General features: G+C 41.4%; 3 protein-coding genes across 5 annotated transcripts; 1 reads left to right on the top strand and 2 right to left on the bottom strand.

Annotated features, from left to right (window-relative positions):
* Positions 1-1,986: 1,986 nt before the first annotated feature.
* Positions 1,987-12,432, top strand: RBP4 (retinol binding protein 4; the record flags this gene model as incomplete). The annotated part of the gene is made up of 6 exons (XM_083363319.1): positions 1,987-2,118; positions 5,177-5,326; positions 7,750-7,886; positions 8,269-8,375; positions 10,380-10,592; positions 12,419-12,432. The coding sequence occupies 6 exons, from the start codon at positions 1,987-1,989 to the stop codon at positions 12,430-12,432; spliced, it is 753 nt and encodes a 250-aa protein (XP_083219445.1).
* Positions 12,433-17,667: 5,235 nt separating this feature from the next.
* Positions 17,668-31,440, bottom strand: FFAR4 (free fatty acid receptor 4; the record flags this gene model as incomplete). Its single annotated transcript, XM_083364560.1, has 3 exons — positions 17,668-18,252; positions 21,958-22,086; positions 30,913-31,440. 3 exons carry the CDS (start codon positions 31,438-31,440, stop codon positions 17,845-17,847), a joined length of 1,065 nt encoding a protein of 354 aa, XP_083220686.1. The 3' UTR covers positions 17,668-17,844.
* Positions 31,441-42,798: 11,358 nt separating this feature from the next.
* Positions 42,799-61,042, bottom strand: CEP55 (centrosomal protein 55). 3 transcript variants are annotated; one of them, XM_083363443.1, is made up of 8 exons: positions 60,827-61,042; positions 59,386-59,670; positions 53,441-53,506; positions 49,197-49,338; positions 46,277-46,581; positions 44,956-45,027; positions 44,442-44,567; positions 42,799-43,774 (listed from the first exon to the last, which is right to left on the bottom strand). In XM_083363443.1, exons 1-8 carry the CDS (start codon positions 60,983-60,985, stop codon positions 43,553-43,555), a joined length of 1,377 nt encoding a protein of 458 aa, XP_083219569.1. In that variant the 5' UTR covers positions 60,986-61,042; the 3' UTR covers positions 42,799-43,552. The 3 variants fall into 3 exon arrangements, with proteins under 3 accessions (XP_083219569.1, XP_083219570.1, XP_083219571.1); XM_083363444.1 differs by having other exon boundaries at positions 42,799-43,762; XM_083363445.1 differs by having other exon boundaries at positions 42,799-43,759.
* Positions 61,043-61,284: the final 242 nt, after the last annotated feature.

The raw sequence follows: 61,284 nt of genomic DNA, 5'->3' as shown, positions 1-61,284 counted from the left end.
GAGCATACTGTTAGAACACAACCACTGAGAACACTCAGTAATGGCTAAAATGGTTTAAAATGATGAACGCATAAAGACATGTTGGCTTGCTCGAGAAACCATGGTTAAAACAAACCATGGCATTGCATGCCGAATGAGTCAACTATAAAGAGGGCTGACATGTTTTTCAAGAAGTTAAGCTGGCTTTCCTCTTGATCCTGATACTGTTCTTTAAACTTATTTGTTTCGACTAAAAACTTTGATGTATGTATGTGTTTCCTGTCCAGTTGAGGCTACCTGTTTAAAAAATATTTAACAGGCTCTTCTAAATGATTACAGACATGTTGAAACTTCAGAATAAATATTGACTGTGAGGAAATGCCAATTTGTTTGAAAAGGAGGAAAAAAACTTATATAAAATAATGAAAGAAAACTATCAACAAGACAGGGAAGGGAGTGCAAGGTGAATTCCAAAGACTTTGATTTGCTGATCTCCATGACCACTTTTGACATGCCTTTTAATATCTTTCTTGTGTCTGTTGACTAAAACCAAAACCAATATTCTGATTGTACCTCCATAGCAATGGATACCATCTTGAAAGCATGGCATATCAAGAGCTAGTAACATGGCATTCATCTCATACTGTATGTAACAAAACAGTTTAAAACAAAATCCATATATCCCACAAGCATTGATATAATCCATTTTAACCACTCAGGATTCTTTTATTGTGTTACCTTCTCATCTTGAATTTATGGATACAACAGACTATAGCATTGGGGTTAGATGTGGTATATTGTCTAAGGGCTGCTGCTGGGTGACCTCTCAGATGACTGGAGATACCGTATTTTCCGGCGTATAAGACGACTTTTTAACCCATGAAAATCACCTCAAAAGTTGGAGGGTCGTCTTATACGCCCAGTCGTCTTATACGCCGGAAAATCAGTGAGCCCGGGAAGGCACGCTGGCATCTGGCGGGAGCCGGCAGGGCAGTCCTGCGCACGCACGCACGCACACGCAGGACTGCCCTGCCGGCTCCTGCCCGACGCTCTTCCCTCTTGAGGCAGCATCGGCGGAGCCGTCCGGCGTCGGGCGGGAGCCGGCAGGGCAGTCCTTCCCTCTTGAGGCAGCATCGCTCCCCGGCTCCTAAGGAGTCCTCGGGGATGCTGCCTCAAGAGGGAAGGACTGCCCTGCCGGCTCCTGCCCGACGCCGGATGGCTCCGCCGATGCTGCTTCAAGAGGGAAGAGCGTGAGGCGCCTGCCATGGCTCTTGAGGCAGCATCCCCGAGGACTCCTTAGGAGCCGGGGAGCGATGCTGCCTCAAGAGGGAAGAGCGTCGGGCGGGAGCCGGCAGGGCAGTCCTGCACGCGTGCACGTGCGCAGGACTGCCCTACCGGCTCCCGCCAGACGCCAGCCTGCCCTGCTTCCTCCACAGTGAGAGGGGAGGGCGTGCCTTCCCGGGCTCACTGATTTTCTGGCGTATAAGACGAAAAATCTTGAAAATCATCTCAAAAGTTGGGGGGTTGTCTTATACGCCCAGTCGTCTTATACGCCGGAAAATACGGTAACCTCGGTGTATCAAATTAGGAAAGATCCATACACAGTCTGGTGCAATGATTGTTGTTTTGTTCAGAAGAAAGACCTCATTTGTTCTTGAGTAAGCCCTTCACACTGACCTCAACATTTAAGCTGCCGTAGGAAGAGGTATGTGTAGGAGGCACAGACCAGGGCAAAAGCTGCCTTATGCAATTGTGTTTGTTATGCTGAGGGCTTCTTAGCATAGATCAGTGATGGTGAAACTTTTAGAGACCGAGTGCCCCCAAACCACCCCCGCCCTGTCCCCGTCCTGCCTGCTCCGCCCCTGTCCTGCCTGCTCCGCCCTGCCCCCATACTGCCTTCACCCCACCCCCCACCCTGCCCCACCCCACTCCCCCACCCCACCCACCCGCAGGGCCACTCACCACCTCCACGGCCCACTGCAGATTGCCCAGGCAGCCGGCAGTGCCATGGCAGCCACGCCCTCCACCTGTGCCCCACAGTATCATCTGTGTGCGACAGGGTGTGAGGGCAGAGTCTGGTCCCTGCTGTCTGGCTGCCATGTCCTTGGCTGTGCTGCTCCATGTGGGCTGCGCCAGGGGGTGAGTCTCTGAGGGTGACTCTCCTCTGGGGGGGCTGCTGGTGAGGAGGGGGGCATGGGGGGAGGCAGGTCGGGGCAATGGCACGTGTGCCCACAGAGAGGGCTCTGAGTGCTGCCTCTGGCATGCATGCCATAGATTCGCCACCACTGGCATAGATTCTTACTTGTTGCTCAGGTAGAAATACTTTGGCAAGCTTCAAACATTATGGTATATATGTTGTGCCTACCCCAGGGTTTTGCTAGAAACTGCAGTAATGTCTAATCCAGTGCTTCTCAATTTTGGCAATTTGAAATATGTGTGGACTTCAATTCCCAGAATCCACACACCCCTGTCATGCTGATCTAATGCATCATGATGTCATTGCACAATGTCCTCAACTTACGACAGTTCATTTAGTGACCAAAGTTACCTCAGCACTAAAAACAGTGACTTATGACCATTTTTCACACAACCGTTGCCGCTTCCCTATGACCATGTGATCAAAATTCGGACGCTTGGCAACTGACTCATATTTATGACGGCTGCAGTGTCCCGGAGTCATGTGATCCCTTTTTGAGACCTTCTGACAAGCAAAATCAATGGGAAAGCCAGATTCACTTAACAACCATGTCACTAACTTAACAACTGCAGTGATTCACTTAACAATTGAAAGGTTGTAAAATGGGGTAAATTTCACTTTATGGTCTCACTTAGCAATAGAAATTTTGGGCTCAATTGTGGTTGTAATTCGAGGACTACCTGTGTATAATGTGTCAGTGACATCTTGGTATCACAATTTGCATCAGTTACTTCCCTGCCCAACTTTCCCATCAACCCAATATGGATGTCCATAAAGTGGCTGGGAAAAATTTGGGGATGAAAACCCCAGCTGCTCAGACTTCCTTCGAAACACAAGATGGGGAGCAAACAAATTTGATAATAAAAAAAAAATGGAAGTGTCCTGGATTTGGGATTTCCTGGAGGAACTACTGAATTATTGAATGTGAAATATTTTGAACATAAAAAAAGATTTATTAATGCCATAAAAGGTAAAGGTAAAGGTTCCCCCGCACATGCGTGCTAGTCGTTTCCGACTCTAGGGGCCGGTGCTCATCTCCGTTTCGAAGCCGAAGAGTCAGCGCTTGTCCGAGGACGTCTCCGTGGTCATGTGGCCGGCATGACTAGACGCCAAAGGCACACGGAACGCTGTTACCTTCCCACCGTAGTGGTCCCTATTTTTCTACTTGCATTTTTACGTGCTTTCGAACTGCTGGGTTGGCAGAAGCTGGGACGAGTGACAGGTGCTCACTCTGCTACACGGCACTCGGGATTCAACCCGCCAAACTGCCAACTTCAATTTCTATAATAACTTATTTGGTAGATATCTGTATTGATACGACTGCTTCATTTGTACCCTATATATAGATGGAAGATGGAGTCTCAAAAATCCATCATTCTCCATCTTGTTGCTGATACATCTTATGTGAAAGGCAGCTCATCCCCAAGAAGACCACCTTCTGCTCTGTCTCACAGTCACATATAAAACACCTATTCCCCCCCCCTTTTTTTTTAAAAAAGATAACTAGGCCTGCTCATGGGGTTGGGAACCAATCCAATCACCATCCTGTAGCAAAAGATATTGCCGTACAATGGATATTGGGTCTTCTTTCCTACCACAATTCTATTTTTTTTTTAAAAAAATCTTTTAACATTCAGAAAGGCCCGAAGGATCAATGACAACGCTGAATGAATGAGAATCCTTTTTGCCAGCAATATCATGAAGTGTTTCTAACCATGCCCAAATGAGCATGAAAACAAGGAGAGTTCTCAGAGACACTTGCAGCCATCACTGGTAATGGTGTTTAAGGCCCTACATGGCATGGGTCCAGAGTACCTTAGGGAACACCTGCTGCCGGCATCAACTTCCCTTCGCCCTGTGCGTTCCCACAGAGAGGGCCTCCTCAGGGTGCCACCGATCAGAGAATGTCGATTGGTGGCCCCCAGGGGGAGGTCCTTCTCTGTGGGTATGGAATCGGTTACCGGTTGAGCTCCGGATGGCGCCCGATCTTCGCTCCTTCCGTCGCGATCTAAAGACATTCTTATTTGAACAAGCCGGCCTGGCCTGATGGGGGATGGGGGGGGTTGTATTGTTATTTTAATATTTGTATTTACTGTTTTTAGTGGGCATATATTTAATCCTTTTTAACTTTTGTATCTCTGTATTTTTTATGCTTGCCCTGTTCACCGCCCTGAGTCCTCCGGGAGAAGGGCGGTATATAAATAAAATTATTATTATTATTATTATTATTATTATTATTATTATTATTATTATTATTATTATTATTATCATCATCATCATCATCATCATCATCATCATTATTATCATTATTATTATTATTATTATTAACAACAAGCCCTTGTCTGAACCATAACCAGAGCTGGCTGGGTGAGTCTTGCTTTCTTGACTTGGCTTTTACTCAAATGGTGTTACATAAACCGGAGGGACCCCTGTTGTTCTAGAATCCAAAGAAGAGTGTGTGTGGCTGGGGATCAAAGATCATGGCTGTCACTGCTGTTTGCTTCCCCAGCCTCCTGCTGCAGAGTTATGCAAGATCTTTGTTAGGACAGCTTGGCCAGCAGCTGGAGTTAATCTAACGCCTGGTCTCTGCTTGCTTCCCCCTCCCAATTCTGCTGCATGGGAGGGGGCTTACCAAAGAACTGCTTCACCAACCTCACCCAAGGTTATTAAAGCTCCTGTCCCCTTCCTGTTTGCTTTAGAACTTAGCTGCTGGGTCTGCGTTTCTCTTCCACAGACAAGTAACTTCTTTAATTATTGGAGCCTCTTTCTCTGGGGATTATGATATACAGAAGATGACCTCAAAAGGCCCCAGTACTACCCTGATTCAGAAAGATGATTTTAGAAGAATTCTAGTACCCTACTTAGGGGGCTTCATAAGATTTATCCTTTCATCTGCCATACGCCTAATAGAGTCTGTTCTTCATCTTTCCTTCAGGTTATTCTGGACGCTCTTCCTTTTCTTCCCCATTATGATTGGTACGTATTTGATTTTTGTTGCAGGCACAAAGGAGCAAGATGTCTTGTAGGAATCCAGATCTTGCCTGGTTGATGCTAGTGGGGTTCTTGGCATTTTTGGATAGCAGATGTCAAGCTCAGCGGGACTGCCAAGTGAGCAGCTTCACAGTACAGGAAAACTTCGATAGACATCGAGTAAGTATCCCGCCCTCATCTTTTCCTTTCTCTAGATATTCTAGTTTGCTCCCCTACAGCCCATTCCTGCTGGTTTTTTTTTCTTTTTTGCTGCTCCCACTTTCCAAAATCTTCCCCAGTTACACGAAAGAATCTTAGCTGTCTGCAGAGTAAGCCTGATAGAGTAGGGCTAGTCTAGAGAAAAGAAGGGTTAGAGGTGACATGATAGCAGTGTTCCAGTATTTGAGGGGCTGCCCCAAAGAAGAGAGGGCCATCTTATTTTTCAAAGCACCAGAGGGCAGGACAAGAAACAATGGATGGAAACTAATCAAAGAGGGAAGCAACCTGGAATTAAGGAGAAGCTTTCTAATAGTAAGAGCAATTAACTAACTTGCCTTCAGAAATTGTGGGTGCTTCATCACTGGAATTTTTAAAGAAGAAACAGCCGCTTACTTGTCTGAAATGGTATAGGTCTCCTGCGTGAGCAGGGCTTTTGACTAGAAGACCTTAATTTCCTGCCCTAACCCATGGGATTCTGAATGTGGCTGAACTACAATTTTGTGCAGTCTGAAACCATTTAGAGGGACAAAGAATCTCTATCTTTGAATTCATAACCATACCTAAATATAACTCTACTGCTTCTTGGGTTGCCAAATGTAAAAAACAGTAAAATCCTTTAGGCAGGTGGTGTAATCTTCAAGGTCATGTGTTCTACTGCTGCTAAATGGATAAGAGTATTAACATTGCGTGAAGCTAATTCGTGGTTATCTCTCTTTGAAACAGAGAAAGGCAGTTAGTTGTGTTCATTGCTCGGCAAACTGTTCTTCCCATTTATTTTCAGAAATAAATTTCAAAGGGTGTCAGTCTCTTAAAGAAATCACATTTGTGAATTGTGTTACATGTGTTTACATTTCAAATAGCAACAGTAACTTGGTTTTACCCGAATTTCCTTCTTGGGATTATGGTTTCTCTAAGACAGCCTATGTATGTAGATATTTCACCTGTATGTAAACTCCAAGTGAGTCATCTTCTATTATAAAGGCTAGATCCCAGGTTTTCTTATTGACAGACTGAGACAAGGAGAAGAGAATTGGCACCACTTCCTCATCCAAATCATTCATGTGTTAATCCCAGAAGGTTCAGTTATCTAACCCAGTTTATCTCTGCTTTATCCGTGCTAGAGATGACAGGAAAAGGAAAAGCTTTCTAGGTCACTTCCAATGGATAGCAATTGTTTTTGATACTGATCTTAATTTTGGCTTGACTTCAACGATACAGTCTTTACTCTTACATTTTGTAATGGGCCTTTTCAATGCTGTAAGCTGCCTTGAGCATTGTATAAAGGTGTTGGATGCATTCTAACAAATCAGTAAAAATAAAATAGAGAGACAAGTTACTTTATATGCAGAAGAGCACATTTCATGAAATATAAGGCACAGATCTTTAGGACTCTGAAAGGCAACAGGCATCAAACATTTTAGACTTCCTTTTCTAAGATTGCAGAGAATACTTCAACTTTGATTTTTCTGGGAAAGACAAATCTGACATTGGATGTTTCTTACTAGCAGGCAACTTTCCCTATCGCTTTTCGTGGTGTAGTAAGGAAATCAAAATTAGATATGTAAGGAAAAGGTATGGAAATGCCGGATCTAGTGTTTTCCTTTATTATTGGCTCATAATCAGTGGATAATCTGTGTCATCCCTGGAATGGTATATATTTATACCTTCCCATTGGTTTCATAATAACGTAGGAACTATCTGGTAAATAAAACAAAGGTTAATTATTAAGTTTTGCAGAGTTATTGCATTTGATTCACCCCTCTTTCAAAGGAATAGAATAGAATAGAACAGAATAGAATAGAATAGAATAGAATAGAATAGAATAGAATAGAATAGAATAGAATAGAATAGAATAGAATAGAATAGAATAGAATAGAATTCTTTATTGGCCAAATGTGATTAGACACACAAGAAATTTGTCTCTGATGCGTAAGCTCTCAGTGTACATACAACTGGTATGGCTTATATAATAGATACACAAGATACAACAAGTGATAAATCATAGATACTAATAGGAGAAGGTAGTAGGAAAGGAAAGAAGAGAAGATGAGAAGGATAATATCAATAGAGCCCTACTACATGGGTAATCTTTAGGCCTATAATCAGAAGTATGGCTTGTAAGTGGCACTCACCAACTTAATCTGGAATGTTATTTTAAGCAAAATTAGCTGAGAATCAAAGTTTGTTTAGTTTCGCTCAGAATGTTTTGGGGTTTCTTGAAATATTGAAGACTGGAATTTCATTTTTGTTACAAATGTTAATGACAGATGAACATGGCTGCAATGGAAACTTTCTTCATTGGCATTTCATTTCCTCATATTTGCATTGCATTTCCTCATATAGACAGGTCTGCTAAGGAGTTTTTTCCCCCCTCTTTTTGGCAGTATGCTGGCTCCTGGTATGCCATAGCCAAGAAAGACCCAGAAGGACTGTTTCTTCAGGATAATGTGGTGGCCAACTTTTTTTTGGATGAGAATGATAAAATGACTGCCACTGCCAGAGGCCGAGTTGAGCTCTTTGGGTGAGTCTTGAGATCCAGCTTCCTTCACAGAAGGTCCAGTCGTATCATTAGGGAGGATCAGGTTGCTCTCTTAGCTACCTCGGGGCATCAAACTGGTAGGTTTTAGAACGTATTACTATTGCAATAAGGAAGGACAAGGCAGGGGAGACAATCCAGTGGTGATGGCGGTGTTAGTTTCCGCCTTAGGCCAAAAAATCATGTTTGGCCTTGATTATTAAACACTTTGACTTGTGTTGGTAGGTGCAACACAAGAACTAAAATGGCTGTTACTCAAGTCAGAAAAATCATGCGATCCAGCCTATTATAGTTTTTGCCTCTCTTCCACCTGCTTACCTTCTTTTATTCCTTGATGGACCTTAAATCCATCTCTCCTTCTTTTCAGTAACTGGAACATGTGTGCTGATATGATTGGCACTTTCACCGAGACAGAGGACCCTGCCAAGTTTAAAATGAAATATTGGGGTGTGGCCTCATATCTCCAGAAAGGAAGTGAGTATACCAGGAAGAGAGCTTGCTACTCAGAGCCCTGGCTACCTTGGACTGCTCAAAGTCCAAAATTCAATACATCTGGAAAGTGCCAGGTTTATTTTATTTTATTTTAATCCCATTTATTTTAATATTTATTTTAATATTTTAATATTTTAATCCCTTCTCCGAAGACTCAGGGCGGCTTACAATTTAAGCACAAACCAATGTGCTTAGCAATAGCCTTCATTCTATGTATATGCCTGCTTTAGGGCTTTCCCCCCCAAGCGGCATTATTACAAAGTCAGCTTATTGCCCCCAACAGTCTGGGTCCTCATTTTACCTACCTGGGAAGGATGGAAGGCTGAGTCAACCTTGAGCCTGGTGGGACTCGAACCTGCACTAATTGCAGGCAACTGGTGTTACTTAAGGAGGCATTAGCATTAGCCCACATTAGCCCACTGCTCCACCAAGGCGGGGGGGGAGGGGAAAGTTATGATCTAGTCCAGGGGTAGGCAACCTCGGCTCTTTTATGACTCATGGACTTCAACTCCCAGATTTCCTGAGCCAGCATGGCTTGCTCAGGAATTCTGGGAGTTGTAGTCCATGAGTCACAAAAGAGCCAAGGTTGCCTACTCCTGACCTAGTCTCCTTTACTTTGTGAAGAGATGTTGGTCAAATCTATAAGCATTAAATACAGTAGATGAAAGCAGAAGAAAATCTCCTACGCCTGCCCACAGAAGCTCCAGCTAAATTTAAGGAAGTTGCTCAGAATAGACTGACATACCATTTGAACCATTTTGTTACTTACGTTGCTGAAAACCTGGTTTTAGCGATCCCTTGAAGTCTTCAGAAAAGGCAGATGGAATTGCCTGCTTTTTTCAGTTTTTTCTCTCTCTCTAGAAATCATCAGATATTACTGGCTATTTGTCTCCAGGTTTTTTTTTCATCTCCACCTTCAAAAGATATTTAACCTTTGGTCTGCCACGATATCACAACATTTTGCTTCCTAAAAGTTCTGGAGTCCAAAGACTGGTATCCTTGTCTGGTCATGTTAAACACTGAATTTGGTGCATCCTCTGCATTGTATCTTATCAAAAGCTGGCTCCAGTCTTTTAGAACGGAAGCTGATAGAAGTTCTTTCCCCTCTTAAAGTTATTTGATAACTTGAAAGATAATGTGCTCCTAGTGTTGATTCCTATGTAAATTTCAGGACTTTTATCACTTAAGCCTGTCCATTCCACGGATGTTAAACTTTTGGCTTCTTCAGCACAAAAAGCACCATTAGCAACTTTTCTGAAAACCATTCTCCCTGTTGTGTTCACCAGGTTGACTTGCCATTTGGCTCTGAAATAATGTTTCAAAATCTAATTTCTATTCATAATTTTTCTACATACAGCATTAACATGTATGCGAGCAACTAAATTGCCTGTGCATTTAAACATTTCAGAATGAGTTTTGAATAACTGGCATTCTCTAATACCAAAATAAATCTCCTATCTGATAAAGTTCAGTGCCTGAGCAGCAGTGCTTTTTACATTATTAAGCAGATGCCTACGAAATAAGTTTTGCTCAAGAAGAAAGAGTTTTAAAGTGAGTGACAGTGGATTAATATGTGATGATGAACTAATAGGCTTGGTGGAATTAAAAAAAAATGCAGGTAATCCTCATCTTATAACTATTTGTTTAGTGACCATTCAAAGTTACAACAGCACTGAAAAAAGTGATTTGCAACCAGTCCTCTCACTTAAAAATATCATAGCATCCCCACAATTACATGATCAAAATTTGGGAGCTTGGCGACCAGCATGAACATACAACAGTTACAGCATCTTGGGGTCTTGTGAAACATTATTAATTTGGACTTAACTGCAGCAATTCACTTAACAATCCTGGCAAAAAAGGTCACAAAATCAGGCATGATTCAATAACCACCTTGCTTAGCATCATAAATTCTGGTCCCAATTGTCCTATATGTTGAGGTCTACATATAAAGTGATACTGAATTTTCACTATGCTTTATCCTAGATGATGATCACTGGGTTATGGCCACGGATTACGATACATATGCTCTACACTACTCCTGCCGTAATATTACTGAAGATGGGACTTGTGGTGATAGCTACTCGTTTTTGTTTTCCCGGACTCTAGATGGGCTAACACCTGAAGCACAAAAAATTGTCAGGCAAAAGCAGGTGGAACTCTGCCTAGACAAGCAATACAGGCGTATTGTACATAATGGTAAGGAATATTTTATTAGAATTTACAGGAAATCTGGCTAAGGACAGGATAGAACAGGGGTAGGCAACCAAGCTGGCTCAGGAATTCTGGGAGTTGAAGTCCACAAGTCATAAAAGAGCCAAGGTTGCCTACCCCTGGGATAGAATAAGAACAAGAAAGGTGCTCATTCTAATGGGGTTAGAATTCTTAGTGGCACACAGATGCCACAATCACCTTAAGATCCTTGATGAAAACAGGGCCTGTCTTCCAGACAGATTATGGAAGAAAATAGCACTCTGAGTGAAAGATGGAGAATACATTACATTATGTATCTCCTTGAATGGGCAAAAATTAAGTTCCTAATATATTTGTCTAGATCAGTGTTTCTCAACATCACCCAACCTTTGAGTTGCATGGACTTCAACTCCCAGAATTCACCAGGCAACATCTTAAAAGTTGTGAGGTTGGGAAATACTGGTCTGGATCATCATATGCCTTAAGACTAGCTTTCACCAATCTGATACATTGGGGCTATTACTCTTAGAATTTCTAACCAGTACGCCTTTGTGGCTGGGAAATTTGTAGGTCCAACATAAGTTACATCTGCCTCAAGTTATATTCATGGCAAACCCTAATACATAAAGTTTAAGAGGTGCATCTGATGAAATGATCAGATTTGAGGAGTAGATCACACTAGAAACAAATTTATAAACCTACTTATCCATCCTGAATGCCATTGTTTCATACAAGGTTCCAGACAGTTGCTGTGATCTCAGGTCTACCTAGGCCAAAATCTCAGGGGACCAGGGAGAAGGAATTGGAAGGCAAACTGGGCATGAGAAGACTCATGAAAGGGATAAAAGAAAACTTGGCCATGAGTTAAACACCAGGTTTTTTTTTTAATAAATGATGGAATTGAAAAAAGGAGGCCTAGAGGGATTTCTGCTATCCCATATTAATTCAACATTTACCAGTTTTCTCAAATATGATTTACATCCTTTCCTCTCCAGTCCTTTTGCAAATAGAGGCAATCTGGCTTGTTAATTTAAATTTGGGTTATTCTCCCTTTTTGTTAGGAAATCTCTTCCTGAAGGTCTGCAACCCACGGAATATCTGTTTTTCCATCTTGAAATTCATGTCTTTTCCCCACTTCCTTAGTTCAGTTAACATTATAGCAGCTGTCATTATAGCCATTCACACAATATCACCCATCCTGAAAAAAGCTTTAACATATTACACATGGACGGTTTGTCTATTCCAGTATTTCTCAGACTTGTCAGTTTTAAGATGTATGTATTATTCTTTGTGAAGGGACGCAGTGGCTCAGTGGGTTAGGACGCTAAGCTTGTCGATCAGAAGGTCGGCAGTTTGGCGGGTCAAATCCTGAGTGCCGCGTAACAGAGTGAGCGCCTGTTACTCGTCCCAGCTTCTGCCAACCTAGCAGTTCGAAAGCACGTAAAAATGCAAGTAGAAAAATAGGGACCACTACGGTGAGAAGGTAACAGTGTTCCGTGCGCCTTTGGTGTCTAGTCATGCCAGCCACATGACCACGGAGACGTCCTCGGACAAGCGCTGGCTCTTCGGCTTTGAAACGGAGATGAGCACCGGCCCCTAGAGTTGGAAACATCTAGCACGCATGTACGGGGGAACCTTTACCTTTACTATTATTCTTTGAGTCATCAAGAATGAAATTAAAGACATTCACAGTCTGGTAATTTAGCAGGAAGGTTTGTACACATCTGCAGCTGTGGAAACTTACTATACCATATTAAATCAAACCAGTTCCCTTTATTTTGTAATGCATTCTGGGAATTTTAGCATATTTTCTTTCTCTTTTTCTTTCTTAGGATACTGCGGGTAAAGACAACATACTCTATGGAAAGCAGGAAAGCATATTCTCGATAGTTAAAAAAGATTTTAAAATGTACTGTTTTGAGAGACGTCCTTCATTTCATTTCAATTAATTCATGAATTCATTTGGATTTTTAAGTATACTGAATTACATCGTTTATCCTTTCGCTGGTTAATAAACTAAAATCAGTGCAATAGCACCATGACTGTGTTGTGAATGTGTATTTATGCATTTGGGGTATAGAACTAGCGTGTTGTATTTGCAGTGATTAAAAATTATAAATCTAAACTTTCAGTGCTAATTATGTGTTGTGTCCTTTCTCATTCTACAAATGATCCACAAATATTAATGTGCTGGCAGAATTTCATCTCATGGGCAGGGAAAGTATATCCTCATCTTGACCAACTGCACTACTTTTCTTGAGGAAGGAGAAGCTGAAGCATAAAAGTATTATTGCAATTTGTGCACGTTGTATCTTTTCTCAAGATACATGTCCATTTTTCTCGAAGGTACGCTATTGAGTATTTTATATTTTTCATACATTTTAGACGAACATGATTTGTCAGGGTCCTTTGATCTACAATAGGAACATGAGAAGCTCCCTCCCACTGAGTCAGATGGTAGACCAGGGGTCTTCAAACTTGGCCCTTTTATGACTTGTGGACTTCAACTCCCAGAATTCCTCAGCCAGCATGCCTGGGCCAAGTCATACAAGGGCCAAATTTGAGGACCCCTGTGCTAGACCAAAGAAATCTTCAGAAGCCATTGGTTTTTACATTTTTTTACACTGCCTTTATGATTATTATTTTAATATAAAGAACTTAAGGTGATGAACGTACAAAATATTCTTTCCTCCTCCTATGTTTCCCACAAGAACCAGCTTTCTTAGATTCCTGTGACTAACAGAGATCTGCCAAATCTAGGGCTCATATTCAGCCATAAAGACCAAGAGGCAAAGTCTAATGAGACGGAGGAATTTGCTTTTAAACTGGGAATTTCAAATGAATATTCATCAGAATCAAATCTATCTGCTTATGATTCTAAGAGTGAGGATGCTAGCTAAATACACATGTATAATTTTAAGTCAGGGATAATTAATCTGTTCTTTCTACTGGTGTATAGGGACGTGGTGGCTCAGTGGGTTAGGATGCTGAGCTTGTCCATCAGAAGATCAGTAGTTTGGCGGGTCGAATCCCAAGTGCCGCGTAACAGAGTGAGCGCCTGTTACTCGTCCCAGCTTCTGCCAACCTAGCAATTAGAAAGCACGTAAAAATGCAAGTAGAAAAATAGGGATCACTACGGTGGGAATGTAACAGCGTTCCGTACCCCTTTGGCGTCTAGTCATGCTGGCCACATGACCATGGAGACGTCCTCGGACAAGCGCTGGCTCTTCGGCTTTGAAACGGAGATGAGCACCGGCCCCTAGAGTTGGAAACGACTAGCACGCATGTGCGGGGGAACCTTTACCTTTACCTTCTACTGGTGCAGGTTTTCACAGCTGGTGTCAAGCAAATGATGAGATTTGGGACTGAATGGCCACGGTCTTAACATTTGACTGGTGTCTGTGGCTGGCATCTTCAGAGGCAGAGTGAGAGATTTTGTTGCGTACTTCGCAGCAGCTCACAGAAAACTAAACACAGAACACCGACTGGGTAATTGTGTTTGAAGCTTGTAAACTGATCTCTGGTTGGTCCATGTCACAGGAGTCTTAAGAAAGCTGGTTCTTGATTGATTTCTCTTCTAGATAGACTTCTCAATAGTTCATTTTAAAGAAACTCCAAGAGAATTGGTTCCTGATTGGCCTTTGAACCAGCCTGCTATTAGTCCCTACAAAGTAGACCAATAAAAAGTTCCTTTGAACAAAGAATCAATGAGCAGCCTGGGTCAAGGGCAGAGCCAGGGCTTTTTTTCTCATAGAACTCTCAGAACTGCGTTCCAGCACCTTTTTTGCAAAAAAAAAACCAACAAACTAACTAACAACCCAGCTCCCTTATTGGTTTTCCTAAGCCTATTGCAGGGCTAGCAATCTTGGCTCTTTTTTATGACTCATAGACTTCAACTCCCAGAATTCCTGAGCCAACCATGCTGAGGGGAAAGGGAGAGGTTTCCAAGCTGAGCCATGCTGGCTCAGGAATTCTGGGAGTTGAAGTCCTTGAGTCATAAAAAAGAGCCAAGATTGCTAGCCTGCACTAGGAGGAGGTCGTTAAAATTATTTACAGGATTACTTCTTTAGGAACTAAACTTTTAGAATCTAAAACAGCTAATTCAGAAAAGCCAACAGGAAAGAACCTCACATTTTTCATCTGCTTCTGTCTTTTGGAAGGTAAAATTAGATAACAAAATAATATATTTCTTATGTTAACATCTCTGCAATGAAATCAAAAGTAACAGGAAAGAAATGAGAAACATTTCTCTCAATGTAATATGTCTAATTTAGCTGATTCTAGAAAAAATAGTATCTTTTGTACACTCTTGAAAACTATTTTGAATCTAAACAATTCTTAAGAATGAAATATTCTTAATTTGGACTTTACTTTTACTGTTTGGGCTGTTGTGTGTTTTGAAAAATAGATTATTTAGAATCTAGTTATGTTGCACTTCAGTCTTTAAATAATTAACCTAGTATATACATAACAATATATGATGTTTTCCCTGGTGAGCTTAACATCAATAACAACATTTATTAAAAAGGCTAAAATAATTTCTGGGGGTATTATCTGTATAGTAAAACTTTGGACAAGCAGTGATCATGTTACATATGTGCATAAGCGTAGTCAGTAGCATATGCCTTTTTAAAAATATCAAACATGCAAAGAAAGAAAAATAAGTCCAAAATATCTGTATTACATCCAGAAATGCCAACTTTCTAACCAATATTTCTCATGCATAACTATGGCACCCTAAGGATACCTGCATACATGCAAATGTTTCTCTGGGATCAGTAACGCAGCAGGGATTGCTTTTTCCTTCCAGTAACATATACCTAAAACCAGTTTATTGCATTTGGCAATTTTACTAAAAAAATCTCATTCATTTAATTTGAAATCAAGTGAAAAATTGATTTAAATTATTTTATTAAAACAAATTAATGGCAATTCTTTTATAAAAAGTTGCCTCAAACAAAATGAGTTTGACATCCCTGCTCTAGATAGTTGAATGCTCCAAAATAAATTCTAGACCAGGCCTGTACATGCAGCCTACCAAGCACCCTTGGACAGAGCACAGACTTTTTCTTTTTAAGTAATAAAATCACCACCACTGCCCTGAAAGTCATGTGGCCTAGTGCCTCTATGGCTTACCATGACCACAAGCTCCAACACTGTAGATGCTCCTTTAGTCACCAAATCATTGATTAGCCCACCAGCATTCCTTTGCAGACCACAAAGATTTTTAATTTTATCAGAGTGGGCCTTTCCTTTCTACAAGATAATAATAATAATAATAATAATAATAATAATAATAATAATAATAATAATAATAATAATAATAATGTTGGAAGGGACCTTGGAGGTCAATCCCCTGCTCAGGCAGGAAACCTTATACCATTTCAGACAAATGGCTGGCCAGTCTCTTCTTAAAAACTTCCAGTGTTGGAGTATTTACCACTTCTGGAGGCAGGTTGTTCCACTGGTTAATTGTTCTAACTGTCAGGAAATTTCTTCTTAGTTCTAGGTTGCTTCTCTCCTTGACTAGTTTCCATCCCTTGCTTCTTGTCCTGCTTTCAGGTGCTTTGGAGAATAGCTTGACTTTCTCTTCTTTGTGGCAGCCCCTGAGATATTGGAACACTGCTATCATGTCACCCCTCACCCTTCTCTTCATTAAACTACACATACCCAATTCCAGCAACCATTTCCTATATGTTTTAGCCTCCAGTCCCCCAATCATCTTTGTTGCTCTTCTCTGTACTCTTTCTAGAGTCTCGACACCTGTTTTACATCATGGTGACCAAAACTGGATGCAATATTCCAGGTGTGGCCTTACCAAGGCATTGTAAAGTGGTATTAGTACTTCACATGATCTTGATTCTATCCCTCTGTTAATGCAGCCTAGCACTGTGTTGGCTTTTTTGGCAGCTGCAGCACACTGCTGGCTCATATTTAAGTGATTGTCCACTAGGACCCCGAGATCTCTCTCACAGTTACTACTATTGCGCAAGGTACCACCTATACTATACCTGTGCATTTGATTTTTCCTGTCTAAATGTAGAACTTTACTTTTTTCACAATTGAATTTCATTTTGTTAGATAGTGCCCAGTGTTTGAGTCTGTCCAGATCCTCCTGTATCTTAAGCCTATCTTCTGGAGTATTAGCTATTCCTGCCAGCTTGGTGTTGTCTACAAATTTGATGAGTTCCCCATCTATCCCCTCATCCAAATCGTTGATGAAGATGTTGAAGAGCTGCACAGACCTCTTCTAGATTTTCCCCTTGCCTTTCTGAGTTAACTCTTTGGTCTGTCATTGAGCAAGAATTGACTTTGTAGGGAAGCATATTATCACTTGATGTATATTTAACATATGTTCTACCTTTATTTACCAATTATATAATATTTGTATGCAATCCACATGGCGAGGTTTGGGGAAACTTACAATAGAAAAAATATATTTTTAAAATCATAAGATTAAAACATCGCCTGGCGTGTACCGCCTCCGCTGCCCGCATTGCGCAGCCCTGCCATATAGAGTGGGCTCTGCTGCTCCCACAGCACCAGCTGTGCCAGCTCCAGCCCCCGGGAAGGGAGCCCGCTGCCAACACCCTTCGCACCTGTGACTGCAGCAGCACCGCCCCCCCCATTCACCCGCCTCCTGCGCCCGCCAAGTTGAGAGTTCCGGCACCTTTTTTTTTTAGAAAAAAAAGCACTGGGCAGAGCAATCAGGAATTGAGTCTTTCATTCTCGATAGCCTTCAATTAAGTCTGCGGTCAAAAATGTTAAATGTGACTTCCTAGAACAATGTTTCTCAACCTTGGCAACTTGTGTGGACTTCAACTGGGGAATTTTAGGAGTTGTAATCCATGCAACCTAAAGTGTCAAGGTTGGGAAACACCATTCAAAAGGAAAATTGGCATGTTAAAAAGTGGTATAGTCCTACTTAAGTGGTGAAATCTCCCAGTAGCTGGGCATTTATTCCAGTGTATACTCACTCGTATGAAATCAACAGTCTGTGTGAACCTGTTGTTAGGTCATGGATATACGCAAGGAGATCCTGAGGAAATCATTTTAATTAGATTAGGATGGTATAATATGTAGATGCTCCCAGTTAAACTGTTTTAATGCAAGTTTATTGTTATCAGGTTTCTTCATCCATGTTTCTTACCAAAGTAAACGAAACCACAACAGTCTCTACGAATTGATTGTTTTCTCAACTATTTACTTCAGTTCTTAAAAAACTGTTGACCTTCTTTTTATGAGGAATACCACACAGTTATCTGGTGATAGCAGATACTGTGAAATGTTTTCCATTTTGTTGCTTCAGGGAAGTGTCCGTTGTAGTCTCTTTTTTCCCAAGAAGATTTTGGCAACAGAAAAAGATTTGCCTCCAACCATGTTTAAATTGGACTATATTGTACAAAACCGGGTTGACGATTGAATTGGAAAATGTAAACGCCATGATCCAGAAGAAAACAAAGGAGGCAATGTTGACATCCGGTTTGAACTTCTGCACTAAAATGAGGAGAATGGTGATGATGATGGGGCTCCACATGACAAAGAAGGAAATCATCAGGAGAAACAGAGTACGAAATAATTTGAAATCTTGCTGGGAAATGCGAATGTGATGCCTCTCCGAGTAGGCCAGGCCCTCCTGCAGGCGTCTCCTTGAGGCCTTGGCAATCTGCAAATTGAAACATAGAATATCTTTTCAGGCATTATTCCACAGTGGAAAGTTAAGCCTTGAGAATTATCTCTCTTCTCTCTGAGAAGGTTTCAAAAATTTCATGCTTGGGATTTCTTAATCTTTTAAAAATTTATATTTTTTTCCCTGCAGGCTCACAGAACTTTATGAAGTGAGCCCAAGATGACAAAAAAGGGAAAGGCCACCCCTGGAATACTGCATCATCACATTACAAAAAAGATGTTGAAACTGTGGAAAAAGTACAAAGAAGAGCAATTAAGATGATTAAAGGCCTGGAGACTAAAACATATGAAGAACGGCTGCAGGAACTGGGTATGACTAGTCTAGAGAAAAGAAGGACTGGGGGACGACATGATAGCAGTATTCCAGTATTTGAGGGGCTGCCACAAAAAAGAGGGGGTCATCTTATTTTCCAAAGCACCAGAAGGCAAGACAAGAAACAATGGATGGAAACTAACCCAGGAGAGAAGCAACCTAGAACTAAGGAGAAATTTCCTGACAGAAGAATTAATCAGTGAAACAACTTGCCTCCAAAAGTTGTGGGTGCTCCATCACTGGAGGTTTTTAAGAAGAACTTGGACAACCATTTGTCTGAAATGGTATAGGGTTTCCTGCCTGAGAGCGGGTTAGACTAGAAGACCTCCAAGGTCCCTTCCAGCTCTATTCTGATTGAAAGGACGGAAGCTGACTAGACCAGCATCTGAAGTAAATGTTATTTCACTAGAGTTCATGGGAAAGGAGTCTCTCTCATGCTAAGCACAGTAGATCATTTAAGAGCAGCTGGAGCAGCCAGCCTGCAACTGAGAAAATGCTGTTGAGGCATCAAAGAGTAAATAGATGGGGTCCTGCCATGTGGTCTCTCAACTTCTGCTGCCTGGTGGATCAATCTCACCATTTCTGTTTCTTGTTACCCTGAAGCTCAAATTATTGTGGCTGAGGAATCTTGATGGAATGTGGAACAGCAAAGAATTCATGCTCATGCTACTGCAGCCATGGCAATAATGTAGCATTAAATAGGTATTATCATACCTATCAAACTTATATCAACATAGTATTATAGTTCACAAAGTCATTTCGCACAGGGAACTTTAGACCCAGTGTCTGATATTTACAAAGTCAATATGAAAGAATTGAGACATACTATGCTGTACCGGTATCAACGAAAAGATTTAGCTTTATACATTTAATTAGGGATTAAATGTATTTGTGAGACTCTGATAGAGCTACCATATCTGGGCTGCAAACACTGAAGTGACCTTAGCTGACAGCAAATTGTTAAGGTTTTTTTGCATCACTGTGCCATTTAGTGACTTTAGGATTTCTGCCAATCAGATATGAGAGTCCTATCAAAGAAGTCCATTCCTTAACAGGTAAGTCCTCAACTTACAAGTGTAGTGGTGCAGTGGTTAGAATGCAGTATTGCAGGCAAACTCTGTCCACAGCCTGGAGTTCAATTCTCACGAGCTCAAGGTTGATTGAATAAGCCTTCCATTCTTCCGAGGTCAGTAAAATGAGGACCCAGATTGTTGGGGGCAATATGCTGACATTGTGAACTGCCCAGAGAGGGCTGTAAAGCATTGTGAAGTGGTATATAAGTCTAAGCGCTATTGCTATTGCTACAACAAAAATTGGGGCCAGAATTTTTGTTACTAAGCAAGACGGTTGTTAAATGAGTTGCATCTGATTTTATGACCATTGTTGCCAAAGTTAGGCAGATCACTGCAGTTGTTAACTGCATCATGCTGCCATTAAGTAAATCTGGCTTCCCCCCTTGGCTTTGCTTGTCAGAAGCCAGCTGGGAAGTTCACAAACAGCAATCACGTGAGCCCAGGATGATTCAAGTGCCCAAATGATGATCATGTGACTGTGGGATGCTGCAACAGTCATAAGTGCGAGGAGCGGTTGCAAGTCACATTTTTCACTGATGTTGTAAATTTGAATGACTGTTAAATGGATGGCTGTAAGTTGTGGGCTACCTGTATGATGATGCAATGCTAGCTTCTGGTCATATTTTTTTTCCTTTAGAGACAATAAGAAAACTTCCATTCTAAGCAGGCAGGGCATGAAGTTCCCAGCATCTGAAGAACGTTTACACTGCATAGGAAAATATTTGCTATGACAGAAAAGGGAAAAAAGCTTGCTTCTACTATCACTAAAGATGCTGTACATTCTAAGTCAGAAAGCTGTGATGTTCCATTAATTGCTGAACTATAGTTCCAGCAAATCCAGCCAGGATGGTCTCTTGTTTGGCTACTCCTTTATTTGGACAAAAAACCAGAACATCCTAAAGACATGTTTAAAATGGCTCACTTTAAATAATAAAAAAAATCCACTTGGAGCATTCAGTTACAGCAGCCTTTTTTAAGCTGCCACCTCACAGACATGTTGGTGCATCAACATTTCTAAACTGGATGTAAGAGGTCAGGCATACAGCAACGATTAATTTAGCTGCACTGATTACCAGCCTACTTTGGACTTAATTTAAGATGTATATTATGACCTTTAAAGGCTAACTATTGGCCACCAGATCTGGGATTTCAGAAATCAGTAACTGATAGCAACTGCTTTTCGCTGCTCTATGAATGTATTAAAATTTGATTTGAGTGTTTTCTATATTACTTTGCTGCCCTCTACCAGCTGTCTGATTTTTGCAAGCCAAATCTGGTTTGGAATCAACCTATGGGTTAAAAGATTTCCTGCTTACTCATAAATCTACCTACCTTACAAATACAGATTGAGCAGCTTCCTTTCAATTTCACTTCCTACATAGCAATTCTGTTACTGCCCCAAACGGGCCTAACTCCTGCTCTCTCTGCTTTCAGGTAGAGGCTGAACACTTACCTTTTCCCAGATTTGGCTGATATTTTCTCCCATTCTGATAGAGTTTTATATTTATAAGCTCGTGCCTTGAGCTTTTTTACATTATAGTTTTAAATGTAGTGCTGCATTTTGAGTTCCATTGCAATAAGCTTGTTAGATTGAATAAACAATTGTAACTCCCATTGATCGCTTTGGAATTGGCTACCTTGAGATGTGGAGTTGGGTACTAGCTTGGCTGGCTTCAGAAAAAGAGTCGTTATGATTCACCAAGTCAGGAGGATCAAAGGCTATTAGCCTCAATGGCAATGTGACTGCCTCTGAAGGCCATCTGCTGGGTGACCAATAGACTTCCTTGTGCAGTTGTTTGGCTACTGTGAGAACAGACTGCTAGACTTATTTCCTGACAGTCAGAACAAAAAATCAGTGGAACTACTTGTCTCCAGAAGGTGTGGATGCTCCAACACTGGAAGTTTTTAAGAAGAGATTGGACAACCATTTGTCTGAAATGGTATAGGGTTTCTTGCAGAGAATTGGACTAGACTAGAAGATCTCCAAATTCCCTTCCAACTCTGTTATTAGATATAGATAGGGCAGGGGTCTGATTTAGCAGAGCAACGCTTATGTTCTTAGGTTTTAACAATAAAAGACTGAGATTATTAAGAATATTAAAAAGTCAGTTGTGCGTTGCTTATTGCATTATCAACTTCCTTCGGTATGTTCTTGTGGTCTGCTAAAATGAAAATCCGGTATATTCTTGTGGTCTATAAAAATGAAAATCCATTTGAAATACTACTGTCTGACTTTTTAACAGTGGGCAACTTTTAGCATTGCATTTTTTAAAAAAAGCAAAACCATGAAAAATACCTGTAAAATCTTTGAATAACTAATTACAATGACCAATCCTGGTATTAGGAAGATCACAGTGACAAAGGACACGTCCCAAGCGATTTCTCCTGCAATGCTCGGCCAAACCAAGGTGCAGATATACACTTCCTGTAAGCAAAGAACAAAACCTCCGTAAGCATTTCATTGGATTTCAACATAACCTTTCAGAAAAATTCATCTCACTCTTCCACGTGACGTAATTACTCACCAAACATAAGCTATGAAATAGCTAACAATTACAGTATTTGTTATTGTAAATCATGGTAGGTATCCAAATAAAGGTGTATCAACTCCGAGGATTTGAAAAGCAAAAATCAAACCAAAAGTATCGCACCAGTGCAATTGAATAGCTTGGCAAACATTGGAAGTTATGACCTCAATCTTTCTACATTAATAACAGTTGCAGATTATAAATGAAAGATGATACATACTCTTCTCTGATGATTATTGTTTCCTGTTTCTTCTTATGGTCTACACCAGGGGACCTCAACCTTAGCAACTTTAAGACTTGTGGACTTCAACTCCCAGAATTCCTCAGCCAGCAAAGTTTGCTGGCTGAGGAATTCTGGGAGTTGAAGTCCACAAGTCTTAAAGTTGCCAAGGCTGAGGACCCCTGGTCTACACATCCATCTTGCAGTTCTATAGGGAAGCCTGCTTCTTTATGCAAGAACACCAAATCTTCAAAAGAAACAAGGCTACTGTATCTGGCAGCAAAAATCTAGACGACCACTTGATGGCCGCAAAGAGAAACAGAAAACTCTAACCCAAAGATGCCTTTTCAAGAGGCAACTGGACTTTCTTGTTTTTCTTTGAAGACGTTTCGCTTCTCATCCAAGAAGCTTCTTCACCTCTGACTGGATGGTGGGGGATGGAAGGATTTATACTCCTTGCAGACAGCTGGTCACTTGAATTCGTTGCATCCAAGTCATTGAGGTCACTTGGAAGTTAATCTGTGTCCTCAAGGTCACCTGAGTGGTGCAAATTGGGTTGGAGCCTTCTTGGAACTGTGGAAAAGACTGTGTTGTAGAATGGAGTTAGATGATGTTCTATCCCTCCCTGAACAGAACATCAACAGAGGGAGATACCACATCATCTATCTCCAGTCTACAACACAGTCCTTTCAACAGTTCCAAAAAGGCTCCACACCCATTTACACTACTCAGGTGATCCTGAGGACACAGACAAAAGTCCAGGTGGCCTCAGTGACTCTCTAAAAGAATGCAAATGACCAGCTGTTTGCAAGGAGTATAAATCCTTCCATTCCCCACCATCCAGTCAGAGCTGAAGACGCTTCTTGGATGAGAAGTGAAACGTCTTCAAAAAAAAATAAACAAGAAAGTCCAGTTGACTTGTGAAAAAGCATCTTTGGGACAACTATGACCTGGATGACTGAGAATCTTTAGACAGAAATCTCTAATGCTTTGTTGCCATCAAGTGATTTCACATCTGGTTTCTGCATGCTAGATATGATATAAGAGGCAGGAATATTGCTCAAGCATGGGAAAGCAAAGATGTTTATAACCTCTAATTATAAATTCATCATAACGCTTATTTTTCTGCACATTTCTCTCTATGCCATATTTTCTTATAATTGCCAAAGTTTAAAATATGAGTGGGAGAGTTTTTTAAAAAGAAAAAGTACAGTTAAAGTACTGAGGGACTACAACTCACAGCAGTCCCAGCTAGCTAAGCTAACGATGAAGAGCTGTGGGGTATGTGATTCAGTAACATCTGTAGGAACCTTGGCAGAGGCAGCATTCGTGCGCAATGTCACCCAACATTTCAGAGAAACCCATTTCAAGATCAACAAGTTGACTACAGGTCCATGAAACCCACTTCTATTGGACTGGTTCCTCCACCCATGTAAACTAGTCATGAATCAAGACCATATCATACTACAGGTAATCCTCAACAGTTCTGTTCCCTGCAAAAATGTAGATGAGCCCTAGATGTCAGCAAAGAGACACAGAAAACCCTAAAAGTTTGGATTCTGCTGCCATCTATTGGTCATCTAGAATCAGCCCTGATCCACTAGCCCCATTTTTATTAAGCTTGGTCCCTGTCTATCTTTTACATGACATTGTACTATAAGACACTTTTATCATATTTTGCCCTTTTTTCTCTCTATGGTCTTTGGAGAATTTAACTAGCATAGGTGGTTTGGAATCATGAACATTTTCAGTTTTAATCCAACATAAAATCAAGAAATGGACCTGAAAAATTAGAATTGCTTTCATTTTTTATCAGGTCTAAAAATGTAGGAGCTATAGGGCAGGGGTGTCAAACTCAATTTCATTGAGGGCCGCATCAGCATTGTGGTTGCCCTCAGGGGGGCGGGTGGGTGTGGCCAGGGTGGGTGTGGCCTACTGGGTAGGCGTGGCTAGAGTGCATATGGCCTACTGGGTGGGCGTGGCCAGCTCTACATCGTTTGCATCAAGGGTGCCTATGGGGGCCTGGGCAGGAGTGGTACAGATCTGAGGGTCTCTGGCAGAAGGAGGGTCTCTGGGCCAGGGCCAAGGCAGTGGGGGCCGTTCCCTCCCTGTTTCCAGGATGGCTTCGTGGGCCGCATGAAACCACTTCGCGGGCCAGATCCGGCCCCCGGGCCTTGTGTTTGACATGTCTGCTATAGGGGTACATATATTCTATAAAACAGAAATTAAAATAGCTTCACTCTACTTATTTTATTTAATGGTTAAGAAAACTCATTCTGTTCTTCCCTATTGCATGTGAAAATTCCTTACTATTAAATAAAATTGGCTAAGTACAACATAAATGTATTTTGCCTCTTTTATTTTGCCAATAAAATAACCACAACAACAGGAATATTGGTCACCAAAGGAGAAACAAAATCATGTCAACGTTTAGCATCTATTAGTGGACAGGTATAAAGCAGATATACTAAAATCAATTGATCAAATTAGTTAGGAATGTCAATTTGTCTGCTATAAACATGATGAAGTCTGGATTCTCCCACTCACCCCACACACAGAGCAAGAAGCTCTTGCAGGGAAAATTCTTTCTTCCTTAATATAAAATCAGTCCCTATTTACATCTTGGGGTATTTTTGCATATAGAAATATCTAAAAGCCCTTACATTTTTATTTTGTTTCAAAAAAACCTTAATTTTTCAAACTCTACCCCTCCCAGTATCCAGCTGAGGCGGCCATCTTTGAATGTCTGGAGATGATATTTTATGTGTTTAAAAGGAAGAACAGTGTGTCTGGGAAGACTATTTGCTTCTGATCAGCATTAAACCTATATGCACAGCTGGGTGAGAGATGTCACATTAAGCTAATCAGGACTGGACCTAGATAGATCCTGAATGGAGACCACCAAGAAATTGCAGAACTGCGGGCTGTAAACTAAGCCCAGGCCCATAAGCAACGCCTAGGAAAGAAATGGCAAATCATGTCGATGCTGTTGCCAGGAAAACTGTGCAATGGTGTTCTTGAAGTCAACAGAAGTCAAGCTCAACTCAAGGGCCATTTTATTTGAAGCCTGTTTAACAATCTGGCTGATGGGAGCCCTAGCAACTTAAAACTGTGAGATTCAGAGGCTGAAGAATGTCCACCTCAACCCTGCTTTTCTTGAGGAAAAGCTTATCCATTTAATGCCTCAATTATCAAGTCAAAGAAAGATTTCTTTCTTCTTGGTCTTTGCTTGCTCACTTATTGCAAGATGATCAAGATACCTTGCATAACTTAAAATCCCTAAATCAAAGCCTACGCAATCTCTTTGATACGCCTACACTATGTACTCTTAGGACTGTAAAGTACTCAGTGAACCTGGTAATAGGCAGCTATGTTAGTCGTATTTTGGGGTGAACAAAACTGAGCTCTCCAATTTGCAGTGCCACATTTTATTTTACTTTTTTGTCCAATATGTAATACTGTGCATGGATCTGAACAAGAAATAGACAGATGGGATCTGTTCACTGTGGATGAATCTTCCCAACTGTCACACTTCTTTCCGTCATGAATCTTTCCTTCATTTACTATAATTGCCGGAAGATCATTAACCCCATTATGATATTGAAGGCATTTATGATTTGAATCATTCTTTAACTGCTCTCCAGCCAACATATCAAAAGCAGATTATGATTGGAACAATAAAATGCAATAAGCATAAACAAACAAAAAATGTAACACACCAGCTGATAAAAGTTTCGGTATTGTGTGCTGTGGGCATACAGACACACATGGCAAATAGCTTTTTTAATCAATTCCAAAAATGAAAGCAAAGACAACCTATGACTTTCCTGACAATTCATAATCACATTATCTCATCTTTACAAACTTTTCAAAGTATTTAAAATTAGTAATCTCACCAATTCTTCCAAACAAATAGAGTTGAGTATGGAACTAAGTAATTGGCCTTGTTTTATAGCAGGATCTGAATGTAGAATTGATTACAATCTTGGTGTCTATGCTACAGGACTTCTAATATATTTCAGGGGAAGCTCAATTGAAATAGATATACAATGGACAGATAAATAGAAAGATAGATGAGATAGATAGATAGATAGATAGATAGATAGATAGATAGATAGATAGATAGATAGATAGATAGATAGATGGATAGATAGATAGATGATAGATGGATGATAGATAGATAGATAGATAGATAGATAGATAGATAGATAGATAGATAGATAGATGGATGGACGGACAGACAGACAGAGATAGATGATCGATAGAAATAGATAGTAGATGATAGATAGAAATTGACAGAGATAGATGGTAGATAGATAATAGGTAGATATAGATAGATGATAGATAGATAGATGATAGATAGATAGATGATAGATAGATAGATAGATAGATAGATAGATAGATAGATAATAGCAATAGCACTTACACTTATATATCACTTCACAATGCTTTACAGCGCTCTCTAAGTGGTTTACAGAGCCAGCCTATTGCCCCCAACAATCTGGGTCCTCATTTTACCGACCTCGGAAGGATGGAAGGCTGAGTCAACCTTGAGCCGATGAGACTCGAACTGCTGAACTGCTGGCAGCCAATAATCAGCAGAAATAGCTGCAGTACTGCATTCTAACCACTGCGCCACCTCGGCTCAATATAGATCAGGGCTTTTCAACCAGTGGTACGGGTACCACCTGTGGTACATTGGCACCTAGCAGGTGGTACTTGTGGTAGCGGGGGAGGGGAATGAGCTGAACCGGTGGCAGCACCGCACAAGCCTGAGCGAGAGATGGTTGGAGCTGCAGGGCTGTTAGGGCCCAGCGGAAGGGCCAGGATGAGTGCCAGGCTCCAGCTGGAGCTCGGCACTGATCCTGGCGCTTCTGAGCCCAGAAGAAATGCCAATCACCTGGAATGTTGCAGCATCTCCAGGATCTTGTGATTTACATTCAGATGCTTGGCAACTGATTCATATTTATGATGGTCACAGTATCCCAGGGTCATGTGAAGTGACCAAAACTTGCTGCAACCACTCAGCAGACGGGGGGATAAAAACCAAACACCCCCACCCTACCCCCGCTGCCAAACTTCAACAGAAATGCTCACAACAATGAAAACCTCGGACAGGAGGAAGAGCGCCGCCAGGCGGGCAGGCATATGTCTTGCTTGGCTGTGGCTGGGGGGGGGGCACTTTTTTCATTGCCATTGTAATTTTGAACAGTCACTAAGCAAACTGTTGTAAGTCGAGGACTACCTGTACTTCATCTCTTTTTTCCTTTTTTTTGTTTGGTCAACAAGTTTTTGACACCTTGCTGGGCAACTGGTGGTACTCGGATAGTGCCTTATCCTAAAAGTGAGATAGATAGATAGATAGATAGATAGATAGATAGATAGATAGATAGATAGATAGATAGATAGATAGATAGATAGATAGATGATAGATAGATAGATAGATAGATATAGATAGATAGATAGATAGATAGATAGATAGATAGATAGATAGATAGATAGATAGATGAGAAAAACAGATGAAATACATGCACTGAATTCACTCTGAATTGAATTCGTCTACATCACACTCTAGAGATAAATTGTAATCTCTATTAAGCAAACCAAACTAATCAAAACATCCAGGGCACTTCTGTATATAGACTGGCATTTACATTGTCCTTTAAAATCATAGAGGTTCGGGTGGGGTGGGGGGAAGAAACATTACATTTAAAATGCTAAGATGGTTGAAGTTAAGCAGCTGACAAGTCTACTTTCAAATCTTATGGACTGATTTGCCAGAGGTTTTCCAATCACACTATCTTGAAAAAGGCATTTGCCTGTGGTTCTCTAATTCTATCCAAAAACAATAATTCCAGAATTACCTCTTAGAAAACAACATAGAAAGGTATCTAGCTTTAAGCTCTCTGCATCCCTGTTTGTAATTTGTAACCTATAATTTGGCAGGTTTCCTCCCTGAAAATATTGACATTATTTGTAGATATTATTTACCAAATAGATAAATCAATACATGTACTGGGGGCAGGGAATTATCCTTTTGCATTCCTGGTGCATGGCAGTTTTTATCTGCTGAGGAGAAGCACCCATGTCTGCAAATGTAATACAATTATCTCCCAAACTCACAGGTAAAGACAAGGCTCATTATAAAAAAAAAAGAATTTAACATATTGCCTCCAAATCTCTAGCATGTATGTCATAGAGCCTAGACAGGGTTTATCCCCTCAGAAGCAAGTCTGGGTCTGCAAATTTCACCCCCTTCTATTAGAAAATAAAATTGATCCCTTGTGTCTTTCTTATGAGGATTACTCTGTTTTTTAAATCATTAAATCAAACCTGGACTGGAGCTCGTGACTGTCACGTAAGTAGGCTTCTTTCTCATCCTGGCCACACAAGAAGGAATGGAAGGAAAAGCAATCAAGTGATAGTTCACTTGAGACTCATGCTAATCCATAACGTTATTTGTACTCCCTCAGAAGAGACTGAGATTTGTAAAATTTATTTTAGAAGTATCCTTTACCGAGTCTTTTACTCTTGTTTCAGTATCCTCCACACTGTTCTCCTGTTTAAAATTGGTATCTGGAATATCCATCGCAGGAAACCTCTAAGGTCAAAATGCAGAGATCCCAACATCCTGATCTAGCAAAAAAACAGATCATTTGCTTGCTCATTGTGAGAAGTTTGTTTTGGTGGCCACAGGGGACTAAGAATTTCTAGCAGGTGAGCGAGCACTTTGCAAGAAAATAGTGCAAGAAAAGAGGTGCATGTTTTGGCTTGTTTATCAATTCACTGTTCCTCTATAATAAGCTATGGTAAGAAACCTCTTTTCCCCAGCGAGGTCAACATAAAGTAGACTCTTTTAAAAAACATGGGAGAATTTAACTCTTCATCCAGAAACCCAACCATCCCATGCAGAAGTTATGAGAGGCCAAATACCCAGAAAAGAAACAACTGCAATGAAAGAACATTCTTTGTGTTCTTTGTCACAGGCCTGATGATAAATGGAAGCTAATGAATCTCCCTGCATAGCTAATGCAGAAATTCAGGCTGGTTAGGAATAGATGGAGGGAACCATTCTTCCGTCTCCTGTTTATTTCTTTGCTGCACATGCAAAGGACTTCACCTTCTACATATTCAGCAAAGAAATACAATAGATTGGCAGTAGACGTATGGAGAAGGTCCCTAGGGAGAAGGGCGGTATAAAAATTTAATAAAACTAAAAACTAACTAAACTAACTAAGATCATCCCTCTGCCAAGCCTGCTTTCTGTGCTCAACACGCAGGACATCTGGCAAGGTGTAAGATAGACAGACACATGGCGGGTTGGTGATCGAGGAACAGAATGATCCAGGCAAAGCAGCTTGAGACCCCAATTTAGCTGCAGCATGTTCTCAAAGTACACCCTGAGCATCCAACATCCTGAAGTCTGTGGAATGTTCTCGCTCACCAGAATCTTTTGAATTTTATTTTTATTTATTTTAATTTTAATTCCATTTATATCCCGCCCTTCTCCAAAGACTCAGGGCGGCTTACAAGCTTAGCAGTAGCCTTCATTCTATGTATATGCCTGCTTATTAGGGCTTTCACACACACCCCCCAAGCGGCATTATTACAAAGTCAGCTTAATTGCCCCCAACAATCTGGGTCCTCATTTTACCTACCTCGGAAGGATGGAAGGCAGAGTCAACCTTGAGCCTGGTGGGATGCGAACCTGCACTAATTGCAGGCAGCTGGTGTTACTTAAGGAGGCATTAGCCCACTGCTCCACCAAGGCTCTTGGTGGACATTTTGTGCAATGTCGTATGTAATACAGAATGCGATGTGCAGCCTTATTCTAATGGTAACATGATTTGGAAGGGAAATTGGAGGTTGTTGAATCAGCCTTGTAAACCACAAGACAGGATGAAACTACAGCCCATCTGACAGACGGATAGCCCCTCAGCCTCTGCTTAAATATCTCTTTTAAGATGGGCCTGAACTCGAAGTGAAATCTGCTAAGTTGCACTCTTGAGCCAGGTGAACGTTGCTGTTTAGCAATTTGGCTCCAGCCTGACCTAACCCAGGGAAATCCCAGTTCTAATCCACCCTCAGCCCTGAGGTTCACTAAGCAATCTTGACTTGTCATTAAACTCAACTGACGTGTGGAGAAATGGAGGAGAGCAAGGAAAACAACCCTATTGGAGCCGAGAAGCTCACTAAAGAAAATCAGAAATAAATGAATAAAACTTCCAACAGTAGAAGTTCTTAAGAAGAGCTTGGACAACCGTTTGCCTGATATGGTACATAGGGTTTCCTGCCTGAGCAGGGGGTTGGACTAGAAGACCTCCCAGGTCCCTTCCAGCGCTGTTATTCAGTTAAAATGCCCGAGTGTAAGGAAGTGGTGCTTAGGACGTGGGTAGTAGTAAAGTTGTGCCTTTGTACACCTTGCCACCACATTTCTTGCCACATCAGGGTCCTGCGGGCCCCAGGCTGGTCGTGCGTGCGGAGGCCACCAGGATCAACTCACCTGGCCCCTGGTGGGCAGCGGCTGGACGCTGAAGAAGAGGCTGAGCGGGAGGGTGGCCAGGGCCGCCAAGACCCAAATGGACAGCAGGCAGGCGGCCACCAGCCGGCCCTTCCAGGGCTTGGAGGGCTTGAGGCGGACGATGCTGACCACCCGCTCCAGGCTGACGGCGGCCAGCGAGAGGATGGTGACGCTGCCGCTCAAGCTCATCAGGTAGAAAAGCAGGTGGCAGACGGCCTCGCCCAGCGTCCAGCTCTCGGTCCAGCGCACCACCGCGATGGCCGGGATGGCGCTGATGAAGAGCAGGTCGGCGCAGAAGAGGTTGAGCACCAGGCAGCTGGCGGCGCCCGGCCGGCCCTTGCGGCGCAGCACCAGCCGGATGGCGCCCGCGTTGGCCGCCAAAGCCAGGCTGAAGATCGACGCCAGCACCACCGTCTCCACCACGCTCAGCCCCAGGCGGACGGCCGCCTCTTTGAAGTCCGAAAAGAAGGGAAAGAGGGTGTCGTTCCCGCCAGCCCCGGCTCCGGGCATGGAGAGGCGGGAGCCCGGGGCATCAGGCGGCCGAGCCGGGCGGAAAAGCAGCAGCGGCGGCGGCAGCGGCGGTTCCCGGTCCAGTCCCGTTAGCCCCGCAGCCGGGCTCGGATTGGGGACCCCGATCGGCCGCCTTCTTCCTTCAGGGCGAGTTTGGGCTGGACTGAGCAGCTGGGAGGCTCGCTGCGCCTTGGGCAACGAGGAAGTGGCGGGAGGCGGAGGAGAGCTCGCAGCGCTGTCCCGCCGCTGGGAGGGGAAGCCAAGACTTTACGAGGAGTAGTAAGTGGCGCAGGCTAGCGAGCATCGCTGCCTTCCGTCTGCCACCCGCAAGTTCTAACAGGTTTTCTTCCTTCCTCTTCCTCCTCCTCCTCCGATGGGACTTATGAACGGGCCGTCGCGAAAAGAAAAAAAAAAAAAGCGGAAGCGCAAATGCGTCCCCAGCCGAGTTACTTTCCATCCCCACCCACACCCCGAAAACGAAAGGGGACGCGAGGGGAGCTGATTGAGGAACGAGTAAGGGTTGGCTCGCTCACGTCTAGGGAGAAAAAAAAAGAAGGAGCAGGATCGAGAAGGGAATATCCTAAGTCCCGTTTAGAAAGGAGCCTGATTTAGTTCACAGTGGGATTTAATCCTAGGCAAGAATGTAGGAGATGAGTCTATGACAAGTCGCCATGACCAACTCGCCATGGGGCAAGAGTTAAGACTAATGTGGAAGAAACAGCGAAATAAAATCGTTAAAGAAAAGATGCCAAAGGAAGGACGAAGTGAAATGCGAATGACAAAAATTAAAATATTTTTTTCAAATTACTTTAAAATAATTAAATCGAATTGTCCTGCACTGAGTTGCCCCATGGCAAGTTGGCCATGGGGAGTTGGCTGTGTCAAGTTGACTTGAGGTGAGTTGTCCCATTCCATCCTAAGATGTGGCTTGCGGTCCCAAAGGGGCTTTTTCAAAAGGCAACTGGACTTTGTTTTTTCCTTGAAGACGTTTCCCTTCTCATCCAAGAAGTCAGAACGCAAGAAGCTTGTTGGATGAGAAGGTGCCTTTTGAAAAAGCACCTTCGGGACAACCATGGTCTGGAGCAGGGGGGTCTTGGAACTTGGCCCTTTTATGACTTGTGGACTTCAACTCCCAGAATTCCTCAGCCAGCATGCACACTGGCTGAGGCATTCTGGGAGTTGAAGTCCACAAGTCACAAAAGGGCCAAGTTTGAAGACCCCTGGTCTTGAGGAATGAGAATCTCCATAGACATGTGGCTTGCTTGTTTTTGCTGCAGGAGAAGAGTGTGCAGCTTTTCTTGACTGCAGGAGGAAGACGGTCTCTTCAGGAAGTCTGTGGGTTTCCTTTGATGTGGCCCCAGCACACCGTTCACCTAGATTACAGTTATCCCTTCAATTCATTGAACTGGTTGCCTGTATTACACCTCACCACTTAATTGGTTCCTACTGCCAGGCAATCTGCTGACTTCCCTTGCCTTTCCATTCACAGTTGAAATCATGCTAAGCTGCCTTCAGAAATCATTCAATTTATCAACCTCTCCTACTTGGTGTCTGGACAGCATACTGGACATTAATGAGAGGACATGTATTATTCCACTTTCTTAAAATGCATACATGTGCTTCATTGATCCCACAGTTGCCATCTTCCTTTGTTTCCCATGATGGGAGAATGGTTCTTGCTGGACAGCCATGTCTTTCTGTTGTATCTTGAGCACCTCCAAGTAAAATTCAAGTATTGTGTTTAGGATTTAATACCAGGATCTCTACAGCCATTCAGATGACTTTTAAGCATATGAGAAATCACTTGTTTTAAAATTAACAGATTAACAGAAACAGTCTAGTATGCAAAGTGGCACTGAAAGGGTCGTATTGCAATCGCCTACTTGCAATTCAATACGCTTTGCTTTGTTGACCTGAGGTTGCCTAGGATGAGAAACCTAATTAGAATTCATTGTGGAACCTCTCAGTATTTACTTTGCAGAGTGCTTTAATCTTCTAAAGGGATGCGGTGGCTAAGTGGGTTAGGACGCTGAGCTTGTCGATCAGATGGTCAGCAGTTTGCCGGGTAACAGAGTGAGCGCCTGTTACTCGTCCCAGCTTCTGCCAACCTAGCAGTTCGAAAGCACGTAAAAATGCAACTAGAAAAATAGGGACCACTACGGTGGGAAGGTAACAGCGTTCCGTGCGCCTTTGGCGTCTAGTCATGCTGGCCACATGACCACGGAGGCGTCCTCGGACAAGCGCTGGCTCTTCGGCTTTGAAACGGAGATGAGCACCGGCCCCTAGAGTCGGAAACGACTAGCACGCATGTGCAGGGGAACCTTTTCCTTAATCTTCTAAACCAATCTTTCTTAGCTCTGACAATTTTAAGACCTGTGGAGTTCAACTCTCATAATTACCAGCATGTCTGGCTGGGGAGCTCTGGGAGTTGAAATCCATAGGTGGTAAAGTTGCCCTGATTGAGGAATACTGATGTACACTATCACCTCACTTAAGACTGACCTGAGAAACAGTTTGAAGCTACATGACTTCAGTTGATCCTGAATACTGCACCATCAAGCTTTCCAATTCTGAGACAATGCAATTTAGATGTCCTCCTAGGCAGTTTAGAATGTTGAAATGATTTTAGGGTCTCAATCTCATTCTAAGGAGTTACTCTATTCTGTCATTTGGGGTTGGAATTGCACTTTTATTGAACCCAACCCTCAGTGATTAAACTTCCATTCTGTGTATCTTTATCGTAATGGGTTGACATAATATTCACCATCTAAACAGGTGTACTGTGTTGTACTGTTTAATGTTTGCAAAGACTGAATTTGTGCTGTTGATTTTTAGTCACCAACTAAGGGCTTTCTCAGAAAGTGATTTAAGATTAAAAGTTTAGTTTCAAGGAACAGGAAATGAAACTTATCTTTTAAATACAGGAATAATACCGAAATAGAAACAGTCTAGGGGCAAATCAATATTGTCTAGATCTTTTTTCTAAGCTGGTGTTCTCTGGAAATTTCCAGAGAAATTCACATTGCCAATCAGATCAACCAGTGGTTTTGGTAACAAGAATGTCAGGAGTTATGTCCAACCTTTCTAGAAGGCACCAATCAGGGCTTTTTTTCTCATAGAACGCTCAGAACGGAGTTCCGGCACCTTTCTTGGATGGAACCTTGTAGGGTAGGCAAGGCAGGTTGTATGACATGTGTGAGTTCCGGCACCTTTTTCTGTTACAAAAAAAGCACTGGCACCAATAAAGGAAAATATTTGTAGCTCAGGATTGAAACGAGGGGTCCTTGGTATTCTCTGAGCTTGGTTGTTTTCTTGCAGATGTTGCAGATCTAACACTGAAGATGTTACCTAATTTGGGTAATGAAACATCTGCAAGAAAACAATCATCTGAGAGCACCAAGGATCCCTCACATCTAGAAGATATTAGATTAAGTAATTACTTTAATTGATGGTAGATCTCAGAGGTTCAGATGAAGAAGTTTGTGGCCTCCAGATATTGCTGAAGTACACATTTGGGCATTAGTAGTAGAGGCAGCTGAGAGATATTGTCAGCATCCTTCAGTATCTCTTATTGGCTGTGTCTGCTGGAGCTGAAGGGATGAAGGTTCCCCGTGGCTGTGTATGGTGGGGGAACAGAACAGAAACATTATTCACACAATCCAGCAGTACAGCCGTAAACATATCTACTCAAATGTACCCCATACAGAGTTGAACCGAATTAATAAAGGAGAATATTTGTAGCTCAGGGTTGAAATGAAGGGTCCTTGGTGATGATGATGCTACCTAGTTTGGATAATGAAATATCTGCAAAAAACAACCAAGCTCGGAGAGCACCAAGGACCCCTTATTTGAACTGAATTGTTGCCCGTCAAAGATGGACAAATGAAGGCATTTGGTTTATTTTCAGCTTTTTCTTTCTATCTAATTTTTAGTTGGAGATTAGGAAGCCATGGGAAAAAAGCAAGCAGTCCTCATTAAATGTAAGTTTGTGTCCTCCAATCATTTGTCAAGCGAACAAAAAACGGAGGGAGGGAAAGAGTCTCATCCCAGGTTTAACATTTAACTGGAAATGTATCTTTTTATCCATTGGGTGAAATATTCTTGGAGCCTTGAAAACATGATGTCCTCATGTTTTATATTCTTTACTGATGTGTTGACATATCATTTTTAAATATTTGTGAAGTTCCATGGGCATCATTATTAGTTTGTATAGGAAGTTGAGGGGGTTTTCAGGTGCTCTCAAGTGACCAGTTACAGTCAAGGGATTGTTTATTGCATTTCTTGTAACAAGTATGTATTCCTGTATTTGTAGATGGCAAATAAAAATAGGCTGGCTCAGTTCTTTTTGTCACATTAAAGCAAACAGATGGCAGAGGTTTTATACAGAGAAGCAGATGGATTGCAGTTGACATGGTGACTGAGGTAGGCCGGCAGTGTTTGAAAATAGTTGTGCAGGAATAGAGTTCAGTCACACAGGAGGAAAAATAATTCTGCCACCTCCTACAGTTACTTGACAGAAACTGTATTTTTCTTCAGCCCACACTTTGATGGAAATATGTGAAGTTCAACCCAAAGACTTGGAGGCCTGCATACTCCTCTGATTAATAAATTTGTTAACAGAACTGCTTTTGATTTAGCAAATTATAAAACAGGTTAATTTATATTTCTAGGAAACAGGTGTTTCAGCTACAGTAAGTTTACCTGGAAGACAAGTCACTATTTTTCCCTTATCGTTTGATTATGTTTCACTCTTCTTCAAAAGTCTTTGCGTTGTTTTTGCAGAAGAGGTAAGGAACAGCTTACCTTTGAAGCCCAACAGTTGATGATTTTGAGGACTTCAGTTTAACTAAATTCAGCAAGGACACATTTTAGTAATTCCCTGCGTGGGTGAGGGAAAAACATTAACAACTATAAACTGGTTTAACTTGATTCAAGTTGGGATCTGTAATGGATAATGCTGATGGGCGGAATGTTCTAATAGAGAGATGCATTCAATTATGTATTTTTAAAAAGTAATGAGCAATAAATTTATGAGACTCAGTTGTTCAGTCAAGCTGAATCAACAATTACTTGCAAAATGACTTTAGTATTAAGAGAGATGTTTACCTCACTGCCCTACTTAATCTTCCCATTAAAGATTAAGTGATTTCCCACTCTGCTGTATTTTTGTTCTAATAACGTATATGCCTAAAGTAGATATATCCTCAGAATATCTTACCTATGTAAAAATAGAGTAATAAAAGATGTTGAAATCATGCACTGAAATCATGTCCGATCGATGGAAAAACCTCTCTCCACGGAACTGGTCCCTGGTGCCCATTAGGCAACCTAATGGAAGAGTGAATAGCTGCTTCTGCCAGAATACTTGGGAGGCTTTAAGACAGGGGTGTCAAACTCAATTTCATTGAGGGCCGCATCAGCATTGGGGTTGCCCTCAGGGGGCCGTGTGGGTGTGGCCTGGGAGGGTGTGACCTACTGGGTGGGCGTGGCTAGAGTGCGTATGGCCTACTGGGTGGGCATGGCCAGCTCTACATCATTGGCATCAAGGGTGCCTATGGGGGCCTGGGCAGGAGTGGGACAGATCTGAGGGTCTCTGGCAGGAGGAGGGTCTCTGGGCCAGGGCCAAGGCAGTGGGGGCCGTTCCCTCACTGTTTCCAGGATGGCTTCGCGGGCCGCATGAAACCACTTCGCGGGCCGGATCTGGCCCCCGGGCCTTGTGTTTGACATGTCTGCTTTAAGAGATAACAGTAGAATTCTCTTTGTAATCGCTTGGAAGCTAATGATGTTGTTTAAGGACGAGCAAAGATTTCCCCAGAGCCTGTTTTATAATCACCGTACTGCCTTTTTCAACTCACACCCATTTTTGTATGCTTCAAAATACTTCCTTCTGGAGATGGTCAAGTTCTTGTTGCCTATGAGAGCAGCAGTATCTGCAGCAAATCATAATACCAAAATGATATGACAGTGACGTCGTCACATAAATGCCGCAATAACGTACCTGCATCTCAGGGTCTTAATATAAATACCTAAGTCACGGCATTTGCATGAGACTGTGCATATTTTATGGTTCAGCTCATTGCTTTCACTCTTGCTGATGCCCATGAAGGGGTGACCTTAGGAGCTAAGAGACTCCATATCCCTGATGATGCTTGGCTGTCTGCTGGCAAAGCCAGGTGGATGTGCGCTTTCAGACTGTAAGGCTGATCCTTCAGGGAGGGGGTTACTCTGCATCCAGAAGACCCGAGCACTCTTTGAACAAACCATTGCTTCATCAGGAGTACTTTTTATTTTGTTTGAATTCAAGCTTATTGGCCCTCATCCAGCACATTACTGATTTTGGACCCAAATGTAATACTTGTGTTCTATTACCTATCGAGAAGAAATGGAGGTAGGTTAGCAAGCTGAGGACTCGGGTATAAACCTTCAGATGTCACTCAGCATTTTGATGAATGCTGAATTACTGAACAAAACAAGGTTTCTACCTTATATTCCGAAATTGCCTGGTCCTCCCCCCCTCCCCCTCCCCAATAAAACAGCTCCTTGAAAGATCCTGTCCTGAGTATCTGGTCTACTTACCTAGAAGAACTTAACAAACTATGAAACCAAAAGCTGCTGAGAAGTCCATAAGTAATCAATATGGTCTTGCTTCTCCAGTCCGTTTCCAGAACCGCTTGCCCATTATGACCTGTGTGCACAATTCTCAACCATCAAACCTTCTTTGCTTTCCAGAAAGATCTGTCCCTTTTCCCTGCCTTCAGATGAGCAGTCACCAGCTGGCAATGGCAACACTTGTTTGCCTATCAAAATCAGCTGCAGCATCAGAATGGCGTTCACAGGGATCATCCTCTTACCATTCAGAATGTTTTGATTAGCAGAGAAATAGAAAGCCTGTCTACCGGATCACCGTGGATTAAAATTAAATCTTCTCCAAACCAGCCTTTCTTGCCCTGGAATCCTGAGAGGGAAATTTACATTCCGACTAACCTCGGCAACACCTGAAACAGTCGGTCCACTAATGAGAGATAGCAAAAAAAGTAACAGGCATCAGAGAGAAAGCACAAGTACTTAATTCATACTTTGAATCTGTCTTAGTGCAAAAAGAAAACACTACGCAACTTACCAAAAACAGAACCATAAATGACGGGTTAGGAATGCAAATTAAAATATGGAGAAATAAGAGAACATCTTTCAGCTCTGGACAGATTGAAATCACCAGGTCCTGATGGACTACACCCCAGAGTTCTGAAAGTACTGGCAGATGTAATTTCAGAATCATTGAAATATATCTCTCAAGGTTTTTGGAGCACCAGGGAACTACCTGAGGACTGGAAAAGAGATGATGTAGTTCCCTTCATCCACCCCCCCCAAAAGGGGGGAGGGACCAGATCCAGGAAATTACAGACCAATCAGCCTGACATCAATATCTGGGAAGATCTTGGAAAAGATAATCAAGCAACAAATCTGCAAACGCCTAGAAGCAAACAAAGTTATAACCAGAAGCCAACATGGGTTTGACAAAAGCAGATCATGCCAAACAAATCCTCCGACAGTGACTAAATTAGTGGATCAGCGAAATGCTGTGGACATAGTATACTTGTTTTAGTAAAACATTTGATAAAGTAGACCACCACCTACTTCTTGGCAAGCTAGAAAAATGTGGAATAGACCACCAGATGGGTTTGTAACTGATGACAAATTGTACTCAACATGTATTCCTCAATGGAACTACATCTATATGGAGGGAAGTAAGTGGAGGGGGAGGGGGTACCACAAGGTTCTGTTTGGGGCCCAGTACTCTTCAATATCTTCATAAACAAACTAGATGAGGGAATAGAAGGGGAATTCATCAAATTTGCAAAAAAAAAAAAATTTAATCCCATTTATATCCCACCCTTCTCCGAAGACTCAGGGCGGCTTACAATCTAAAGCACAAATCAATGTGCTTAGCAATAGCCTTCATTCTATGTATATGCCTGCTTATTAGGGCCTTCACACACCCCCCAAGCGGCATTATTACAAAGTCAGCTTATTGCCCCCAACAATCTGGGTCCTCATTTTACCTACCTCGGAAGGATGGAAGGCTGAGTCAACCTTCAGCCTGGTGGGACTCGCATGACACTATGCTGGCAGGAATAGCCAACACCCTAGGAGAGAAGCTCAAGATCCAAAAAGATCTTGACAGACTTGAACACTGGGCCCTATCTAACAAAATGAAATTCAGTGTAGATAAAAGTAAGGTTTTACACTTAGGCAAGAAAAAACAAACTGTATAGGTATGGGCTAGGTGAAACTTGGCATAATGCCAGTAAATGTGAGAGGAAGTCCCAGTGGACAATCACTTAAATATGAACCAACAGTGAGCAGCAGCAACCAAAAAAAAGCCAATGAAACTTAAGCTGCATTAATAGAGGGATAGAATCAAGATCACGTGAAATTCTAGTACCGCTTTACAAAGTCTTAGTAAGACCACACTTGGAATACTGCCTCCAGTTCTGGTCATCACAATATAAAAAAGATTGAGACTCTGGAAAGAATGCAAAGAGGAGCAACAAGAATGATTAGGCTGGAAACCAAAACATGAAGAATGATTATAGGAATTGGATATGTCTAACAACATCATAATAAAAATTATTAATATTCTAATCTTCCAGGGGAAGTATCAGTTTGGTTTGCAATATATGCATAGAAGAATATTTATTTTATTTATTTATTTTATTACATTTATATACCGCCCTTTCCTGGAGGACTCAGGGCGGTTTACAGGGTAATTAAAAACCAAAAATACAAAAGTTAAAAACCAAGTTTAAGAATATCTGGAATCAAACCTGAGGGTATTTTTTGCTAATATGGTTTCAAAACAAATTATCTATTTTTCACATTTCTGAACCACCCATGTCCCTCAAAGAGAGGCTCTGGGCAGTGAAATAGATCTAGTAAAACAATTATGTTTTCCTTGAAATCTGCCTTACGAGACCACTTTAAATTAAGATTGGTAGCATAGGAGTGCTTCTCATAGTGCAGACAAAACAGACCTTCCTACGTGAACGTTACAATTCTGCATTGCGGACAAGTTCAAGGAAACAAAATGCCATTACCCCCGACCTTCGCTCCTTCCGGTGCGATCTCAAAACCTTCTTTTTTGAACAAGCTGGCCTGGTCTGATGGGATGGGGTTGGGTTTTTTATAATTAGTTTTAATTTTTAATATGTATTAATTACTATGGGCATAGTTGTTTAATCACTTTTTAATTTTTGTATCCTGTTTTTTATTATGTATTGCCCTGTTCACCGCCCTGAGTCCTTCGGGAGAAGGGCGGTATACAAATTAAATTATTATTATTATTATATAGAGGAGGGATGCAGCTTTCTCAAGCAACTCTAGCATTATTCATCCAAAGTACATTACATAGAATTGCAGAGTTTGGTCTTTTCTGATATAAGGTGTACTTTCCTACCCGGACGCCTTAAATCTGTTCTTTTCTCATCTAGTGTTTCCTCTTAGTAGTTACTAATTCAACAAATGAAACCACCACCTCTATATGCCAAGTCTCTTCTGTTAAACCCGCCCCCCCCCCCCAATATTTCCTATATCCTTGGAAAACACTTACTTAATGAAGGCAATCACATGACTTAATGCTTTCGTGACTTACATTATTAATGGTTGGCAGTTTGTCTGGAAAAAAATATATTTTGGGCACAATAACCACGCCAGTCTTGAATTTATTATCCTTCACATGACAGTTGTCAACATCGATCAAAAATCCTGAGACCTCTAGCTAACAACACTGAGGCAGATGGCAGGGTGCTAGTTTCCAGAACAATTTTCTGATTTGCTTGAAATGATTATATAGTATGCTGGTCGTAAATTTGACCTCCTTACAATTGCCGATCTCAGAGATCTCTTTTCTTCTCAGGCAGAACTTCTGTATTATTTTCCTGACTCTAACTGCATTCCAAATTATGTCCCTTTTTCAAAGGAAAATAAATTAGGAAGAATAATCATTGGTTCCCATTGTGATAGATTATCTCAAGTGGTTTATGAATAAATCTATCAGCCACGTGGCCTTCCAGATTAATAGAAAAACTCAAAATATGTTACCAGATTATAACAATTTAGATCATATTATAAAATCAGCCTTTACTAGGAAGCATCGCTATATATTGATTGAAGTAGCATTCTGTGTAATGTGTATCACACATTCTATCCCATGAGATAGCCTGTTTGAGAATTTTAGTCAGTTTGGTCTATTGCTTAAAGGCAACAGGCTAGAAAGCAAGAGAATATAAATTCTAGTCTACCTTAGGCACAAAGATAGTTGGGGCCAGTCATTTTTCTCCCAGCCCAGGAAGAAATCAGGAACAACCACTTCCCAAAAAACCCTTGCCAGGAATCAAGGCTGACCCAAAGGGATCCTGTGCCCCCTTCCCAAAAGGCAACAGTAACCTCAATTTTCAGAAATTGTGGGTAAAGTCTTCAGAAAAATGGAATTAAACGGTTATTTATCACTGTAGGGCACATATTGTCTTCCTTTATGAAACATTGATTTCATTAATCTTTTCCCCTCCACTAGCAGGATAATGTGGTGGAATTTATAGAAAAACATAATTTTCCATAGCAGATGATTAATACAAAACAGAGAAGTTTTCAGGTGTGATCCTGACTCTTCTATAGCACAGAGAGAACTGGCATGGAGGAACTTTCCACAAAATTTGCATAATTGTAGGCACCCCTCGACTTGCAACTGTTCAGTTAGCACGGACCTACCCCGGAGGCTACTTACAGTCCAGATTCAAAGTCCGATGGTCAAGTCCCTCTGCAGCCACATGATCAGACTTTGGGAGTTCAGCAACCAGGTCGCCTTTATGGCCACTTGCAGTGCCACAGGGTCACAAAGCTGCATTTTATGAGTTTTGCAGAAAACCAGCATTCACTGCCGATTTTGGGGGGAAACCGCACTCATAACGAACCATTGGTTCACTTAACGACCACAGCAGTCATTTAATGTGCCTGGAGCAACCACCCAAAAAAGGTCATAAAATCGACTTTATGACCATTACGACTTACAATTTTGATGGACAGTCGTAAGTCAAGGGCTACCCGCACCCTATGATTCTGGTAACTGTAATTGCTTTCCAATTGATGTGAAATATCTGTGTGGTGGTTACAAAATATTGTTCTTATTTCATTTAGTAGTACTTTTATAAGCCATCAAGACACAGTGTTTCCTAAAGAAGGGGATACAATCCAATCATATTCTGGGAAGCTTGATTACAGCTCAAATCACAGTGAAGAAATCGCACAGTAGACGTTACAAACAAAAGAACGGCAGAGGGGATTATAGTAAATTCAAGAGGTAATAACAAGCAACTTCATGTACAGTCATTCCTAATATTAAAAAAGACATATGTAGAGGATTGGTGGCCTAGCCGATTCCATTTTATTATTTTAAAAAGCATTTTATTATACAGGTTCCCTGATAAGTTATATCCCTAAGCTTTCCGCTCAGGGATAAGAAGTGCAAATGAGAGTATATCTTAAATAAAATGGAAGCAATAGTCAAGACACACCCTGATGTTCTGAATTTGGGACTTGCTTTCTTTTTGCAAAGAAGAGTTCAGTGGAAATTAGAAGTTGTGCTACTTTATATTTGTTTTCCTCTTACATCCAACTGTCTCCATGCATTCCTTCATGTGGACTACATGTTCACAGCTCATTGGATATCAAAAAGAATTTCCTTTTTGCAAATGTCAGAGGGCCTCGGTAAACTGAAATGTCAAAATGCATTTCTGGAGGCAAGGTAAGGTATCATATGTTAATCCAGTAAAGTAAAAACAGCAGTAATTGAACATTTGCATGATGCATTAGCCTACAGAAAATAAGATAACTTTCTTGCCCGAGAGTGGAAATACAATCAGTAGTTCAGAACTGAAGATGCCATGCACAAAGTACTTTACTTCCTGGTCCTTCATGAACATTAAATTACAGCACAAATGTTTGGTTGAAATATGAACTGCAGTCCTTTAGCATCTTCATGAGTTGTTTTTAAAGAGCTATTATTTTCCATTAAATTGCATGGGTGTATTGAGACAGAGCTACAGGCCTACTCTAGGTCTTAAACTGTACAGAAATCAATGTGAGCTAATAATTCCCTATGCTGGCTTGTAGGATATTGGGTTTTACATTTTGGACACTCCAGGAAACTTTCATCCAGAAGGCTTATATGTTTTGGTGAAGAACGTTTGTCTTCTATTATCAACTTGTCTTCAAATGCAGCGTGGAAGTTGCCTAAGACTTCTAAACATCCACCACGTTCTGGAAGCTTCTGGAAAAAAAACTGTTGCATTTAAATAAGATAGTATATAATTTATAATGCGTGCCAACAGTATTTCTTTTAGGAGTCAAATATCTAAATATAATTGAATTTTAAAAAGGATATCTGACTGGATTGTAACAGAATCTAGTGATGTGTAAAGAAAAAAAAAGACATTAAAGTTTTATATCAGGAAAAGTCTGTTTTGATATTATCTACCACGTTTCTAAATTCCCCACAAGATGCTGTTTTAAAACCAAAAGCAAAGGTTCTCAGAGGAGTCGGTAAAGCATCAAATAGTTGCAACAGCTTATGTGAAATTGTTATAAAAAACAATACACCTGACAAATAAAATACAAACTCGTCAACAATTGCAGTTCGGTATACATGCTATGTGTGGAAAATGAAAAGGATGTCTTGATTTGAAGAGTGAAATGTGATTCAGAGTCATATTCAGCCTTTCCTCATGACTGAACAACTATCATATCTCAGAAAAAGACTCATTTGGGTTATGGTGTTCCTGACAGATGCTAGAAGTACATGTATACCTGCTGCAAAATCTTCCTTTCCTTTCCCATCCACCCAATTTATTGGCCGCCCATTTTATCACAGGGTAACTGTTATTTTGCCTTTCATGCTGGTTCTCTGCACAGGTCTAGTAAAGATTCAGTCTTAATTCATCAATACTTACTGACGGCTCAAGACGAGTAATTTGGTCTCTTGCCTTCCGCAGTTCCTTAAGAACTTTGTTCAACTGGATTTGCAGGTTCTGGCGATCTAGTTTTTCATTCTCAAAGTCTGATGTGCATGACTGTATCTAGAAGAAAAGAACTGGATGAAAAATGGAATGGTCTCCTGTTTTTTTCATATCTGATAATTACACGTTCCATTTAAACATCTGCCCATATACAAAATAAATGTTACCTTTTTACAGCTAAAAATAGTTTGATAAAAGTAAAGACTTGTAAAGACCACAAAGAGGATACAATTAATCCTGAATGAATTTTAAATTCATATTCTGTTCAAAGCTTAAATATGAGCAGACACTATGACAAATTACATTAATAACTGTTAACGATTTCTGGACCATAGAAATGTAGACTATTTCTAAATTAGGACACACACTTTTGATATTAAAATGAGGATTAGAGTGGGGGATATTAGTCAAAGATCTATGCTACGTGTGAGAGAGCATAATTTAGTACCTGTTGTTCCAAAGCTGCTATTCTTGTCTGTTCTTCCTGCTGTTTTATCAAAGACTTGTGGAGCAGTTCAACCTGTAAAATATGAAGAGGCGATTATGTGACAATCAATACATAAAAAGCTTCCAAATAAATCTTCTTCTTCTTCTTGTGCCATATCCATTATCGGACGTTGGCAATCATGTTGGCGATCCTGTTTTTATCAGCAGCCGCATGGAAAAGTGCTGCTGAGTTTTGTCCAAACCAGTCCCTTAGATTTTGAAGCCATGATGTTCTTCTTCTGCCTGGACCTCGTTTGCCCAAAGTCTTTCCCTGGAGGATTAAATGGAGTATGCCGTATTTTTCTGGGAGTCGCCTCACATGTCTGAAATATTCTAACTTTAAATAATAAATACAAGACACATGGATTTATTTTGCTCTTCCTCTGCTACGCCCTTACAACTACTGTAATGACAGCATGAGGAGCAGCAATGTCTCCTTTTCTTAAACCTTATGCCTCCCAATTTCTTCTCAGTTATACTTGTCCAAATACAGAGATAGTCCTCAATGGCCAGCCTAGACAAGATGCAGGTCTATCCATGCCTTTATCACCTTTGGCGATATTTAAAGTAATGTTAGATGAATGTATTTAGAGGGTGGAAGATGTGCGTGCTACAAATACAGGTAGTCCTTGACTTACGGCCACAATCAAGCCCAAATTTTCTGTTGTTAAGTGAGACATTTTTTAAAGTGAGGTTTGCCCCATTTCGTTTACAACCTTTCTGGCCTCAGTTGTTAAGTGAATCACTGCAGTTGATAAAATTATTAACGCAATTGTTAAAGAGAGTCTTACTTCCCCATTGGCCTGGCTTGTCAGAAGGTCGCAAAAGGCGATCACATGTTCTCAGGACTCAGCAATGGTCATAAGTATGAACCAGTTGCCAAGCATCTGCACTCGGATCACATGATGATGGGGATGTGTCATAACTGTGAAAAATGGTCATAAGTCACATTTTTTTCAGTGCCATCGTAACTCTGAACGGTCACTAAACGAACTGTTGTAAATCAAGGACTACCTGTAAAATTCCCTTCCACCTGGCTTATTTCACTCACTGCCAAAATCAGGGTTAAGATGTGCACCCAGGTTGTTACCGGCTACTAACCACATTAGCAGAACCGTTTCAAGGGGCTTAATCTTGAAAGTTTCTTTAGACAGACCCAACTAATCCCAACGCTATCTCCCGCCACCCACATGGAATGAACCTGCAATGCCCTGAATTCCCAACCTGCAGGATCAATTTGGGAAGCCTGTAATAAAAAGCGTCAAGGCAACAGTTTCAAAGACCTGAACGGAGAGGGCTTGTGCACGCCTCCTTTCTTCATCCAGCTTTCTCCTGGTCATTTCATGCTCATGTGTAACTCTTTGCAAGAGCTGCCCTTTGAGGTGGCTTTCGTCCTGAAGAGCCTTAACATCAGTTTGCTTCTGCAGCTTCAGCAGACCATCTGCATTTATTGCCTCTTGCTGAATTTCATTGCACTTCCTTTGCAATTCATTACGGTCGGCGTGTAGCTGGGAGACCATTTGCCTTTCTGCTTCCAGATTCTTTTCTGCTGTGGCCAACATCTGCTCATAATATCTCTGCTTGTCTCCTTTTAGGATTCCACCGAAAGGCAAAGGGACACGGAGCAGAACAAAGAACAAAATGAAGCAAATATGTGAAAATATGAAGCAAAACAGCATGTTGCACTTTTAGACTTAAGCACTGAATTATGGCATCATACTAGCTCACAGAGTAACAGAGTGAGCGCCTGTTACTTGTCCCAGCTTCTGCCAACCTAGCAGTTCGAAAGCACGTAAAAATGCAAGTAGAAAAATAGGGTCCACTATGGTGGGAAGGTAACAGCGTTCCGTGTGCCTTTGGCGTCTAGTCATGCGGGCCACATGACCACGGAGACGTCCTCAGACAAGCGCTGGCTCTTCGGCTTTGAAACGGAGATGAGCACCGGCCCCTAGAGTTGGAAATGACTACCACGCATGTGCGGGGGAACCTTTACCTTTACTATCTCACATGTTGGCATCTCCTCACAGTGAGCCCAGAAATCATGGTAGATTCTTGGGATTTTTTTAAAAAAATTACCACCCGTACTATCATACAATTCAGTTACTTCAAATGACTGAATTTTAAGATATGCTGTTTTGGAATGCTATCTTATGTTCTTGTCTCTTGCTTACAGAATATTAAAATTGAAAACAAAAACATTCAATAATCTAAATATGAAAATTTAACTAAAAGTTGCAGGATATTTCACAGATGCTAGCAACATTAAGAACTTGTTTTGTGATATGTTCTAACGTGAACATAAATTATCTTACAGTACTTTAAACAAACAAGAATATCACTTTATCTGCTGTTTATAAAGTACCCATAGTTCTAAACCAATATGATTTTGCATGACAATCTACTCTTTTTGTACGAATATGTGTATAAAATGGGAAACTTTATTCAAATGTAGACACTTCTTATAGCTTTCCATATGGCACTTTACATTACTGAAATTCTACAGCAGACTCCAAGGGTACTAGGGTGCTTGATATACCTCTGGAAACATGTTCAAATCCCTAATAAGGTTCATTTCATGACCTTAAAAACCAACAAGCACAAACAGATTAGTCTACAAACTTTTTAAATATTCCTCTGAATATGTCAGTGATGAAGATCCAATGTTGCCAGTTTCCTCCATGCCGCCATTCCATCCTTGAATATGTTATTATTACGTTTCTACTTCGAGTGGAAAGTCCTACTAATATGCTATTTTTGACTACCAAGAGTCTTTCCTTCACTAATTACACATTGTGATGAGATTTGTAAAATGTATCTTGGACAAGGCTACAAGCTCTAGTCCACACCCATATTTCTACCATCATTCAAGAGGAAGAGATAATTTAGGCATGCAGGCACAGAGAGATATTCTAATCTAACACCTTCCTCTCCTCTGTACAATAAAGCATCTTTAAAAAACTGGTGGTAGAGCTTGGTAAAATGAAACCAGGTGGGGAGGAGAAAATAACCACTGTTCTTCTCTAGTCTGTCATTACAGCGGGATGCAGCAGAAAGAACTTGATTCCAGAGCAACTACTCTCAACAGGAATAGGAAAAAAAAATACTGGGAGATACTGCTCTAGAATTCTAATCAGTATGTTTCTGGACTTAAGTTTAATATTTTATCAACTTTAATCTTTCTGGACAATTTTAGGGAATGGGGTGCTTAATGTCACAATGCCAATATGTCTCATGGCATACAAATGCTTAACCAAACATCACAGAGATAAGAAATATAATAATTATTCAGGCACAAAACAAATACCTAATAGCAGAAGAATTTTCAAAAGCAAACGAAGTGTGAAACTTGTTACCAAGAAGTCTTGCCCTCATCTCTGTACTATGGAAGTTGTTCTCAGAAATATTGTAAACTTAGTAGGAACGATATGAAGGTTTAAATCAACTTCTAAAAAGGCGAGTGTTACATGCCAGACCAGATAAACAAATGCTGTTTTCCTATGTATAAAATTGGAAGTTTGGGATCTAAACAATGACCAGGATGTATTTTCTCTCCCACCCTCCCTCCTAAAAATTACAGGGGCACCAGTGGTGGGACTCAGCTGGTTCGCACCACTTCGGCAGAACCGGTAGCTAATTTTTTGTTGCCCAGGTCCAGAGTGGACTTCCGGAAGCGGCATCCACACAGAGAACCGGTTGTTCACATATTTGAATACCGCCACTGAGTGGCACAAATATAGCTTTCAGAAGAGCTCTTCTTACAGCTACAATATTTTGAACATGGAAATCAGACCAATATAAGTTCATTTTTTGGTCCTAAGCAGTTCGGAGAATAATCAGTCTATACCAGACATGTCAAACACAAGGCCCGGGGACCAGATCCGGCCCGCGAAGTGGTTTCATGCGGCCCGCGAAGCCATCCTGGAAACAGTGAGGGAACGGCCCCCACTGCCTTGGCCCTGGCCCAGAGACCCTCCTTCTGCCAGAGACCCTCAGATCTGCCCCACTCCTGCCCAGGCCCCCATAGGCACCCTTGATGCGAACGATGTAGAGCTGGCCACGCCCACTTAGTAAGCCATACGCACTCTAGCCATGCCCACCCAGTAGGCCACGCCCACCCTGGCCATACCCACCCGGCCCCCTGAGGGCAACCGTAATGCTGATGCGGCCCTCAATGAAATTGAGTTTGACACCCCTGGTCTATACCTTCTGCCCTAGCTTCCTTTGCTTGCTCTTGGATGACAGTTTTTAGCTGCTGTTCCAGATCAAAAATCCTTGCTAAGAGACTCTGAACATAAGCCTCCCGTTGCTGGTCATATATTATCCACTGCTGGTTTTTCTCTAAAGCCTGTAAAGAGATTTGAAAGTGAGTGAGACTTCTATGACATTTCAGTATACCACAGCAGAAGAAAACACAAAATCAGTGAAAAATTACCTCTGTACTTTTTCTTCATTGCCAGCATATTCTGCGGTTGGAAAGGATCATAAACCGATGTGGTTCAATATACAGTGGTACCTAGCCACAACTGTGTTTGAAAACCACTTTCAATGTTAACTTGAAAGGAAACAGATTAAATCATACAATTTCCAAGTAAATATGCACACGTACTCAATAGTGAATTCTAGATTTAATCAACAAGGCTTCATGCAGACACCCGATGGTTTCCCAGTACATTTGTTACATGTTGTTCCTTAGCTTGTTCAAGCCATGAGTCACATATAAGTGGGACAGTAGAAATGAGTTTGAAGAACTGTAACAAACTCATTTATCACAGGCTCCAAATCATACTTTCTTATGTGCAGGCCACATTTAGAATTAAACTGTGCCCTATCACATGCCAAATACATTTTCAATCAACTATTCTAGCACCTTTTAGAAGATGAACTGGGTGCCTATGCCAGTATCGTCGTACACACGTACGAGACAGTTGTTAGTGAAATAAAGTATAAGTTGGGAAGAAAGGAACGGTTGCTAAAAATGAGGGAAGGCAAAGAAGAGAAGTGAAAAAGAGAGATGGCTTGAAAGAGAATCAAAAAAGAAACATTTAAAATAAGTGTTTTTATTAAGATATGCAGCTTAATGTTTAAAGAGTTTATAATTTTTATTTCCTTCACACATAGAATTTAGGGCCAAAGTACACAATGAATTCAATACATGGTTATCCCATATGTTTTATGTTCTGTGGTATAACAGCGTAGTAGCTAATTTGGTAGAAGGGAAATGTAATGGTAAAGGACAATTGTTTTACACAATTGTCTATATGTGTATTATTTCTATGGTGCCAATGGAATTTTTTTTAATTATTACTCATTTCACACATGGACTGTATGACTGTTGTCTATAATTGGAGCCCTGGGGATAAATAATTATTCTGCTTCGTCTTCCTCACCCTTTTATTGATTGATTGGTTGATTGATTGCCTTCAAGTCATTGTTGACGCCTGGTGACTGCCTGGATTGTCCCTGCAGTTTTCTTGGTAAGATTTTCAGAAAAGGTTTGATGTAACCTTCTTTCTAGGGCTAAGAAAGATGGACTGGCCCAAGGTCACCAAGTTGGCTTTGTGCTTAAGGCAGGAGTAGAACTCACGTTCCCATGCTTCCTAACCAAATGCCTTAACCACTACAACTGGCTCTTACTTTGTTCCATATTTTGATCAGCCCATTGTACTTGCTCCAGAGCAGGGGCAGGCAACCTTGGCTCTTTATGAGTCGTGGACACTAACTCCCAGAATTCCTGAGCCAGAATTCCTCCACGAGTCATAAAAGAGCCAAGGTTGCCTACCCCTGCTCTAGAGTAAATAAAACCAGAGCAACTGTACACATTGCATTGAAGCATCTACAATTTGTTGGCTTGTGATATTAGCTTTGCCTAGAAACCTGGACCCAAAGGACTGATCCAGTTCCAAAAAGGATATGAAACCTTTACTTTCAGGTTATTCTGAACTTTAGTATACAAAAACTACCCTCCAAGCAAAAGTACAAGTTTAAAACTAGTAGTTTTCAGAACAAAGATAAGAGATCTCTGTCCAGCCCTCTTTATTGAGTGTGAAAATAATATACACAAGGTGTAAAAAGGTGTTAGTATGCATGAATGGTGTAGCATACAGGGAAAAAAACACAAACAAGGAACTGTAAATGAAGACTAAAGTGTACTTTTCTTCAAGAAACTTTTGGAAGAACATGGTAAACGTATGCATGCCATCTTTTATACAGTAAAGTATGCCTATTTTGAATAATTCCCTACCGAGAGGTTTTTGAAAGCTGTTTAAGTTGTACTTATTTTGTAATTTTTCAATTAATTAACAATACTAAACAAATTATTTGGATTATTAAAAAAATCTCAGAAAAATATTTCATTATAACTGATATATGCCTACTTATGTATTTTCAACTGAAGATACTTGGAAATGTGTATAGAACTGTAATCTTCTTTAAACATACATTCCAGAAGCTGATTATTGCTGAATTTTTTTTTAATGAATAGAATGATAAAATTAGGAGCAGGACCTTTTCAGTAGCAAAGCTACCCTAATGTAACTCCCAAGGAATCTATTAGTTCCCTTCAAAGTTATGGCAATGAATTCCAAAACCGCACATATTTCAAATGGAGTCAAAAATGACTTCACTAAATTATTATGCTGCAATATACAAGAAGAATGTCTTTATTCATTTTTAGTAATGTTACATTGTTTTATTAATGTATTCTTTTAATTTTGTTATATATTGTTGTTACCTGTGAAAGATGGCATTCAAAAAGATGCCATACAAATGCATAAAGAATGATACCACCGTATCAACAAGCGATTGCTTGGTTTTTTAAAAATTGTATGCTCCTTGTTCGAAATAAAATGTTCACAAAACAATGCATTTAATATGTATTAATGTGTAGGAGATTAAAAGATCTTGAGAAGAAATTCCTTATTTTTTTTTTACAAATAAAAAGCTTACAACAGGCAGATCAAACAATAATTTAATGGGTATTCAATTCTTAAACTTTATTTGAATCCATACACAAGGCTTTCAATAGCTCAGTGAAAGCTATTCTTTAAATAGCCATCATGTTAAAGAAGTTTTTGAATTTAAGAATAGTTTTCATGAGGCATAAAGGTTACTGTTCATGGAATTTAAGGCACTTTCTTCCTAGCTCACAGTACTGTTTCCACGTTCCTCTTTATATTTTTCTTAAACGAGAATACAGAGATAAAGACGAGGTAGCAATATTTAGCAGATGTAATCTAACAATGTCATAGGCTTTCAGTCCCTGGCCTTGTTTGAAGAAAGCAAATTGAACTACACTGCATTTTTGTTTAATCATCCATTCTTAATCGTTACTGGAACTGGATGTGCCATAGCAAAAGAGCCCAATGCATAAGCAGAAAGCCCACGTTTGGCTTTCAATATGGTGTGACCCTCTTTTCCAGCTGGGAAGTGAAATATTGGTTGCCTGCCATACCTCCAATTTGTTTGTTTTATTCAGAAAAGCAGAGAAGTATTATAAATCTTCAGATGTGTGTCAGGAGCACAGACCTAGCTGCTGACCGGATGCTATTTTGTGACTGAACTATAGCAGCAGTTAATAAAGTGGGGGAGACATCACATCAGATCAGGGTTCTGCCTACAGACAAATACACAAATATCTGAATGGAGAAATTGCAATTTAACTTATTTATTGCATGAGGTTTGAATGAGGTAACGTGGTGCTTTCGGAATGGATATACTCCAAAACAGTGAAGATAAAAGGATAATTTCCTCATGACACCGGAGATCTATGTTACCCTACGTAGCAAAAAATAAGGAGTCCGACTGCACCTTTTCAGACTAAGGTATTTTAAATTTTACTGATGGTGACTCATATGTAGTATAATGTTGAGCATGTAAAGTTTATGGTGTATAGTTTATGGCATAAAGCAGCATGTTACTAGCTTTTGTTGCATAGCATTTTATAATCGGTTCACTTTCATGAAGTCTGTGGAACTAAATTCAATTCCTGCCTCCTCCCTGAATGAAAAAATGGGGCCCAGTTTTAAATCTGTCTCAATCCAGTATTTGAACTGATGCAAACCACTATTTTAATTGGGAATACAATCCTATGCAAATGGTCCTTGGTTAACAATCATTTATTAGGCAACCATTCAAAGTTACAAGGGTGGTATTATAAGTACAGTGAATAGTACTTCCAACGATTCCTCAAATTCGGGCCCTTCCCAGTATTCCCATGGTCACAAGACTGTGGGAAGCTACAGATCTGATTGCTTACTAAGGTAAATGAAATTTTGTATTTGATCCTAATCTCTCTATTACTGCTATATTCCCATATACTGTTTGTTGGGAAACCAGTGACAATTAGCTCCAAACAGGCTAACATGGGATAATTCTACATTATCTGTATTTATGTAAGTCAAATTAATTCCTTAAATAAAACATATAACGTATTTGATAAAATGCCTTACGTCTTTCAGTTGAATTTCAATTTCATGTAGGTTGACTGGCGTTCCAGCACAGTGCACAGCTTTTTCCTGTTAAAAAAATAGAATAGTGAAAGAGTTCAATTCCATTAACTGAAAGCAGATGTCTGTGTGTTGAAGACAGGAGCCGGTACTGCTACGCTATGCCTTGCAAGCACTGGGCTTCTGTCATTTTTTCAAACTGTTGAAACATTCAAGATTCTACATATCGTATTTCTAGAAATATTTCCTTCGGCTTGGCAAATTTAAAAATACTAAGCTGGATGGAACCTAGTTATATTTAGATGGGAGACCACCATGAAATCCTATGGCTCACATTTGACAAGGAGGGAGGGGAAGGGGGAAGGAAGGAAGGAAGGAAGGAAGGAAGGAAGGAAGGAAGGAAGGAAGGAAGGAAGGAAGGAAGGAAGGAAGGAAGGAAGGAAAAGGTAATGGCAAACTGTTTCTGTACCAACAGCAACATAGTTTTTTATGTGAACATTATGAGTTGAGTTACTCAAAGGAGACTTTAATCAATTCCAGAACAGAATATACTGAGCTACCTACAAATAGGAAAGTTTCATGTATTTGGCAAAAGATAACAGAAATTCTAAAAGTATTCGGAGACGTGACAGATTACCTGGACTAGAATCTATTATTTTAAAACTTTGTACATTATAGCTTCAGGATAAGAGAGTATTATGTCCCAAACCTAATACAGCCAGCAAATATATATATACCGTATATTTGAATATAACTTATTGCTTATTGTTTTGCTTAATGGCTGATATCCTTCAATTACCCAATATCTATAAACATCCTTCCTGATTTGGACAAGCACCTGACTTATCACTGTGGCATTTGGTATTTTAATTTTCAAATTCTATAGGATTGATACTATACTGCCATCTACTTTCAATAAGTGGTACTTCTGTAATCCTTTTCTATAATATCTCTAAGCCAGGGGTGTCAAACTGCCAGCCCACGGGCCGGACGCATCACAACAAAACCGCGCCCACCCCATTGCTGGCAATGGGGAAAAAGCTCTGATACGTCGCACAATGTCACATGACATCGCAAGTTTGACACCCCTGCTCTAAGCTCACGGGTGTCAAACTCGCCGCGTCACGTGATGTGTTGCGACGTATCGTGACTTTTTTTGCATTGCTGGAGCTGGGGTGAGCGCAGCCTCTGAATGATGCAACTGGCCTGCGGGCCGGCAGTTCGATGCCCGTCTTAGCTAATCAGGTCAGTGGAATCAAATTTATAATCTGTTCAACTTGAGCTTTAACAGAGTGACGTTCACATAAGTAATTTTCAGCATCTAGTAGGGGTGTAAATAGAAATAAAAAGTATGTCCATTTTTCAATCTATTCTTACGGTTGACTTAGTTACACCGATAATTATGAGTTAACTTTTGCTCAGAAGCCATCACATGGCTCAAATGCTATGAAAACCTGATCTCCCATTAGAAATAACAAGAGGCCAGGGAGAAATTCTAGGACATTTATTTTAGTACCTCGCTCAGCAAAATAATTCAAAGTTAAAATATTCTGTGTGGACCACTGTATCTGCCTAGAAAGTTTAAATTAAGGATGCTAAAGACAATAATTTGTTAACTTCAGTATTATGAACACTTACTCAGAATACAATTTTAACAGAATTTCAGTTTAAAAGTGGAGCATTGTAAAAATAAAGCATCAAAATATATAGAAATTACTACAAAACAAAAGCAATACATAAGTAGTAATATCTTAGACTAATTCAAACAACTGTAGAGACAGACATAAATATGAATTTATTAGCAGTACCTGCCTGTTAATTAAGATTTTAGAATCATGAAATGTCAAATTTAAAATTTATCCTGAAGGAACATGCAATTACTATTTTATTAATTTAGCTGCTCTCCTGAAAATCATTCCTGAAATATCTACTAGGAGGGAAACAATAAGAACAATATCTGTTTTGCTATGTCATTGTTAAGGGAGATGTGAATAAAGTTACTCCAATTTAAATAAAAGGGGCAACAAAGGACATGTGCAGTTGATTCAACTTTCTCTAAGAGACACAGGCATAAACAGTCTTACCCAGGCGTGCGATTGTATCTCTCTTCCAGATGAGCTGAAAGTAAGGCCCTGAGTCTGGCTAATGTAAAAGCTCTTCTCTATGTTCAGCACAAAATGCTGGCGTGTTATACGGCACCTGTGAATAGTCTCCCTAACATGCTTAAGTTACAGGGTTTTGCAATAAAGCTTAGGTCCTTTTTAAGTCTAAGCTCAGAATCAGCTGTTTTATTTCTGAAGAGCTTTTTCATAGCCAATCGAGATCAGTTATTGATTTATCTTTGATTTATTTCAGTTAGCCGTGAGGGAATAGTATCTTGTGAAGCTAAGGCAACCAAAGGGCTTTCAAAGATTCGTTTGAGTCAACCTCTCAGAACCCAATGTCAAATTTCTTCTCAAGGTTGACTCAGCCTTCCATCCTTCCGAGGTAGGTAAAATGAGGACCCAGATTGTTGGGGGCAATTAAGCTGACTTTGTAATAATGCCGCTTGGGGTGTGTGTGTGAAAGCCCTAATAAGCAGGCATATACATAGAATGAAGGCTACTGCTAAGGTTGTAAGCCGCCCTGAGTCTTGGAGAAGGGCGGGATATAAATGGAATTAAAATAAAATAAAAAATAAATAAATTTGGGCTTTAGTGCAGCCAGGCTTACATCAAATAACAAAGAATTAACTGGACACATACAGAAGGGCACTTGGAAATTTTGACCAAGCCGCTTCCAGAGATTGGTACTGCAACAGCTGCAGACCACTGCACCATGAAGCAGATCGCATACCACGGTACCTTAGCTCTGAAGATTTCAATTGTGGTGACGACCTGCCTATTACTGTTGTGGGTGGTGAATTAGAAAATGGCGGTTGTCACTTTGAGCTTTCAAGCATGCAAATCACTAAGCCATCTTGTTCCACTTCCCTATTCTTACGTGGCAACAACTCATTTATTTAATTTAGCTCAGCGCTTTCCACACTTGTCGGCTCTGAGTGGCTCTCAGCATAAAAAGCAAACAGCAATATGCAATCCAGGTAAAATGGACAGGATGGTGACTTTTGCCAATAGCATCATGCATACATCCTACAAGCCAGGTCTTTAAGACTCTCTGGAACAGGGCTTTTCAACCTTTTCACCCATTGTACTACTTTTAGGATATGGCAACATCCAAGTACCACCAGTCACCTAGCAAGGTGTCAAAAACTTGACAAAAAAAGGGGAAAAAAGTGATGAAGTACAGGTAGTCCTCGACTTACAACAGTTCACTTAGTGACTGTTCGAAGTTATAATGGCACTGAAAAAAGTGCCCCCTAAGCCACAGCCAAGCAGGACATCTGCCTCCCCGCCTGGCGGCGCTCTTCCTCCTGTCCAAGGTTTTCATTGTTGTGAGCATTTCTGTTGAGGATTGGCAGCAGGGGTGGGGGGGTGTTTGGTTTTTATCCCCCCCCCTCTGCTGGGTGGTTGCAGCAGGTTTTGGTCACTTCTCATGACCCTGGGACACTGTGACCGTCATAAATATGAATCAGTTGCCAAGCATCTGAATGTAAATCACAAGACCCTGGGGATGCTGCAACATTCCAGCTGATCGGCGCTTCTTCTGGGCTCAGAAACGCCAGGATCAGTGCGGAGCTCCAGCTGGAGCCTGGCGCTGATCCTGCGGCTTCTTCTGAGCCCTGACAGCCCTGCAGCTCCAGCCATCTCTCGCTCAGGCTTGTGCAGTGCTGCCACTGGTTCAGCTCATTCCCCTCCCCAGCTAGGATGGTCGCGTACCACCTGCTAGGTGCCAATGTACCACAGGTGGTACCCGTACCACTGGTTGAAAAGCCCTGCTCTGCAACATCATTAGGCCAAGAGCCACCCAATCTCGGGGGAACCTCATTCCAAAGGGTAGGTACTATGACAGAGAATGCACATTTCTTTGTACTGCATATCTTCTTCCGTATATTAAGCAGTGCTATGATAGATAGCACTGCTTGATATAGGGAACCTAGAGCAGCAGTCCCCAACCTTTCTAGCTTGGCAGTCCGGCCTGGCATGCGGAGGGTAGGGGAGCCTAGCATGTGAGTGGCAGGCGCACGCTCACACAGTTCTATTGTGAGAGTGTCGGGCCTGGCAGGCCCGACATCCGGCGAGGCCCCGGGACGACTCACCGGCGGGCCGGCAGACACCCGCAACCGGCCTCGTGACCTGCCACAGACGCCCGCAACCGGCCCTTTCACCTCCAAGGCTTCCCAGTGAGTTGGGGATGAGCGCGCCCACCGGGACATCCCAGCATCCACCGGGGCCTTCTGGCGGGGCAGGGAAAAGCACATCCGCCAGGCCGTCACAGCGGCCGTCTGCCGATTTGACTCGGGGGACATCCGGCGGGGCGGGGGGAAGCGCGCTTGCGCAGTGTTCCCCTGGAGGCCCTCCCCAGGAGACGGCTCACTCCGGGGCCTTGCCTGTTTTTCCCCGGGGCCTGCAACCGGGTCTGGAGGGCCTGCCTGCGATGCCAGCACAAAGGCCACCTGCTGCCGGCCTTGCTGAGGAGCTGCGGGACAGGCGGCGACAGAAGACGGCCCAGGCTGTGCAGGCCGCGGCGGTTCGGGGACCTGTGCGGGGTGATGGGTGTGTATGGACTTGGGCCTGCGAGGGGGGTCGCCCTGGCTGGGGGGTGGCTTGCCGTCTGCAGTGGTGGTGGGTCGGGATCAGGGGGGGTACGCACCTGCGGTACGGGACGGTGGTCCACGTGGAGAGCAGGAGCCAAAGGGTGGAGGCCAGAGGGGGTGGTGCTTAAGTAGGGGCGTGTGGGTTGTTGGCTTGTTTGGGCGTGGTGATGGGTGTGGGCCTCGCCGGCTATTTAGCAGTGTTGGTTGGGCTGTGCAACCAACGCTGACTTCGTTTGTCTTCGGGCGTTTGTTTATGGTGTGGAATAAACGTTGCTCAGAAGAACCAGCTCTCTTTCCGGTCGCATTCTCTTGCCTCGTTGGGTGGGGGGCTGATAGTGAGCAGCGGATAGGTGCACCGTCCAGTTGCGCAAATGGAGCTTCGTAAGTGGAGGGTGCTTTGTGCTTGCAGCGGTGCTTGCGCACGATGCTCCACTTGCAATGAGGGCGCTTGAGTGGAGGATGCTTGTGCTCGTGCACCACTCACAAGAGCGGAGAGCGCTCGCGTGCAAAGCTTTGTGTGAACGGAGTTTTGCGCCCGAGCGCAAGTACTCTCCACTTGCGCGAGTGGAGCTTCACACGCATGCACTTGCCCATCTCTCCCGCAGCCCAGTTTCAAACAGACCGCAGCCCAGTAATGGGCCACAGCCTGGGGATTGGGGACCCCTGACCTGATGTACATCAACCCTGTCAGATCAAGCCATATAGATTGATACGACGGGAGACTGGCAGTCCCTAAAGAAATCGGGCTCTAGGCAACAAATGGCTTTTAGGTGAAAAACCGTATGTTGAATTACATCTGGAGTTTGCTCATGAATCGCGTAGGCACACCAGCTGAAGTTTCTGGGTAGTCTTCAAAGGCAGCCCAGTGTAGAGTGCGTTGCAGTAATCAAGATACAAAGTGAAGGGCATTCCGATCTAGGAAAGGGCATAATGCAGGCATGTCAAACTGCCGGCCCGCAGGCCAGATGGGTCACGCCGAAACCGTGCCAACCCCATTGCCGGCAATGGTGAAAAAGTCATGTGACGTCGCGAGTTTGACATGCCTGGCATAATGGGTACACCAAATAAAGTTGTGCAAAGGCATTCCTTACTCAGCATGAGCTGTGAGTTCAGGTAGACCCCCCCCACCAGATTACATATCACTCTTACTGGGCAAATACTACCCAAAAGGAGTCCAGTCCCAAATAACTTCCAAACAGCACTAGGAGGAAAAGGCTTAGGTAACATTACACACATTTTTTTATAAACTCACCTGGGCGATCTGGACATTACTGGCTCTGCTTTCGAGATCTGTACATCTTGCAGAAACGGCAGATATGTGATTTTTCTGCCACTCTACCTCTTCCGAGAGTGAATTTAATAGCTGTTCCCGCTTAGCCACTTCTTTCGTTTTCTCTTCTAGCTGCCCTCGCAGAGAACCAGCATCTGTGCTTTTGCTTCTACTCCTTAACTCATCTTTCAGGGCCTGGATTTCTTGATCTTTCTTTCCAAGTTTATTTTTATATTCTTCTGTTTCTGTTTCAAGGGCAAGTATTTTCTATATGAAGTACAAGCAAGCATTTTAATAGGGGGGAAAAAAGGTCAGTTTCCAAACTACAAATGCCTGATCGAGTAGAAGTGGCTAATCATGTTGGCAAATATTAATCTATTGGAGAGATAGTAAAATTAAGCTTATGGCACAGGATTTGGAATATGATTGTACTATTCTGCCTAGAAATTGTCCATTTAATTGTAGGTACAGTCTCATTAAATTGTTTACATTTTACCAAAATATTATGTCCAGTATGCCAAAGCAGAGACAAAAAAACCTTCCAAAGAACTTTTTAAAAAAAGCTACAGGTAATTCTTATGAAATCAGGGATTTAATGTTAATATGAAAGCAAAACAGAAATAGAAGAGGCTCCACCACTTTAACTAACCATAAAGAAGTCTCAACAAGAATGCACAATATAAATAACTTCTATGTACATAAACAGCTCAGATGATGCTTTATCTATTGTCCGCTATTTACAATTAACTTTGAACTTAAATAGTTCAAAACATTTCAACTATTTAAATTACACTAATTCATACGGGCTTTCAAATATACAGACTTTATGAACAGAGAAGGAAGGGTAACTAAGCCTTTGGGAAAGAAATACATAAAATCACACATTTCTTCTCTGAAATATAAAGAAATAAATCGTTTTAAAAAGTTACTATGGTTATGTTAACAGTCACAAAAGCAACTGTGAAGGAACCACACTACTTGTCCTGAGTGCTTCATATGCATTAGAACGAAAGCAACTAATATATGAATGAAGCAAACATTTAGCACGTCATAGGGAAGGTAACTCGCCATGCGATTGTCAGATGTGGTTGTAGTTGCAGAAATCTAGAAGCAATGCTAACAGGCTACACAATAGGACAGAAAGAAAAAACAGAGGTATCTATCACCCCTGGTAAGACATTACATTACAGTAAGGTAGAATGACTAGCTCAGGAATTCTGGGAGTTGAAGTCCACAAGTCATAAAAAGGCCACCCCACCCCTGCAGCAAAGATTAGCCTCCCACTATCAATTAGTTTCTTTTGTAGTTAGATGAAATGAGAAGCCTTTGCTTTACAAAATGCTTTGTCTCAAACTTAATGTCCACATTTTAATTTAGATGCAAAACAAAGATTACTTTGTTAGATTATTTTAATTTATATCACCTCCAGAAGCCTCTTCCTTTCTTCGGGTGTCATTTTGCTTTTCTCCTTAATGATTTCTTCCAAAGACTTTTTCAGAGCTGCATTTTCTTTCTTATACACCTGCAATTCTGATTCAGATTTGGAATCACCAGACTTGAATCCCCACTTCTTTGATGTCATACTTGAGGTTCTCCAAAAAAGTCATCAGGCACTATTCAAAAAGCAGCCACTTCATCTGCAAGATTTTTTTTTTAAAAAATCCCTCTTAATTCCAAATCCACAAATAGTACAAGTTCATGGGAATTATTTTTATAATATAAATTACAATTACATTTATTCAGTTTCGATGTATACAAACACAGCATTTTACAACCGACAAATAAAAACAGATCAGCTTCTGCCCCATCATAAATACTATGAAAAATAAAAATTCATTTCAAAACCCTCTGAATATTTTTGTAAAATAGCAAAACTTCCTT

Source organism: Vipera ursinii (genome assembly GCF_947247035.1).
Source record: "Vipera ursinii genome assembly, chromosome: 5".
Taxonomy (NCBI): Eukaryota; Metazoa; Chordata; class Lepidosauria; order Squamata; family Viperidae; genus Vipera; species Vipera ursinii.
The sequence above is the reverse complement of the archived record's forward strand: the minus strand, read 5'-3'. Positions and strand labels throughout refer to the sequence as shown.

Excerpts from the sequence above, each read along its gene's own strand:
- CEP55 (XM_083363443.1), bottom strand. The coding sequence starts at position 60,985 with ATGACATCAAAGAAGTGGGGATTCAAGTCTGGTGATTCCAAATCTGAA. Across the intron at positions 59,671-60,826 it reads AAAGGAAGAGGCTTCTGGAG|AAAATACTTGCCCTTGAAAC; the intron begins GTGATATAAATT and ends TACTTCATATAG. Across the intron at positions 49,339-53,440 it reads TTGAAATTCAACTGAAAGAC|GCTTTAGAGAAAAACCAGCA; the intron begins GTAAGGCATTTT and ends ATCTCTTTACAG.